Source organism: Onychostoma macrolepis, chromosome 08 (assembly GCF_012432095.1).
Source record: "Onychostoma macrolepis isolate SWU-2019 chromosome 08, ASM1243209v1, whole genome shotgun sequence".
Classification (NCBI taxonomy): Eukaryota; Metazoa; Chordata; class Actinopteri; order Cypriniformes; family Cyprinidae; genus Onychostoma; species Onychostoma macrolepis.
This window is the reverse complement of record NC_081162.1, coordinates 10,918,189-10,990,277: the sequence shown is the minus strand read 5'-3', so window position 1 is coordinate 10,990,277 and position 72,089 is coordinate 10,918,189. Positions and strand designations below refer to the sequence as shown.

The following is a 72,089-nucleotide window of genomic DNA, read 5'->3' as shown; positions in this document are numbered from 1 at the left end:
GATTTACTTATTTACATTTCACAAAGCCTCAGGTAACAGGAAGAGCAGAGAGAAAGGGCAGGCTCCACGCTCCTGTGGAATAGTAATGTGGTCGAAATGCTCATGAGGTCAAGTGTAAACCGTGGCTTCGACAATGGCAGACTGTCTGCATCTCCAGCCCAACAACACTCAATCATGCAGCCCTCTCATGCAGAGAGACTTTATCTCAAAGCCTGGGAGCTCTGCTTATGTTTACAAAAGAAGTTATTGCAAGAGGATGACACTCAAGAATCAGGTGACAGAGATACAATCAAACAACAATAGAAGCTTAAACCTGATCGAAGATCTGACCTCCTGATCATGTTTCCTTTTCGTCTTCGCATCATTTCCTGTCCCTCTTTACTATCTTTCGCTGCATTCTGATTTGCAGGGTTCTGACACAATGTTTGCTGATCTATAGGTGAGGTACTGTATGTCTGCATAACATTCATTTAATTGGGTTGCCCTGCAATCTCATCAAGCACTGACAACAAAATTATCAGGTTTAGGTTTTATGACATTTAAGGTGGTAAAATTTCAGTCGATACTGAGAAACAACAAACTGAGAAATAATAATAATAATTATTATTATTATTATTTTAAAGCTGCAGTCCGTAACTTTATTTGGTTAAAAATGATCCAAAATCAATATTTGATTTTACCAGCCAGTGTTCAAAACTATCGCCTTACTTTAGCCTGATTCACAACGGTTAGTTTATAATGTTTTGTACTTTGAGTGGTACGGGTAGGTTTTCGTGGAAAATTCGAGCATGGCACTGTGTCATTACGTCAGGTCTGTAAACATAAAGAAGTTGTCCCGGCTACTAGGCTATCGCATGTGAGGATCCTGCAGGAGGCGCATCGTTTAGCCTTTTCTCACAGCAGCTAGAATATTTTGATGGTGGATTGTAATCCATAAAGGATTATGTGTTTATGAAACACATGTGAATATGAAATTAAATTATATTCCAGTCGTGACAGAGTACAACCCAGGCAATGAAGATAATTCCGCAAGTAACTGCAATTCCAGGTTTTCAAACAGAGATGGCAACAAAGAGGCAAAACTTATGGACTGCAGCTTTAAGCCAATAACTGTTTTAATGTTATAGCTGATAAAATAATAAAATAAATACGTTATTGCAGTGCCCTAAGTACTGTTAAAATACATTATTATTTTTATTGAAATTAATTAAAAATAAAGCACTAAAATCAATCAGGTTAATTGCATTTAAAAGTCAATTTGGACATTAAAACATATAAACAACATAGCTATTAATGTAGAATTTTTCACAAAGATTCTCATTTAACATTGTTATTAAATTATTAGTGTTTTTGAAGATTCACATCAAGTGGTAGATGCCAGCAAAGGTAATAAAAATAGGGGAGATTACACAATTAAATATGCACAATTAAATATCCAATATCATCCTAAACTTGGGGGGGCGCTATCTAAAATTGGCAAATATCTAGATAGATACATATGGCAAAACACAAAATTTTAAACGATATATCAGTAATATTTATTCTAGCAGCATGTGATTTACTAAAAATCAATTCTGAAAAATTGTCAGGCCAAAATATAGAACAACAACCAACAACCACAACTCATCAAACTTGCAAATGAAACAGCAGTGTGTATCTGGGGAATGGAAGGAGTGGCACAACATCCTGTGTGTGTAGTGTGAAAGAAGAATAAATGAAGTGAAGGAACGGTAATACAGTGTGTTCCACTGGAGACTGACAAGCCCGTCGTCTACCCTGAAGCAGCTGAGCTGGCATTAAACAGACAAGATGGGTGCGGAGTGAAGCGCTCACTCAGTTACGGGCGGCGGGAATAATGAAGGGACGGCTCGCCGGAGCAGAGCGGGGGGTGAGGATGAGGACGGCCCAGCCATCCAACTGGAGAATTTAATTTCGCGCAGGGGGTCTCTCCTCAACCATGCACTCACATGCAGACGGCTACCTGTGCTGGGGACCTGCTGTACTCTTGAGGCATTATGGATCAGTGTTTCCTGGTTTAGTGAGTGGATGAGAGGGAATGGATGGAGAAGAGTCTCTTGGGTGTTTGTCAAGTATGTTTAGTCTCCTGAGGAGTATCTTAACACACTGACACATTCACACTGGCCAAACAAATGCACTAAATATCTAATTGCAACAGTTGTTGGTTTTTGTTGCATCACAGTGAAAATGACAGTTGTGTTTCCTAATACCTTTGTGATTTTTCAGTTGTTGGGGTCGTTACCACCATGGTAATTTCTACTTTTTATCTAATTAATCAACGTTTTATAAACTCATAAGAAAAATCTGAATTGTGAGATATAAACACATTTTACTTGTGCTACTTGTGCTACAATGGTCATGAAATATTATCGTTTGCACGCGTTTTTAAGCATTGTGTTTTAAAAACAAGTGATTTTAAGCCACTGAAATGCAATCAGCAGCAAAAGAGAACTCATTTCGCTATATGTGCACACTGTCAGAGATTCTGTTTCTGAGGATTATTATTGCCGCTTTATAGGCCTTGAATGGTTGAATACATTTGTAAATGCCCGTCTTTGCAAGTATCCTCAAAAACACAGTAGGTCTTAAGTGAGAGCAAACAGCTGAGATAGAAAACGCATGTGTAACAGTATATTGGATCTGGGCAGCTCTTAAAGTGACAGCAGTCTAATATTCCTACTGTCTGTCAGTCATGTTAATCAAGCAACAAAACAGAGAAAATCTCTCATTGCTCTTGACTGAATCACTTTTGTAACTTTAATAAGAAGAATATATATATTTAATTTACACAGTTAAGAATAAGCAGTGTAATATTAAAATATACATATATTAAAATTACAAAAATAACTATATCGTGGCATATATTGTTACCGCAAAATCAAATTACTTATATCGTGATGTAAGATGGGGGATATCTATCTATAACAATAAAAATAGGTTTAAATGGGTTTAATTTTTAATTTTTTTATTTTATTAATTAATTATAATTTTATTGCATATTTTAATACTGTATTTTTGTACAGCAGAAAGAAAATATCACAAGAAATAGACTAATTAAAAATGCATCTCAACACATACTGATTCTGTATAAATCTTTTTTTTTCTATTCAACAAAAAAGTGGTAAAGTTGGAGTTTTGATTAGTTTTCTGAAAATATTTATATTTTAGATTGACATTTGAACCCAGGTCCCCTTGTATATTAAATGAAAACTGTACAGCTACATGTATGTATCTCATATCTTACATCTTACCTAAGGCACCGAGTGAGTCAAGACTGCAAGTGGTTAAAAGAAGAAGAAGACATTATACTGCTTGACTTCAACACTTTACAGTTGCTGAAAAAATGCTAGAAGCTGTATCAAAAAATGGTACAATTTAAAAAAATTATACCAGTTGGTACTGATACCTTTTTCAAATTGGTATCAGTCAGAAGAATATTAGAACGTGATTATTTTCATCTTCTTTTAGGTCGCATTTGACTTGCAATTCATTAACACAACATAGGACACTTTCTTTCAGAGACGCATGGACTAACATATACTCACTAGAATAAGATCAAACCAAGAACTCCAGTCAAAAGCACACATCATTATGGGATGTTAATCACGGTTTCATCTTCGGCCCAGTTTCTCTCCATGAGTTTAAGATGATGATAACTATCTCATCATAGACATTCCCTTATCTGATCAGAGCGCTATGAAGGGTTATTCATTCAATTAGGGATGAGCCATTGAGATAAGAAGCAGATGCTGGGTGTCAGGGATTAGGAGCGATAGCTGTAGACTGCATCTGCAAAGGCTGTCCTCGCATGTTGGCATCTCACATACATGAACGAGTTTTATACACACACACACACACACACACATACACACAAAACAAAAACAAAAACATACTCTTGGGCATTCAAGGGTTTTTGGCTCAGGGGGACAGCTGTGGCCCCTACATGTGCGTGCACACACACTCACTGTGGTTCTGGGTCTGCGGTTTAGTGGACCTGCCAAGGGTTCAGGTCCTTTAAGTGGAAGTAATTGGGGAAGAACACGCTCCATTAAAAACAACTATTTAATACAATAATCATTCAATTAAAAAGCCCTTGTAGCAGCTGCCACAGCTCATTTGTGTCAACCGCATATTTTATTTGCAGAAAGCGGCACAGATTTACCATCACTTTTAAGTGAAATATATATCTTGAACAACAGTTTTCATTGCTCATTGTTTCACAAAACCTGAAATACTTGACAGTAACATCACATTTAAAGAAAATGATCAGTTTATGTAATTCACAGTACCCTAAAAGTGAAATAATTCACAGTTTTCGGGTTACAGTCAGCTGATGTAGACTCATAAGTACTGTAAGTGTTTGTGGTTACCTGTCAGGCATTTTAGCATCTATGTGTACTTTAATACAGGGGTTTTCAATCTGGCCACTAAACTCATAATAGCAGTCTGTGGTTCTGTGAAGAACTTTTAACATCCATTCATTGCACAAAAGGTACTTTATAGTGAAAAAAAATAAATATATATATATATATATATATATATATATATTAAAAGGCTCTTCACACTAAGAAGAAAAAAATAGTTATTTTAAGAATGTTTGGTCCCACTTTATATTAGGTGGCCTTAACTACTATGTACTTACATTTAAATTAATCATTTGGTACAATGCACTTATTGTTTACATACATGTTTTTACATTGTACTTATATTTTTAAAAATACCAATATGTAATTACATCTGTAATTAATTTGTGTAATTACATTTATAATTACACTGTTGACCCATCCCTTACACCTTAACCCACCCTTAAACCTACCCAGTCCACTAAACCTGTCCCTAAACTTACCCATATCCCACCTCAATAGCAGTAATTTTTTTTTCCCAATACAATATGAACACAGTAAGTACATTGTACTAATTTTTTGATGTAAGTACATAGTAGTTTAGGCCACCTAATATAAAGTGTAACCAAATGTTTTACTGAATGGTTCTTTGGGGAATACAAAATTCTTCTTCTGTGAAAACCCTCTCTTGGAACCTTTACTTTTAAGATCTTATGATAAACTATTGTAAACGTTTTACTAACATAGTTAACATGTATTAAATTTTATGTGGTTGTATTACTTACATTTGCTTTTTCTTGCACACAGCTTTTTATACACAGCTTCCTTTATGTATTTGTAAGAAGGCTGCATATTTGGGGGTCTTTGGCATCAAAAAAATAAATAAAAAAGAAATTGCAGTGATTTTTGCTTATAGGATTCAGAGTTATTGACTAATTTGATGAGATTCCATGCTGTAACATGTTCCTGAACATGATGCTTGGTATTCGTGAACTTTCACCTGTAACAAACCAACCAACCCGTGTGTCTGTCTGACACCTTGTGCAGCGGCAGATGTGTCTGTGTGCCTGTGGACATGCCAGCTCACTGCAACACTTTACAGGAAGCAACCCGGTCAACTTCCTATGGCATTTAAACCTGATGGGCCCTCGCAGATCACACTGTGTTAATATGGCGCATGTGTATGTGTAACACGCACAGCATTGCACTTCTTATAACCTATTATTTGTAATACATTAAGCATGCAGTCGAATGATTATTTATTTATTTTTATTTTTTAATTTGAAAATATGTTTTAAAGTGTAATGTATTCATTGGATGGCAAAGCTATATTTTTAGAAGCCATTACACTCCAGTCTTCAGTGTCACATGATCCTTCATAGTCCATTAAAATAATCTGATTTGGTGATCAAAAACATGTCTAATTATTATTAATGTTGAAAGCAGTTGTGCTGCTTAATATTTTTGTAGAAACCCAAAAGATTATTTTGTGGTGTTAAAAAAACTATTACTAATATAATATTTAATATGAATTTGGGGAAGGCCTATTTGTTTGACAGGGCTTGTACTTTGGGAAAACTGAACTTTGCACAGAGATTACCCACTTTAGCTTCAATGTGAGATATTTTCATATACATTTTGATAATATTGTGTTACAAATATCTGAAATACCCAATAGGGCTTATAGGCTGAACGAGATAAGGCTGGATGAGAGTAGAGAGTTTCTATGGCAAAGTTCAATACTTCAAAGGGCAAAGAAGAGCAGACAATTTGCAGAAACCACATGGCATTTGCCAAGGTTAACATTGACAGCATATTAATCACCATCTAGGTAAATGAAAAAGTATAATCCACATTAAAGAGCTTCACATTTACTGTACACTTAAGTGGCTCATTGTAAAATCTTATCGTGAGGATGATTTTAATCAGATATTAAATATCGCCGGTGTCTTACAAAGATCACTCATCTCTCTGGTGGCGCTTTAGAGAAGGCCCGGTTAATTAAGGAAGTGCGGTCTCATCGGGCTCCTCCGCGCTTCAACAACAGATGTCTTTTTATGGCTGCATCCCAGTGAAAGGTAGCACAGAGCTCATGGGCAACACTTAAACTCTGAATCAATCAAAGCCTATTGAGAAGCTAGGAGCTGTGAGAATATATTTGTAAATAACACAAAACTTAATTTTGTATATGAACAGTTCAGATGCAAAAGCTTCTAAGTGCCATTTGAAATTTTCTTCTAAAATGAGCATTTTTATCAGGCTCCTATGTGTAAATTCACTTTAATGGCAATGAATAGGTTATTTTCATTGCCACTGAAGTGAAATAACTGAACATAAACATAGGATCCATAAACATAGCTAATTTTAGAAGAACATTTCTAACGCCACTTAGAGGCTTTTGCATCTGACCTCTTCATATACAAAAAAAAAAAAACTTCTGAAAAAGGTCTGAATGAACGTATAAATGTAATACACAAAGTTATAGAGTATCAATACTTCAATTTTAGGTGTATTTTTCAAGATGGTCTGGGAGTTTCTGAAAGCCCAAAAAGACTAAGAGGGTTAAGTTCACAGTCATGTGTTTTCATGTACAAATTCATCCCCAGTCCCTGGTGAGACGTTCAGTTTTAAGACGGTTTACTACACTGTGTTCTCATTCTCTGAACGCAGACCGGCTTGCATTGTGTTCTGCCTGCCTCAGCAAAGAAGCTCATTACTTCCCTCCTTTTGTTTTATTATGTTCAGCAAATTAATAAATGGGGAGAGTGCTGGAAAAAAAAAAAACAGATATGAAAATGTATACTTTGCATTATTAAAAAGGCACAGCCTCCAAAGGTTACACAGGGCTATTGTGGCACTACAGTGTGTGAAATGTAATTAAGGGGAGGGTGGAAGAGGGGCGCAGATAAAACCTCTGTGGCTAGTACCACCTCCCTCTTGTCATCTTTTTCTTTTTTTTTTTCTTTCTTGTGCGTTCCCTCCTGAAACTTATTCTCTCTGAACTAATTTTGCATGACATATTGCGTTTCTGCATCAGCTATCATGAGGCTACCTGTGAATTAAACAGGGCCTTGATATACAGGCAAATGCGTGGATTACATTTCAGACGTGCAGATACTTCATACTCCCGCCGTGATTTATTAATTCCAGCAAAACAAAACTCACAACATCGCTTACAATTGCATTTGTCTGAGACCAGGCACAAGCAAATGGAGGATGGAAGAGTTATAGGGATGCTTTGGAAAATGGGAAGGCTGGGAAGATGGATACATGGACAGCTTCCGAGCCGACGGTGAATCCGCATATAGGTGGATGAAGTCAGTCATGTGTCCTTGAATACACTACATCTTGATATAAGTGTTTCATAGCTCATAAATTTATGAGTTAATAAAGGACTTTTGTTTATTGCCTTTCTTTACATGATGATAAAATTAGCTGTAAAATATTTCTATTATAAAATAGCTGGACCATGCTGTGCAGAGAATGGTTTATTTGTTAGTGATGATGTTATTTTGAAATTAAGCAAATGTTTGTCTTATAAAATTTTAAAAAAATATATACAGTATATTTAACCTTTATACATATTCTGAATATGTTATATTTTAAACATAATAAAATATATTAAATTATATAATATATATTCTAGAACACAATGATAGTGTGGCAAATTCATCAAATATTGTCATACTTATAAAAACAGATTACAGTACGGTTCGTTTAGTTTAGAGTAGTGGCATCCTGTTGCTTAAGAATGCTGGCCACAAACTAAAGGGGTTTTTGCACTGACAGTGATTAAATTGCTCGGGTCGCCAAGTCGCCGTACTGGTTGCTAGTGGGGGCTAACTGCAGTATCCAACTGTATTGTGAGCTCTAAGGTCTGCGCTCCCATTAGAAGTTGCCAAAGGTGTTGATGGACATTTGCATAAAGATGAATTCTGTTCAACTTTGTCGCATTGCCAATGGTCTCAAAATAAATGACTTTTGGTCATTTTTTTTTTTGCTGTAAATCGTTGCCGGTGTAAACGCCCCTTAAGGGTGGAGATCAATCCCAAGATGCTAAGTAGTAGGGTTTGGCCAATAACTGACAATTTAGTAGGATTACAGTCCCTCCCTCATCACAGACCTTCAAACTACTGAGCTGTATGTTAAATAAATTCATTCCAGTTGTCATTATTCAGGCTTACAAATTGAAATTTTTAGATTTACAAATGTCTAGACACATCAATCTTGATATAAAGTTTGACATCCCCTACTAGTATGAGTACAGAGAAAGACAAACATACATGTGAAATACTAAATTTACAGATTAAGTAAAGTTAAAAAATGTACAGATTAAGTAATTAAAGTTCAAATCAAATAAGTTTATATCTGCAAATGTTACTTCATCAAACTTCCATCAAAAGTTTTCACTTTCAGATTGCTAGTAATTATTTGTGAACTTACAAATGTTACTTTACAGATTACAAAGTAATCTGTGTTTTATTTATATCTTTGAAAAATCACTTTTTACAGTGAAGTAGTGAATTTCTTCCCTTTATGTGTTTTCTCTTTTAGGTAGGGAAATCTGATCATTATAAAGACATTGCCAGTAATCAACAAATAGAGATTTTATTTTTTGAATTCTACACTATTTTTAAACACAAAAAGTAATTTTAAGAAAAAAAATCAACAACATATATATTTAATATTTGAAAACACTTTAAAAAACATGCAGCCAAAAAAAGATAATTTTCCTAAAAATGGATCCTAAATGGCTCTAGACATGGCTGATCTGAGAGCAGGCTCTAAAAGCATGCAAGGGATGATGGGTACTGACATGCTGCAGAAATCGGTGGATATTTTTGCAGAGACTTACTCCTTTTAATAACATGTAAATGAGCATGTAAAACTGTTATGAAACTATAAAGACTGTACACTCATTATTTAAATAACTCAAAGAGAATAGTGATACCAATCAGAACAATCAATTCGCCACCTCACCATGATTTAGCATCTTTTTTTCCAAATGGATTTCTCTTTCAGCCTCATTAAGTTTAATCAAACACAAAAAGGTTTTCAAAATTGTCCTCACGCTCTATCATTTCAGTGTAACTCAAGAGTCAAGATGCTTAGCATGGTGGCTAAAACAAAATTTCCCTCATGCCAGCGTGCCCATCTCTCCATTATAGTAAGCGAAGCCCCCTACATTCGTTTGATAAACCTTCCCTTCCCCTTAATGACTCTACCTGGTACAAAAGCCAGTGATAATGGACACCAACCGGGCCAAAAGTTGAGCAAAAAGAGGAATGATTAAGGAACCTTATTAAAAGCATCCTTGTGGAGTGGGGGACATGTGATGGAGAACGCATTAAGGGACCTGATCCTTTTCAAAGCGACACCGCGCTTTCCCCCGAACATCGGTGGAGGAAGACGAAGAGGAAGAAAAAACCTGATTAGGCTGACAAGCACTGAGTGATACTGCAAACCTGTTAATAACATGAAAATTAGAAGGGGCTCATGCAAAGAAAAGAGATTAATTTAGCTGGAGTCCATCTTCGCGGCAAATTGCGAAGTTGTGAATATGTTCGCAGATAATGAGCCTTCCTACTTGTCAGCTCACTTGTCATTTTCTGTAATTAATGTTAAGGAAGACTCCTTCCTGATGGTTGGTATTACTCATGTACCGGGGAAAATTTCTTCGGAGAAATAATTTACATTTATTATCATCAGTCTGTTTGTGTGGTTTATTTCACGGCGGAGTAATTTATTGCAGCACCGTTTCGAGCTCCTTGATTAGTCACTCGTCAGACTGAGATGTAATTTTTTTTTTTCTCCCCTTCTGATGTCTAGGCTGGGGGAAATGAAAGTGTTGTGCCATCACATGGGTGCCTGGGCGGCAATGGCACCTCACGGCTGCCTATTGCCATGTCTCTTTTTAAAAACACAAATCACGGTAGGGCTTTAGTGAAAAGGCTGATGATTACAAGACTTTCTAGAACATTTCTCCTCTATTTTCTTCTTGGATGCCAAACTTCTACATTATTTTACTGTCTTTCTTTACATTTCACCTCTCGGATATACATGCACACACTTCCAGAGAGGAATATTATTGTTTATGCCCCCCAGTTTTCACTAATTCAGTCATCTTCCTACAACATGCTCAGTTTGATGTACAGTATAATAGCGTTCACTCTTAATGAAACAATGCTTTGAAGAGCTACAGCTCCCCAACTGATCATCAATATGCTGCTTAATATTTTTTTTCTTTGCACTGCCAGACAAGATTGACTGCTCGGTACAGAAATATGCACAGCAATAAAAAAAATATATAGCTCTGTGTGTAAACAAGCTATTATTTTCAGGAACCAAGAGTAAACATGACCTTGACCAGCTCTTTCTTTTGTTTAGAAGTTTTTTTTTTTTTTTTTCTAGCCAAGTCAGCCTATTTCATAATTTCAAATAGCTTAATAGGTACTGTTTTGTGTTCATTCGGGAACAATCTAGTTAAACTAGTTTTTTGCTCACTTTGACATAACAATATATTAGCCTATAACATCACTATAACCCTATATTGGCATCCACCTTATTTTAAGAGGCTTCGGTCTCAGCCGCTTCCAGATTTTGCTGTACAAAACAATCTGTTAAGCTGCTTGATTTTGCAAACTGGTATTTTGTTATAATTTCTAATTTATACCGTAGTCATAAACACACTGGTTTGTAGCGCAAATAGTTTTGGCAGCGGCTATTTGCACTAAGTGTAAATAGCGATAGTTGCTATTTACACTAAGTGCAAATAGCAATAGATTTTATTTCACTGTAAAAAGTGATAAGTTGACTTAACTTAAAAACATTGAGGAAACCCATTGCCTTAAAATTTAAGTAAATGATAATTAAAAAAATAGGTTAAGTGAATTGTCAAGTTATTATTTACTTAATCATTTTAAGGCAACGGGTTTCCTCAATTTTTTTAAGTTAAGTCAACTTATCACATTTTACAGTGAGATGCCATTTACAGTGCAAATAGCATATTTTCTTAAGGATAGATAGGCTAATATTTACACTAAGTGCAAATAGCAATGGATTCTATTTACACTAAGTGAAAATAGCAGTATTTTTTAACGATATGCTCTTTACACTAAGTGCAAATAGCTATAGATTCTATTTACACTATGTTAAAATAGCAAGATTTCCTGCTATTTATACTAGGCCTACTTATTGCAAATAGTGGCAATTGTCTGCACCTCAGTATTGTAGTGCATTATAAAACAGTACGCAATAATAATGCATTGAGAGTAAATTATAGTTTTAATTCAAATTAGGCTATTAAATGGATGCCACCTTATTGGGATAATAAAGCCCTCCCTACACCTACCCTAACCCTACCAGATACTTTATTTTCAACTTTTTGATTATTTCCTTGCGATATGCGATATGAGATTTGAAATGGGAGAAGAAAAGTTCGGCAAAAGGTGGGGTCGAACTCGGGTCAATCGCGTCAAAATGCACGTGCCTTAAGGCATAATTATAATTATCATCTACTCCACTGAAACCGATGAGAAACCAGGGCCGTAACCACCATTGAGGTCCCCGGACCTCGATATTTTTTCCAATAACAGAAGTTGTAAAATAATGGCCATATATTAATTCTGCTTTGGTTCTGCAAGGATAAAAAGCCAAGGTAACAGATCTTCTCATCTGAGATGCCTCAGCGGTAGGGGTGTGCGATATATAGTCTGCAATAATATCGTAATTGTTGTTGTTGATGTGCGATTTGACATGATCGGGTATTCTGCAAAAACTATTCAAAACACTCGTACAGAGTGCACGCATACATTACGTGAATTCTAGACTAGTGAGAGCGCATTTAGAGTGAATTATTTCACTGCATGATTCAGTCTATTAAAATGCATTTAGAATAATCACAAATTCAAGACATGTGGGGCAGAACATGTATATATTTATACCACTTCATATAGTTAATCAATTTCACAGGAAGAGTGCCATTTTTCTCCAAAAATTACCATGATTACAAATGTGATATTGATTTTTTACAACAGCTCAACAAACAAAAAGTTAATTAAGAGACTTACCTTTTAGACACTATAGGCTATTGCCTGTTTTTGCTCTATTTCGCCAACAGAAATAATTCCAAACACAGCCACAGCACTGTTTTGCGTCTCTGAGCAACATGACGGTGTTTAGTTCCTGAATGAATCAACCGTTTAAATGATTCGGTTCAATCGCAATGACTCACTTATTAAAAGTGATTTGCTGCCACCTATTGGCGGTTTTAATTTCACATTTCAATTTTTTTTCATGTTTTAAATCATTTCAAATATCAGTATTTAACGTTTTATTTTTAATATATCAAAACATTATTTATGCATTTATAATTGCAGTTAAATGCATTCATGTCTTGCATTAAACAGTGTGTAAATACATCTAAATGCCACTTCAGACGCAGCTTCTGAGTTGATTTGATTTGCTTTGCTTGGTAACAGCCCAAATGTAAGATTAAATGTAAGAATTTGACTCAAAAGATAATGGACAATTTTAGAAAAAATGGCTTTATAAACATAAAAATGCCCATAAAATATAAAAATCAGTTTAAACTTATTGGAAAAGATTTCTGTCAGTGTGAATTAAAAATATAAAAAAATAATATTTATGTTTAATCATTTTAGACACTCGATTTTACTGAAGGCTACCAGGATAATTATAATTTGAGTTTATTGAATTCATAAACATAAACAAACGATATATTCTCTATTTCCAGTTTGTAGCATGGATCATTCATTGCAACATTTAATCTGATTCTCATGTTTAAGAATCAATTATCTTGAAAATAATTTATGCTACTACTGTCCACTGACTTGGTTTTAAACCTATATTATTATCCAATTTATAATCCTTAAAACATCTTAAAATGCACACATGTAAGTCAGAAAAATCAAAATTACCTCGGGGGAGCATGCCCCCGAACCCCCCAACCCAAATAATATACCCACAGTGCGTGCACTAAAAAGCCCGTCAAACAGTGCCTGATTACTGAACTAAGTTATGTTTTGTGCTAATACTGTCAGAACACACAAGGTTTATGTATAGACTTAGTTGGTTATGTCTAAAATGAAAGTAAACAGCTGAGAGAAAAGGATGCATGTCTGTATATTAGATGCGTGCAGGTCTTAAAGGGACATTAGCCTACTAAACATGCTGCCGACTGTAATTAAAGGGATAGTTCACCCTAAAATGTTATTTCTGTCATTATTTATTCACTCACATGTTGTCCCAAACCTGTATTAATTTTTTTCTTGCGCTGAACTCAAAAGAAGATATTTTGAAGAATCTGGGTATCGAAACATTTGCTGGTCCACTTTGACTTTAACAGTAGGACAATAATTAATAAAAATACTTGGAAGTCACTGTGGACCAGCAACTGTTTGGTTTTCCACCTTCTACAAAATAGCGTTTATGTTTAGCAGAAGAAGGAAACTCATTCAGGTTTAAAACAACTTTTGAGTGAGTAAATGAAGGTATAAAAACAAACAAACAAAAAAAAAACACTAGCCTATTTAAATTTCGGGGTGAATTATTCCTTTAATGTTAACCTGTTTAATCCCAATTTTCCCCTGACATGAAATTATCCAAATGAAGTGTCATAACCCTTTTTTGAAAAGGCCGGTCCAGCTATTTTAAACTTATTTTAAAATTATGCATAAAAAAAACCTTATTTAACATTGATAGGAACACTGAGATAAAAGACAAATAAATAAATAAATAAATAATTAAAATACAACCATCAACATATTTCAAAATTGTTACTTTTTTGTAAAATATAACATCAAATTTTTATATTAGTGCTACCAGTATTACAACATCAATATTGTACATTTTTTGTAACATTTGAATTTTTAATTAAGTGCAATATTTTGTCATTGCAACATTTTGGTCCAATTTTCACTAACAACTGCAACTGGATTTATTGTAAACCTAAATTCACTGTTATCACACCGGTCACTATTGTGACCATCAACATGAAGTCGAACACACCTTGACAGTTCTGCCCTCTCGAAGTGGAACAGATACCAACGAGATCAAAGGCAGATATCGCGTTATTCTCACTCATATGCTGTGCTGCTGATAAACATGATATAATTTCAGTTATGTTGCATTTATATGAATATAAATATGATGAACAAGACACTCTAAGTGCTTGCTATTTAATTCCATACGAAAGGCGTATTTATCATCCATTTTTATTTTAATTCAAACATATTTTATATTTTAATAGAAAATATGATAACAATCACATATCTCACACAGAGATCGCACTGCCATAGTGTTTGGGAATATTCATGCACAATTTAAATATATAATAGCATGAAATCAGATTTAAAAAATAAAACATTTTAGAAGAGAAAGCAGCGTCACGGTTGTCTGAACCAATGAGCATTAAGCTGTGTCCTCAGTCAGTCGTTTCCCATCATGCTTTTGATCAGCGCAGTCGGTGGAGAGCAACTGCGCGCGACTGCTCAATCCGACACAGCCGCCTCGCCGTCGCGAGAGTTTTTTGGCCCACGTCAGCATGACATCAGAGCAAGGCGGAAGTAACTCGGACACTTTTCTAACCGGCATGCATCTCGCGGTGATCACCAGTGATCGGTTCTGCGCAGATTTAGCTAATCTCAAACAAGCCTAATATTTTAGTGAATGTGTGAGCTATGCTCTGATTTTAAATCGTAATTTTGTCAGCTCCTGAAATGGGTCAGACTGTTGATATTACCAGAGCACACAGAAGTATAAGTAAATCGAAACTCGGTTGATAGAAGGACGCAGTTATTGCATGGATGGAGCAAGAACAATGTAAGTGTCTAAAATGCATGCACACAGTTCAGTTGAATGGTAAAAATCGCCCTCTTTAACAGTGCAGTTAAACTAAATGTGCGAAGATAAAATGACCTCAACATTAACAACAACACTGAAATAAGAGCTCATGCATTTTTACATGCACCTGGCTGATAGAACAACCATGATTTATTTGTCAATCAGAAGCATTTTAAATCACTTTTTCTGTGTGTGTGGTTTGGATGTGTGAGCACACGATCGAAGAAACGAGATTGTCTATGGCCAGACAATTTATTCATATCCAAAACGATGATGTGAACATTATGGAGCGCTGAACCCTCTCATGCAGTGTATGTTTCATTCATACTCGAAGCCGGAGGGCGCTCTCCCGCAGAAAGTCCAAAACAACCTAGTAGAATAACCTATAACGTGCAGGAAATCCCTAATATGGGCTGCATCCATCCAAAAACTTAGGCAGCTGACTTGCTGCCTTATGAAGCAATGACTTTGCAAGCAGCGTTTTTGCACAAAGGCACCTCACGAAACTGATTTCGGACAGGCTTCTGAGGCAGCGTAAGGGTTTAATGATCTACATCAAAATAGAACGAGTTATGGTGATAACTAAAGGAAGATTTAATTACTATAATACTAATTTCTCGCTAGAAATAACATCAAAAGTGCAAAAAGTTCATCAGAAATATACATTTACACACAAACTAAGCACCAAACGCAACTTTCAAACGCCATCTTTGTTTTTTAGCTCAACCGTCACGGAATGAAACGCACAGGATTGTGGGATATCAAAGGCAGCGAAGGATACATCTGTGCTGCCTTCAGAAATCGATCAGATGAAGGTATCTCATGAGGCAGGAAGTGAAGCTAACTTTGGATTCGGACGTGCCTTGATGCCTTCCTACCTTGGAATGTGTCCTCCGAAGGCAGCATTTTTCAGTTTTCGGATGCAGCCATGGACAAAGGCATCCAGCTATTGCTGTAGCTAAAGAAAGGTAATTTCAGGTCATTTCCACGTAGTAAATATAGTATATGAATAATGTAGTGCTAATTGACATAACATTTATTACAGTATAGAAACTATTCTGCCTTATGTGTTTGCATAAACCAATCCTAAAATGTATATTAGGAAAATACATTAAAAAAAAATTATAGAATACAAATGATTGGTTATCGTCCAGCTGTGTATTTGATTTCTTAGCCAATTAAAAGACATAAGAAAAAATAAAACCTGTCAATTAGACAAAAGTCAAAAATTGTTTTTAATTTTTTTTACATTGCTGTTCTCCTCATTAAACAGAGCATGAGTCTTCTTGTGCTTGAATGGTTTAAAGTCATATCAAACTGCGCACAAAGGAATCGATAAGAGGAATCGAAATTTTAATTTTATAACAAGTAGACGATTCCTGAATTTAAGCATCCTATTCCAGAATTGGAATAGATTTTGGATTCCCAAGCCTAGGTATGGGTTAACATGTTAAATAAAATGCTCTTTTTTTTTTTCGTCCTACCGAAAATGTGCCTGGAGTCCACCTTTGTTATTATAACATACTACACTTTCAATGTGATTTTAAACCATTCGGGGCAAGAAGACTCACGGGCTGTTTTCTCTGCTGCACACACATCCTTGTGTAACTGTTCTTTAGCCTGTTGATTTTCATTCATAGTATTCAGCTAACTATGAAATCGAAATTAGGAATTGACAAGAATTGAATCATTAAAATTCAAACGATGCCCAACCTTACCCATACCCCACATTAGTTTTTACTGGCACCTTTCTATTCACACTGTTTTAGACCCTTTCTTTTCTTTTAAACCTTCACTTACCCTTCTTTGCTCTTGCCCTTCTTAAAAACAACCGCATAATCTTATACGTGAATGTACTTTTCAAAATTAGTTATAAAACAATTGCTCCTGGCAACAGGGATATGTAGTATGTTTGCTTAATAACGTCAAACATGACAATTTATGAGACTAATATCATGTTTTGCTCCAAAATCACTATATAACATCAGTAGTTTTTGAAACAGTTAGCTTCTGTGGTTCCATGTTGCTTCTTAACACAGTGAGACAGAAAATATTTTTTATAAAATTCTATACTGTGATACAAGCTATATCAATTAGCACTGCATTGCAATTGTGTGTTTATTGTCTTCCACGTTTCATCAGTCAAAGCATCTGTATCTGGATGTTATTCAGCTGTAGTGATATCTGATGCATTTGTCCTTAAGGGATTTCCTGGGTCTCATTTGTGAAACAGACATCACGGTACATGGATGTTAGGGTTAGGGTTAACCCTGCTTCATAATGCTCACATCATCTCATTTTCGGTAAAAATAGAAAAATAATCCTAAAGTACTTTTGTAATGCAGTAAGTTTTTCAGCAAACTACTTTTTTACTCTTACTTGAGTCATATTATTTTTCACTACTTTTACTTGTACTCAAGTAAATTATTCCTTAAGTAGCAATACTTTTATCTAAGTACAATTTCTTAGTACTCTTTCCACCACTGTTCATTTATTCACTATACTATTTATTACTAATGTCTCATTTCAGATTTAGTTTGGCTCTAGTTTTGTATTTATTCCAGTTTATATGAAACGGTTATATGAAATCCTTTTCACTGAACGTTAAAAATAAGTTTGAAAAAGTTGTCGGGAGCGCGGTGGTGCTGACGTTGAAGTCGAGCGACTGTGGTGCTGTAGTTCGTTAAGTTTAGCTTTTTAGTTCTGGCGCTTTTATTTCGGCTTTTATATTATTTTGTGAAGATTATCTTGATGGACAAAACGTGTAAGTTTCATGAACTATGATTGAACACGGAGCTTATTTTTTGCGATAATCCAAAAGCCTATGGAAAAATCCTATTGGCTTTTTGTCGAGGGAATGTTTCATGCTAACCACCGATCCACCTACAAAGTGACGTCATAGTTCCCCCATTCTATTTGCACTTAGTGTAAAGACACTCCGAATAGTTTTACTGTTTACTGTTACCTACAGCGATTAATGAATCCAAAGTCTCGCACATTCACAGAAAATACCGTACTTCCTTGTTGCAAGATAAGGTGGATATAACAGCAGGTAATCCTAATAATATTAAAAATATCAAAATAATATTAACTTACTTTTTAGATACAACATTGCTATTACTTTGTGCACTTTTGCTGCGCCAACGAAAACAACTCCAAACGAAGTCACGACAGAATGTTTCGCGCCGCTGAGCAACACAGTGGAATTTGTGAATGAATTGGTGTTTGTGAACGATTCGGTTGAGTTAAAATTTCAACTCATAAAGGCACTCATGAATCAATCAGTGTTTTGAATTAATCTTTTTAATGAATGAGTCAATGATTCACTCAAAAGGACAGTCACTTGTCGCCACCTACTGGCGTAATGAAGCAACATGCAGTATTACATTTATAGCCCTAATGCAGCATAGTTAACAATATTATCAATTCATAAGCAACTTTTTCATTAAAACAGTATGGACCCATTTGAAACATTCCTCTTTCTCCCTCTTTAATCCTATGGCTGATATTAAGAGGTCATTTGTACAGGGAGAAATGTTTCAATTCTCCTGTGTTTTTTACACAGCTACAGAAATGAAATGAGGGCCTCCACTCTGCCACAACCATAACTCAAGCAATATTCATCTGAGACATATATTCAAATCAGCCTCGGCTTGGGCTCTCTGCTTTGCTTTAGCTTTGTGTTGGGAAATTTATAAGCCTACTTCTTAAATGTATTATTCATCAGGGTGCGTAAATAATGCATGCTTGGTTCCATAGTAAATTAACCCTTTACCTTACCTAAGCTATCAGAGTCATTGTTTTGAAAGGCAATTATGTCATTTAATTCATGCTGTAATTAATACCGTAATTAGCTTAAATACTCAGCAACCCAGTGCCACTGCTAAGCTGTCTTAATTAAACAGATTGAAAGGTTTATATGTCTGTTTCCTCACAATCAGATCATCTTGGCTGCAACGAGGGACACAGACAATCTGAAATCCACAAACGAGCACTGAGAAAAATGTAATGTGAAGATTTCTTTGAGGATTAAATTTTTTCCCTCCGTCACTTTATAAACAAGCACCCGAAAGTTCAAACTGGAAATAAAACAATTAGCTGATTCATCAAAATGAGCTCATATTCAAATCAGGCTCTCAAATGCTTTAGTGATTCACGCTCAAAGATCCGAAACACAATGGCCTGGAGCGGCCGTATCTCAGCTGCTCTAAGTAAATGTGGAGGACCCATGTAGGGAAGTGCATTCTTGTGTTTTATTGTTCTGAGACTGCAGGGAGGCAAGTGGACAGCTAATCCAGGGCTGGAGAGTTTTTATCCCTGCTCTATCTGACAGTGATAGAAAGTGTTTTCCCCAAAGTAGAAAAATAGTCGGAGGTAGATGAAATAGTGAAGTGGTCAGTGAATACCGAGGAAAAATTCAGGCCCACCAGCACATTACACTGCTGAGCGGAGAGTAAAGGGTAGTTTCACGAACAGCAAAGGCACCGTAGCGAACTTTTGCGAGCAGAGAAGGTCCATTGTCCATTATCAATAGTGTCACGATGCATGAATCACTGCTTACTCTGACGCCACTTCCAAACGAACCGGCTATAATGCAAGTTTGTATGTTCAGTGGTTAACGAACATGAATCCGATGTAAAACTTTTGTGTGGGGAAATGCTTCATGAAATTGCAGATTGCTCAAATTTCTTTAGAGAGAACTGCGTTTCACCCACAGAAATTGCCATAAAGGTAAATGTCACCTTAAGACGACATCTATTTTTTGAGTTTCCTCGTCTCTGATGGTACCAAAGTGATGAACGGCAAATATTGTGAGGTTTTCGAAGACAAAAACTGATCTGCATTTCCTTTAGCAGGGCTTCTCTCTATGGTGTTGACACAATGTGTGGCCCTCCATGAGCGGGTTAACTGTATTTGGTTTGCAGTGATTTTATCAATGTCGTTAGAACATTCATTGAACTAAGTGAGAAATCCATCAAATGGTGACAGCACACTTTAGACTAATGGCTGTTAGGCGATAATAATTTTTAATACGATTTTTATTTCACTTAATTTCATCTCCTCTAAGCTAAGGTCCCATGTCAGAGGTTTCAGTATGGGGGAGATACGTTGATGCGTTATAGATGAGCTCACCTGCTGTCGAAGAGCAGAACGTGAGAAACACTGATGTTGATTTTTCTTTCACCTTGTCACTCTCTTCACAATACATACAATTCTTCTGAATCTCATTTTGCTTTCATATTGTGGAATATTTCCTCTGAACTTGATTATTTGTGTGATTATACTGTATTTTTCCTCCCGGCGGTATTGCTCCCAGTTAATGTCAGTGTTGTTCTTGACTGAAGGTTTATAAGGATAGTTCACCCAAAAATGAAAATTCTGTCATCATTTACTCACCCCCGTGTCATTCCAAACCTGAATGATTTTCTCTCTTCTGTAGAACTCAAAAGGAGATATTTTTATGAAATGTGCTGACTGCTCTTTTCCGTGCAACTACAATAAATAGCTTTCATGCTTCAAAAAGGACACAATTGCACCATAAAGGAATTATAAAAGCGGTCCATAAGATGCAACCTTTTAAATTATTATTATTATTATGCTATAGGCTATTAAAGGCTCGTTCACAATATAATGCAAAATTATATTAGCATATACACCAACGGATGATAATATTGTTTATTATTGGCAGATGTGTTTATGATATGATATTCTACAAATATATCTTGAAAGTTAGGTGAATTCTGATTGACTCTTAATGATTTTATCATTCATCAGCAATAAATTATAGCTCTGAAAGTTATTCCAAATATATAATTTTTATGTTTCATTATTGTTAGCTGTGGTGTGGATTTCGCTATTCTCATAAATTTAGAATGATTATTAAGACTTTATAGTTATCATCCTTGTTGTGAATGGGCATTATACATATAAATGAAGGCTCTTGAAGAGTAAACAAACCAAAATTTTCCCACATTATCATCTGAATGTATGCACCAGCTCTAAATGGCACTTTCATGAGATTTCAGTTGACGGCGTTCAATGTATGAATGAATCAGTCAAATATTTTCAGTGAATCAGTCGATCCATCTATCAAAACTCTGTCTGAATGATTCATTCGTATTCACTGGACATATTCGTTTCTTAAGATCTTAGTCAATAAATCAATTTTGGTCTGTTCATCACACAAAGATATGGCTTCAGAAGACTTGGCAAACAAGTAAACTACTTTTATGATTCTAAGATACTAAGAAAAGTGGTTTGGAATTACATGAGGGTTAGTAAATGAGTTTTGAATGCATGCATTAAGAATCATTTCAAATATATATTTATGCTCCTGAGGTGTTTTGGAGTACGAGAGCCATATAGCCTCACCTCTGACCATTAGCGCTCCGGGGGACTTCCGAGTTATGTGGGCATCCTCATCTGTTGTGCAGACATTCAGGAGCCCTCATCTTTGAACAATCTTCATCTCACAGCAACCTCTCCACACAATATCCCTTAGTAATAGTAGATGATCATTCCTTTTGTGCTCTGATGATTATTCCAAATGTATTTTTGGTACAGAAAATGAGAATTACCATTAAAACGTAATGTAGCTGTTTTTAATGGAGCTTTCTAGTTTCATTCCCCCTGCATCAGTAAATAGATGATGGATCCGATTAATCTGATTTCTCCCACTGCCAGGAATATATTGAACGCTGTTTTCAGTTCAAAGGGGATTCATTTTGATTACAATGAAATGCAATTTTGTAATAGTTTAAATGTAACCGTGGCCCCACTACTCTATAATTATTCCGAGTTTGATGCAGTTTTGGTTCCAAACTAATTTTATACTTGCCTTCAGACATTTCCCCATCTCTACTCACAGCCCGTATCTCCAGAAACAATCTATCGCCCAGCAGAAATTGCCTGAAACATAAAGAAACAAGTGGAACGGAAATTCATTTCGCGCAACAGGATTATCGGCCCCTGTGCCTCTTATCTCCTCCTGCCTGTTTATAAGAAGAAAAAGGAAAGAAAGATAATTTCACAATTAATGGCAAAAGATCCTGGACTCTCGCTCAGCTGCCATTAGACGAAACGTTTTGGAGAAATACTTCTCCATATTTCTTGACTTCAGGTTTCAATTGTCTTGACCCTGGCTGTATTAATGGATAGGCTAATAGCCAGTGAGAATACTTAATTTATGCCAGGGTGAATTAAGAAGAGGTAATGGATTTTGCTTCTTAAAAAAAAAAAAAAAGGCCAGAGCGAGGCTTTTTCCATGGTGCTTATCAAGGAAATCAAATTATCATATTATCTCTCTGAGTGGCTCTTTTGAAGCCATTTTTCACATTATCTTTGGAGAATAGTTTTGACACTCCTAACACGAGGCTGGCTTTATTGTGGCTTGCTAGAACATCCAGTAACAAAAGACAGTAATGATTTTCTAACTTTGAATGAGTGGATTGGCATTTACTATCACGCCAGGGACCATGAAGGCAAATAACTTGGATGACAAAGATCCCATTAAAAGTCTTAGATTGGAATCGTGTAATAAGAAGTCTGAAGTTTTGTGTAGAGAAATTAAATATTCTATTCAAAATCTTCTTATGTATCCCTCAATTTACACACACGATGAAGTCAGAGGGACTCTTTGCATAAGCTCAGGTGAGTGTACACACTCACGCACCCACACGCTGTTTTCCATGTTCTATGGGTTCATAGGCGTAATGGTTTTTATACTGTACAAACTGTATGTGCTATTGCCCTACACTACACCAACCCTACACCTAAACCTACTCCTTACAGGAAACTTTGTGCATTTTTAGATTTTCAAAATTTACTGGTATTACTATCCTTGTGGAGACATTTGGTCCCCATAAGGTGATGAATACCAGGTATGCACGCTCACTCACTCACTCAACTCACTCACTCTCTCTCATACACACACACACACACACACACACACACACACACACACACATATAGTCAGACACTATTACACTTTTCAGTGGGACTTGTTTTTGTCAGAAGTTTATAACAACATACATTTTCAGTTGAGTAAATGATGATGGCAAAAGGCAGCAGTTATTGCAAGGGATGTAGGGAGAAAAGATGACAATAATATACAATAATCCATTCCAATTTAACAGCTTCCTTTCTCATATTCCAGCAGTCTTTTTTTCTGGACCAGGTAGCTGCACAAGCTTGGCGGGTGACAGTGTAATGAGAAATATGATAATTTCCAAGCGCATTAATTTCATGTCCTGTGGGTTTTGCAAGATCACTTGTTATTCTCAACAAATTAAATCACCATTTTCCCTAGTATCACCCAGTGTACTCCTATATATTCTGGCGCTAAATTAATTGTGTATATACATTTTTACTGTATGTTATGTTCAGTGGGGCCCAAAAGTCTGAGGTCAGATAAATAAAACATTTTTCTTTTAAACCTGGAAATGTTTTTAGGATTTAGGAAAAAATGTTATGACATAGAATAACAAAAAAAAAAAAAAAAGTATAAGATACAAAAATATTAAGCAGCACAACTTTGTTCAACATTGATAATATTAATAAATGTTTCTTGAGCAGCAAATCTGCATATTAGAATGATTTCTGAAGGGTCATGTGACACTGAAGACTGGAGTAATGACTTTTCAGCTTTGCCATCACAGAAATAAATTATATTTTAAAATATATTCAAATAGAAAACAGTTATTTGAAACTGATATAATATTTCACAGTATTACTGTTTTATTGGTTATTTTTAATCAAATAAATGCAGACTTGGTGGGCCCAATTTTAAAAAAATCTCATCTGCCCCAAATTTTGAATCAGTAATTAACACATGGTAGGATGTTCTTCTACGAATGCACTAGAAGCTCTTCCGATCATCTCAAATAATGCTAGAAAACATGATCATCTGGTTTCACACAAACTTAAGTTCATGTATGCTAGCGTTGCTAGGAATTTAGGCAAAATAGTCATAGCAAATTATGCTGATTATATAATTTGTAAAGAAAAATGTTCTATTAAGCTATAAAAATGCTAAATAGTACCACTTTCACTAGTGGACTCAGACTTTTGGACCTTAATATATTATAAAAGTATGTGTTTAGTAATAAGATTTTGCATTATTTGAAACATATTCCATATTGTTAGAGTTGCTGTAAGCCATTGTTTCTAAGCATTAGTCCACATTTGCAACCTTGCCTTTACATCATCCCTTGGCCTCCTCTTCTTGATGAAGACACATTCCCTCACTACATGTTGTTGTTATTGTTATTATTATTATTATTATTCCTAGCAGTGGAAACAGATTCGCCATCACCCGATGTTGCTACACACCCGGGGGTTTGCCAATCGGTGTCAGGAGTGAACTTGAGGCCCCCCTTCTGTCAAACTGCAGTGTAAGGTTGGCAGTTATTTGGGCTTTGTTTGTAATCTTTCCCGGCGCTTTGTCGGGGGGGTGCGTGCTGATATTAGAGCGAGTGCACAAAAGCCCCTCGAGTGGTGTCACGCACAATTAATGTCCCCAGGTAGCGACTCCATTAGCCGTATGAACTCCGGCCGCGCCAGGGAATACTAATGGCTGAGGTGCCGGGGGGCATTAGAGGAGAAAGTGCCCCCCCACCCAATATGCCAGTCCCCCATCACCCACCCAATTCACTTCACCCTTCAACCTGACTAGGACATGTTCCTCCATCTCACTTTAGATCATTGCAGCCCAGCCCCCGTCACCCAGTGGCACACGCTGAAGCACTTTTCTTCACCACCCGATCACTAAGGAATGTAGTTCAAAGGAGACAGAACTTTGGCCTTGATGGCCTTAATGGCAGACGTTCTAGTACATATTTGCGGGTTGGAGGCACTTTGAAGATTTTTTCCTGATGAGTCCCATTCAAATTATATATATATATATATATATATATATATATATATATATATATATATATATATATATATATATATATATATATATATATATATATATATATATATATATATATATATATATATATATAGATAGATAGATAGATAGATATAGATATATTACAATTTAAAATCACTGTTTTTATGAATTATATTTTAAGTAATGTATTTTAAAATGTAATTTATTCCTGTGATGGCAAACTGAATTTTCAGCAACCATTACTCCAGTCTTCCGTGTCACATGATCCTTCAGAATTGTTTTTAACTATCTGTAGAAGTATATTTGTAAATGTATCTGAAAATATGACTTTTTTTTTCTTTATGGGATAAAGTTTCAAAATGCAAGGCACAGTATACATTTATTCACATTGCTGGTGTCAAAAATGTACATAAGTAGCATCATTATGGGAGTCTTGCCTGTAGCCTGATCTTAATGACATTGTAGTTTGCACCTCACACAAAAAGCCATGCGACGAATGATTCCACAATCCATTTATCCATCTGCTGATTTCTCCCTCTGTGAAAAGAGGGCCACCTTCAGCGTGATCAATGTCAGTTTTCTTTTCGCTACCTCTCTTCAAATCCCACATGGTCACATGACCTTGGACACTGATAATCGCCATCACGACCTTGCCTGTGTTGCCATGTCCACCGGTTGAGCTGAACTAACAGGCTGCCTGCTGAACTTACCCCCGGGGCTAACGCTAACACACACACACTTACCCCACATTCTCACACAACCCCTGCTGCAGTATGGCTGATTGTAGGGAGGCTGTTAGTCTTTGTTTTTGTAGTCTTATTGTAAAGAAAATTGTAGTTTATGGAAGATGAAGAGTCATATATATATATATATATATATATATATATACACACATTATATATATATATATACACACATTATATATATATATATACACACACATTATATATATATATATACACACACATTATATATATATATACACACATATATATATATATATATATATATATATATATACACACACATTATATATATGTATATGTGTATACTGTATACAGTGTAATCAATAATTAATGTTATAATATAAAAGAAAAATAGTAAAGCTTGAAATAATTGGTATTATTCATTTTTTTTTAGATATATTTTTCATTCAAATATTTTATGAAAGTGTCCTTGGCAAGTATAACCTAGTTTTTTAAATTTTCATTTTTCGTACGATTTTCATTCAGAAACTGCTACTAAATTTAAAAAATAATTACAAGTAAGTGACACATTGAATTAAGTGTGACATTTTGAAGTAGAGAGAATAAAATAATCTAATCCAATAATCTGTTTTATTTACATTTTCAAAAAATCTTTTTTACAGTGTATTTTTGTAAGAAACATTAAGTTGTCTTGGAAAACTGAATATACACAACAACAACAAAGTTTAAAACCCTTTCTTCTGCTCAAAATTCAATTCAAAACAAATTGTAATTGTATATTTTTAGACTTTGTTTGTGTCAAAGTGTTTTTGGCTCTTCTGGCATGCGTCCTAATGTGGCATTTATCTTTGTTGGTCACAGCAGCTCAAGATCACTCTCTGACTGAATATGAATGGAACGCACGTCGTAAGACAATGTTTCAAAGTCTACTTTCTAGTCAATTATGGAATTCCAATAAGTAAATATGAGAAACAGCCAATATTTCTCTAAATGTCCACATTTAAATTTCTAATGGATATTATTTATTGAAGAATTAACACTGATGAAACGGCTCCCATTAACATGAATAAAGCTGCTGACACTGGACGTTTTCTGAATGGTGTCAGATTTTTAGGTATACAGTGGGGAAAATAATTATTTGATCCCCTGCTTATTTTGTAAGATTGCCCACTTTTTTTAAAAAAAAGGAGGGTTTATCATTTTTATGGTAAGTTTATTTTAACTTATAGAGACAGAATATCAAACTCAAAATCCAGAAAACAGCAGCATACAAATGTTTAAAAAAGATTTACATTTTAGTAAGTCAAATAAGTATTTGATCCACAAGCAAAACATGATTTAGTTCTTGGTGCAGAAACCCTTGTTGGCAAGCACAGAGCTAAGACGTTTCTTGTAGCTGGTCACCAGGTTTGCACACATCTCAGGAAGGATTTTGGTCCACTCCTCTTTACAGATCCTCTCTAAATCATTAAGGTTTCTTAGCTGTCTCTTGGAAACTTGAAGTTTCAGCTCCCTCCACAGATTTTCTATAGGATTGAGGTCTGGAGACTGGCGAGGCCACTCCATGACCTTAATGTGCTTCTTGAGCTACTCCTTTGTTGCCTTGGCGGTATGTTTCGGGTCACTGTCATGCTGGAAGACCCATCCACGACCCATCTTCAGTGTTCTGGCTGAGGGAAGGAGGTTCTCATCTAATATTTACGGTACATGGCCCAATCCATTTGCTCCTCAATGTGGTAAAGTCGTCCTGTACCCTTAGCAGAAAAATAGCCCCAAAGTTTAATGTTTCCACCTCCGTGCTTGACTATAAGGATGGTGTTCTTGGGGTGATAGCCAGCATTTCTCTTCCTCCAAACACGACGAGTTGAGTTGATGCCAAAGAGCTCAATTTTGGTCTCATCTGACCACAGCATATTCTCCCAAGCCTTCTCTGAATTTAGATGATCATTGGCAAACTTCAGACAGGCCTGTACATGTGACTTCTTGAGCAGAGGGACTTTGCGGGCACTGCAGGATTTGAATCCATTGCATCGTTGAGTCTTACCAGTGTTTTGCTTGGTAATTGTGGTCCCAACTGCCTTGAGATCATTAACAAGCTGCTCCCGTGTAGTTCGGGGCTGATCCCTCACCTTTCTCATGATCATCCTTACCCCATGAGACAAGATCTTGCACAGAGCTCCAGACCAAGGCCGATTGTTTTGCATTTCTTCTATTTCCGAATAATCGCACCAACAGTTGTCTCCTCCTCACCAAGCTTCTTGCTGATGGTCTTGTAGCCCATTCCAGCCTTGTGCAGGTCTACAATCTTGTCCCTGATGTCCTTTGACAGCTCTTTGGTCTTGTCCATTGTAGTGGAGAGGTTGGAATGGAAGATACAGATTCTATGGACAGAAGTCTTTTATACACACAGCAAGCTGAAATTAGGAGTATCTTCTTAAAGTGACAGGACTAATCTGTGTTCCACATGTGCACATAACCAATCTGTGGGAGCCAAAATTCCTGCTGGTTGGTAGGGGATCAAATACTTATTTGACTTACTAAAATGTAAATCTTTTTTTTAACATTTGTATGCTGCTTTTTTCTGGATTTTTTGTTTGATATTCTGTCTCTATCAGTTAAAATAAACCTACCATACAAATGATACACCCTTCTTTTTTTTTTAAGTGGGCAAACTTACAAAATCAGCATGGGATCAAATAATAATTTTCCCCACTGTATCAGCATCTCTATATTTTGACACATTTATGTTGCTACTCTGTCTATACCGTCATGCCACCCAACCTCCAAGACCTGCTGTACAGACTCAGCAAGCCATGAACGCTTTGTGAAAAATGCTCTTCTTGGCCAGAATGCATGAGTGCAGACCCGAGGTAGCCTGTACGCAAACCCTGCCTTTATCACATTACCAATTACGCATTATAAATAGAGCGCGGCTCGCTTTGTTTCCAAGGCTTACTCCATCACGCCATGCAGTCATCACTCAATCTGAAGCCCACACGGCGTCAACCTGCCCTACTTGCACGCAGTCACTCAGCGTTTCCCCCTCCTGAAAAGACGCATGCTTCATTATGCTTGGCAGTAATGGCACCAACATTTGACACTCTTTGTTTGGGCTTAAGAAATCCCCGGCTGGCCAGAGAGAAAGCTGTTCACAAAAGCGATCAGACCTGATTTCTGCCAAGTCATGCTGTAAATACCTGCTGTTTAGCTGTGAAGAGGAAAGGGCCTCGTTTTGGCAAGACAGCACGATCTATTCTTTAGTAATTCGACATCAACATCATGATTTTGGCACTTGGAGAGTCAGCAAATCAATGTCAACTAAAACTTTCTTATAAATGTGTTTATTTTTAAGGCCCCATGATATCAAAATAAGAGTTTTCTAAAAACATATATTTTAAAATGTAATTTATTCCTGTGATGGCAATTTTAAGCAGTTTTAAAGGAGTTTTCAGTGTCACGTGATCCTTCAGAAATCATTCTAATATGATGATTTTCTGCTCAAGAAACATTTCTTATTTTCATGAATGTTAAAAACAGTTGTGCTGCTTAATATTTCTGTGGAAACAGTGATAAATACTTGTTCAAAAGGAAAGCACTGGAAATTTGGAAAAGTAAAATTAGAAAAAGATATAAATGACTTTACTGTCACTTTTGAGTAATTTAATGCATCCTTGCTAGCTAAATAAAATAAAATGTCTTACTGCCCCCAATTTGGAATACCAATGTAGCTACATTAAATGTTAATATATATAGAAGTGATAAGTTGTAAAAAGTGTGTGTGTGTGTGTGTATATATATATATATATATATATATATATATATATATATATGTATATATATGTATGTATATATATGTCCTCTAGAAACATACATGTATGCACTGTAAAAAGTGATAAGTTGACTTAACTTAAAAAATAAAAATTAGGAAACCCGTTGCCTTAAAATTAAGTAAATATTAACTTTTTTTTTTTTTTAAGTGAACTTGACAATTCACTTATTTATTTTTAATTTTTTTAATTATTAGTTAATTAATAATTTTAAGGGAACGGGTTTGCTCAATTTTTTTAAGTTAAGTCAACTTATCACTTATACTGTTTCTATATATATATGTATGTGTGTGTGTGTGTGTGTGTGTGTGTGTGTGTATATAGATTAACACAGGCAAGTAGTGATTCCGTAAAACCAGTCTGAATGTTAACAGATCATAGCACTTTATTATGTTTATAGATTTCACTTATGGATCCACAAATAAAATCCACCTTTTGCTGTTCCCTCATCAGCACAGCTCTGAGTTCTTCATATATTTTAAGTGTATTTTTACCTCATGTAAGAGGAGATTACACTGATATAACCGTGAAGAAGCAGCAGTAGTTTTCAGGAGAGTTATAGCTGTTGGTGAAATTAGACGTGCTTAGAGCCCTCCGGGCTGCTGGGAATAAGAGACTGCTTTAAATGGAGGGTGGATTCATATCCCTAACTCACCCTCGGTGAATAAATCTTCACGAATTTCCTACGTAAACATTGGGTACACTTTGTTTCCGTTGTCTTTGTGCTCTGTCTGGTAGTATGTCTTCTGGAAGGCCTGTGTGTTGCCATGTTGCCCTTCTTTCTTTACTGTTTTTCAGGGAGAATTATTTTAAGGCCTGCGTTCATTAATGATGAATTATCACGCCGATGCTACCAAATGCTTTTAAAGCTAGTGAAAGTTAGAGCAAAAAACTCCAGCAACAGCTAAAAAGGTTGGTTGTATTATACAGCTTGGATTATCACTACTTACCCACAATCCTTAGCAAATGTGGCAGCCGTTAAAAAGCTTGAATCGTGTGTCCTTGGTTCAATACAGGGCTGTCAGGTGAAAAATGAGATACTACATGGCATTAGCCGATCTCAAAACGCTCTCTCTCACCGTGTCCATCCACCAGACAATATAAACATGGTATTAAGTGCATATCGGAGGAAATTATGCTTGAATCTCAAGCAAGAGGCCTGCTTTTTTTTTGGCCTGGGCTCAGTCGCTGCACAGATGGCACCTGGGCAAACAGTATTGTTTGTTGTGTTTGATGAGTTGGACAGCTTCAATTTGATCTAGAGATGTGAACTTAATGGGGCTGGTTTGCCAAAAGAGAGGCTTCATTTAAAAACCACTGCACTGGGAAATAACCCTGTGTTTGGAAAGGCCCTGTCAGACGCTTTCATTGGAGACGGCCAGGAGATATGGCATCTCTTTAAACTATTGCGTTACACATCTGCTCTGGCCCTCTGCTGAGCGGATAGCATTTCACTCCTGAGATGTTTGATTTTATTAGTGTCTTAAGAATGAGCCAAACAAGTGTTCCTATTGATTTGCACATTAAATATATTAGTAATAAAACAACATCCTGCAGCTAAGTGATAGTAAAATCAATAGTAATTGGTGGCAAAATATTATGAGTGCTTGGTCTGCATTCTTATTGTCTCTCTATATAACTGACCACTAAAATCGGGAGATGTTTGCACTATAAATGTGATAACTATTGATGTTGGATACATAAATGAGAGGAATTCACACAGCTGCAAACTTTAGACACTTGGTTCAACTTTGAAGAGTGTTTAAATGTAAGATCACTGAAGACACTACGTACAGTAACCAAGACGAGGGGACAGATGACAGACGTGTTACAATACGGGACACGTGCATCGTTGATCAGTGGTTCTTTGTGCTATTTGTCTCAAACCTTGATATAATATTTGCATGTTTATCTGCAGCTAAATGAAGTGGTTTTGATATCTATAGCTTAATAGGGTGAATTGTGACACCAGTTGAAAACACAGGCATGTTAAATGACAAATTTTAATGTCAAACTTATTTTATTTATGCATTTAAACAATTTTAATTCATGATTAAAACTATAAACTACTATTAAAATAATAATATGGCATGTTTTGTTTTGATATGTACAACTTACTAGGGTGTTTTATAACACCAGTTGAAGACAACAGCTTGTTAAATATAAATTTTATTGTGGTAATCACTTTTTTGTTCATTTAAAAGCATTTTAGTTAAACATGAATCTAATAATAATAAATTAATTATCATGATTATGATTATAATTATTATTAATGTTGAATTAAAATGTTTTTAATGAACAATTTTTTAATATTATTTATAATATTATTTGTCCATTTAAAACCATTAAATTCAAAGATAAACCTATAATAATGATGATAATAATAAATAAGTGGTTTTAATGTCCATGGTGTGTTGTAACACCAACTTAAGACAAAAACATGTTACATTTGAAAATGATAGTGGTAATCAAATTTGATTGTCAATAAAACTATAATTTTATTTTAATTCTTTTAAGATGTTGCTATTATTAGTAGTAGCAGTAGTAGTACTGTTGTAGTTGTTTATTATTATTATTATCCCTAACTGTAGCAATCCCTTTCAATGCGTTGTTTGTGTGTACGGACTGCTTTTCTTTGAATCCGAGGAAAGAATATGTTTTTCCCTGTAGTTTACAGCTCAGATAATGAAAACACATCGCATCCCAAACAGTTATGATCGGGCAGTTGAGGATAATTGCGTGGTTAGCCTCTCCATCTGTTCTTTCCTACAGCTTTTTACTGCTAGGAGAGATCAGGGCCAGTCAAGCTTCATGCACACACACGCTCAATATTTCTGAGTACAATACATCAGGGTCCTGTTCACTCATAATCACAAATCACTAATCAGCATAACACATTACCTATAGCCCCCGCATTCCACACCACAGATCATTTCAAAGGTTATTATTTAGTTTATGATTCGATAATGACCTCAGCTGTTCGGCACCGTCAGCAGTGCAGGGTTCTTGCATAAGCAAAATGAACGGGTTATTGCATCACATGTTGCGCGCCGTATGCTAACAAGAGACCATGAGAGATCCGAAATTCCATCTCCAACTCTCTCCGGGTGCCCAGGGGGCGATGGAGGAGTGAGCACTCTGCCATCCTGGAGGCCAACAGTGCTTTATAACCCTCCTCACAGAGGACCAGTCGCTACACACCCTACTCATTAGGCTTTAGGGCCCGATCTGCAAGTGAAGCCGGGGAGAGAGGCCTCACCCGGGGCCCAGCCGCTGCCACACCTGCAGCCCCACTCATGGAGCTCATAGAGAAATCACAGGCATGAACGATGAGACGCTCGCCTTCAAACTCCAGGGACAAAAGAGCCACTCTCAGCCAACATGTCATTTAAATAATGCAGAGCTGGAAGGAAAAGGCACGAAGAAGCAAGTTTTGGAGCCAGAATGGATATACCTCAGGGTGAGAGCTTTGCAAACATATCTGTTGTCGTTCAGCCAGCATCGAATCAGCTCAGTGGGTTGGTTTTAATCATGATTTAATCACAAATTAGGGAGATGGATTTGTGGCGTAGCGGTTAAGGCACATGAGCCATGGTGATCAGTGCAAGTTTGTAAAGCAGTTTTACTTCCATTATATAACTTACTTTGGTCAATAGGTTTATATGTGTATGTGTGACCCCGGACCACAAAACCAGTCTTAAGTCGCTGGGATATATTTGTAGCAATGTATATTTGTACATTGTATGGGTCAAAATTATCGATTTTTCTTTTATGCCAAAAATCATTAGGATATTAAGTAAAGATCATGTTCCATGAAGATGTTTTGTAAATTTCTTACTGTAAATGTATCAACTTCATTTTGATTAGTAATATGCATCTCTAAGAACTTCATTTGGACAACTTTAAAGACATTTTTCTCAATATTTAGATTTTTTTGCACCCTCAGATTCCAGATATTCAAATAGTTGTATCTTAGCCAAATATTGTCCGATCCTAACAAACCATACATCAACGGAAAGCTTATTTATTCAGCTTTCAGATGATGTATAAATGTCAATTTTGAAAAATTGACACTTAAGACTGGTTTTGTCGTCCATGGTCACATACATATACTGTATATATGTGTATATATATATACTGTGGACTTACACACACATATATATATATGTACACACACACACACACACACACATATATATACAGTACGTACATACTGGTTGTTGCATTTTTAGTTTTTTTTCCTTTTTAATTTTAGATTTTTTTTTTTTTTTGAAGATCATGGGACTGAAATGTTGCTCTCTCTCTCTATCGCTCTATATATTGCTATATATCTATATACAGTTTTGTGTGTGTGTGTATATATATATATATATATATATATATATATATATATATATATATATATATATATATATATATATATATATATATATATATATATATATATATATATATATATATATAAAATATAGGGTAGAGTTTGGGAAAACGGAATACTGTTTTTCCTAAAATAACCACAAGATAGTCAAGATACATTTTTATTAACTATGTTGTAACTATGGACTACGTTGAGAAGAGTAGTGTAGAGGTTTTCACCACGAAGCTTACACTGGTGATGTACTGGAGAAAACAGATTTCACAATAAATTATCTAATTTTCAGCAGTAAGAAAAGTGTTTTAAAGCTTGTTGTTTTGTAGAACATCACAGTTATATAGAGTTCATGTTATTTAATAAAAATAATTATATTTTCAGAATGGCAATTTTTTTTTCTCGAACATAGTGGGGTAAAACGCCCCTTGGCACAAATTGAATTTTTGTTAATCTATTAACATGAAAACTCTGGACATTTTTCATACTTGGTTTATAATTTATGTAATTGTCACTAAAATTATGCTAACTTTTCTGAACACATTTAACTGTTGTTTCACTGAAAAAAAAATACACAATCCTTAATATATATATATATATATATATATATATATATATATATTTATTAAGGATTGTGTGTTTTTTTTTTTTTTTCAGATATATATATATATATATAAATAGATAGGGGGAAAAAATGATTTAATGATAAAAGATTAGATCTGACAGAAATGCAGTGTTGTTCCAACTGACAAGCTTTTGAAATGTCTCAGTATCCTTCAGCTAAACGGCTTTCACGGATATGAAGTTTCTCTGACAGTTTGACATCATCGTCCGGACTATACAAGCTTTCATGTTCGGCGTATCTGTATCATTGAAAGACATGATCCGTCCACGTGTACTTATATCCAAACCCGCGAAGGACAGCGGAGCTCCCCCTCTCTGGACTGACAGGAGAGGCTATGAGAAACAACATTTACTCAGCTCCTTCCAAGCCCCTTTCAGAAACAAACATCCCTGGTGCTATTTGCACCCCTGCGCTGGTGTTGATCGAGACAGATACATCAGCGGCTAGAGCAGGCTAAATTTTGATGGATGTCAGTGGTGTAGCTGCCGGATCCGCCAATGAGACGGGATGGGTGACATTTACTTACAGAAGGCGATCTCCGCCAAGGCTTCAGTGTTATGTAAATAGCACACCTGTCTGCCCATGGACATGGCTGGCTTATGGAAAAATCTGCCTTTCATTTGAAATATCGGCACGCCGCTTTGTACCATCTGTGGTATTATTTGTTCAGCCGACTGAGAAGAAAAGGACTTCCAATATGAATATGTTGAGTGACAATTTTCCACGGATTTTCACGTTCGATATGAAATCCAGATATCGTCCTGTCACTGTTTATTTATTCACTCGATGTTTTATCATACATATCCGCTTAAGGGCAGGAAGCACTAAACACAGAGGACTAACCGCTAACCGCAGCCGTGATGGTTATACATAAAACTCATTCTTATTTATTAGCATTTTGTGTCGTCTTGACATCCCCTCTGCCTGTGTAAAAGCTTGAGATGGATACAAGACTGCTATCGGACCTTGCGCAGTTTAGCATTTCACTAAATATTAAATAGATAAAACATTATACTTTACAGCATGGGCGCTGCTGTTGTGAAACGCAAAAGAAAATACATTTAAAGCACGTTTCATCAGCTTTTGTTCACTTTCATTTTATTTTGATTGTATAGACAATTGACTTTCATTGTATACAATGGATACTTTTGGGTTCCACAGAAGAAAGTCATACATATTTGGAAAAGCATGAGGGTGAAGAGAGGATTTTTTTTGAATGAACGATCACTTTAAATAAGAGAAGTTAGCTTTAGCCAACCTTTAAGTTTAGCTAAATTTATCATAGGCTCTCAGTTTTAAATGTACAAGTACACGACTGTTTGAAATGTTTTTCAAAGAAATCTCTTATGCTCACCAAAGCTGCATTTTCTTGATCACAAATGCAGTAAATATTGTATAATATTACAATTTAACACAACTCTGTTGTGCAAACAATTGTGCTACCTAATATTTTTGTGAAAACTTTTGATATATTTTATGAATAGAAAGCTTTTGTATTTGCTTGTAATATAAATCTTTTGAAACATTATAAATATATTCACTGTCACTATTGATCAATAGAATGCATTCTTGCTAAATAAAAAAATGTGTACAAATTTACACATATGGAACAGTAAATCAGTTCAAATGACAAAACACAGATACAAATCATTAGTTTAATGTATTTTCAATGTAAGCCTCATAAATTCTGTAAATGCATTAATAAGCTACTATATGATAAGCTAAAAATGTGGCACTCGCTTTCATATAGCATGTAACAAGGGTTCTTTCTCCTACCCTCTATCCACCTGAAAAAGGTTGCAGACCTCTGGCCTGTCATCCCTTTCTTTAACACATTGCCTCTAGCTCTCACTAACCTCTAGCCAGACAGTCCAGTCACATTGGGCAGTCACTTCAAGTGCAATCCTCTGTTAGGTGTTTCTCTCTCTCTCTGTACTTTAGTCTCTTCTCCACCACTCCTACGTTTTTTTTTTTTTTTTTCCTCCTAAAGGAATGGTGAAAAATGAAAAAGGACAGGGTTGGAAAAAACGAGGTGATGGATGGTGGGGCCATCCATTTCTGAAAGCATGGTCTTCTCAGGCAAGCCAGGCAGTGAAATTTACATTATTAATCTTGTGTAATAATCTACGGCAGAGAGAGAGGAAGAGACAGCGATGAGAAAGAGAGGCAAAGGGAGAGACGTGAGTGTGTGTTTGTGTGCATGTGCTTGTTAGGGTTGCCACACTTCCCATATAAAATAGTCCCAAATTTTAATTAATAGAATTGCGTTCTTTATTAATTTCATAAAGGACACAGTTTATCTTGTCTCTAACAGATAAAAAAGCTAAGAACACTTTTGCAAGTGTCATCAATCAATCAAGCACAAAATATTAAACATTTTAATTAATTAAAATTAGTACATTAAAGGTATTCACCCAAAAATGAAAATTTTAACCTGTATAACTTGATTTCTTCTGTGGAACACAGAAGAAATTTTGAAAAATGATATTTTGAAAAATGTTGGTAACCAAATAATTTTGATGTCTATTGACTTGAATGAATGAATGAATAAATAAATAAATAAAACAAAACTAATTCTATAATAATAGAAAGTAAATACTAATATAACAACATATAATATATAAATATTAAATATACAGGTTTGGAATTACATTTTAAAAAATTGAGCTGAACCGAGTCTTGAAATTCTTGACACAGAAATGTAAGTTAATATGTCCATTATGGTGTGGCACTTTAGTATGACATTAAAATTAATTTATTTACATGACAACAAAATTGTTTGCCAGTTTGCCATAATCTGATTGCATTGCACTTAATTCAGCCAATTCGTGTCTGTTTTAATACACATACAGTTCATAGCTGCAGATATGCAGAAACTTGTTTCTGTTTCCAGTGTGGTCAGTTGTCACCTGCCACCAATAGTTTACATAAATCTCAAATGGCATATACAGAAAGGTCTCTTGTTTTCCTCAGCTATATTTGGCAACCCAAGTGTTTGTTTGTGTCCATTTGGACAAGTGTGTATATACAGTAATATATGCATGAATGTTTTTGAGTGTGGCATACATGTGAATGGTGTGGGTCAACATAAATAGGACTCGTTAATTGCCCTTAGTTAAATACAGCCCACTTGCATCTCTCTAATTAGTTTTGTGTCACCATTGTTTTTTTTTTTAGCAGGAATATGTAGCGGAAGGCAGACAAAACAGAATCCACCACGCTCCAACAACAATGAAATATTCATATTGTTTTTTTTCCCCTCTTGCTGCCACTCCTGTCCTTCCTTAGTATCTCTTTCTATTCCTCTCATCTTCCTGCACTGCTTCCCTCACTCTTTCTTATTCTGTGATATATTTAAATGTTAATAACCATTCATTCTTGACACCCTATCTGCTGAGCCCCGAGTTTAACAGGAAATCTATTTAATCTGAAGAATCTCATTACATGATCATGGCAGCAGCCAAAGGCATGAAGGTGCTCGTGAGAGAGAGAGAGAGAGAGAGAGAGAGAGGAGGATGGAAAAGGCAAAAGAGAGAGGGGGAGATGGAAAAATGAGTGCAATTCTTTAATTTAATCCATAGCTGTGCATGGAGAAACAGAGAGATAGCAAGGAAGCCCCTTCTTCTCCAGCTCCATTTGACTAGATAATGATTAAATGTTTTCTATTGTGCCACAGCTGGTAGGTTTTATCATTCTGAGAGAGGGTGAGAGAATGAGTGAATTGATAGAATAAAAGAGAGAGAGAGAACAAAAATACACCCCCAATGCTTTTGACTGTCTTCCAAATATTAACTCCTTTTAAGGCCATTAAAAGATTGTCTCTGATTTAGCAAAATGTCGGCTGGAAACATTAGCAACAGCCTGTTCTAGTGAACAAACCCCGAATCCCACCCTCCCTCCCGCCCCTATTATCTCATTCACCCAGCACTATTTAATTTCATTTCCATGAATATGCAATGAATTTAATTTTGAGCACTATTTTCATCTGCTCCTGTAATCACAAAAAATGCCAGTGTAATTAGTTTCTAATTACTTGCTTTAATTGTTGTAGTAATCATTTTAATTACCCAAATGCACAGACATTATATGCTAAAAAGGAAATGATCTGCGTGCACCTCCTACCTTGTCCCTCTTTCTTCTCGAGTTTGATATCTCGATTTTGACGTGGGCCAAGCGCACACTGAAATACGGCACGGACGAGGGCTCTTGTTTGTGGACGTCAGATAAAGCGTGAGAGAATAGAGAGAAAACAAAATAACACTGGCGAGGAAAGCTGGCCCGTCGTACGGCATGGCATCCCAGCAATCTGCCGAGCGGAAATTTGCATGCCCCGGAAAAGCTATTAAGTTAAAATATACAGTTATTGTACCTTTCTGGGCCTAGCGCCATACAAATGCTTATTGCATGTGCTTATAGCTGGGGTCTAGCAGATGGTAAATCATGAAATTTTATGAAATTATTACACTGGCGAGGTGTTTTGAAAAGGAACAGCTGTGAGAGAGATGGGACATTATAAACACTCACAGGTGTTCCGTCTCTAGCCTCCGCCAGCCCTGACATCAAAAAATTAAATTATAAACAAACCAGCAAATGTTGTAATCTCCTTTGCAGACACACTACTTACAGGGGGAAATTGCTTAAACTAAGCAAAGAATTAAATTTTCATTTGCATAAAATATTTACGGAGGCGAAGAAATTTCATCGTGGGGCTCTCCTCGGTGCTCGTCTGCCAAGTTTTGGGGGGGAAATTGCGGGAGCGCTAGTCGCAGCAGGCTAATGCTAACATGGAGGGAGCTCCATTAGGGACAGCGCTAATGGGTACTTCACCCAAGCACATATGGGCGAGAACACCTAATAAGAGCTGGCTGGCCGCTGCCAAACTCTGCTGCGAGCTTGTGTTTCTCATTAAGATTTTATTCCTACCTTAGTATTTAATTAGCCACTTCTGCACGGGGACTGCAGGAGATGGCCTGGGAGTGCTAGCCTGCTAGCGTTTTGGAAATTCAGACGTAGACGCTCTTGTATAGCACTGCTCTTCGGGTTCTGGCACACTTCTTGTGGCCTGGCTGGATTTCTCGGCATGAGGGCTTCACAACTGTGGTAACTTTGGCACCCTGACTGTTGTGTCATTGTTTTGTCCTGAAGACCTGGTGTTCTTGCGATAGCACTATGAATTGGCATGGTGATCCTAACGTATAGTTTATGGCCCCATAGGCTGTATGAATGAAGCGCTGTAATTGGCAGGCGGGATATAATTGTAAAACTAGGCCTATTCAAATAATTTCGTAAAATACACTCATAACAATTAAAGTGTAGAGCTTTTTTCCCCTTCTTCATATCCTGAGACGCCATTTTTGGCAAATATAGAAGCACCTGAAGTAACTACACAGCTTGGTTTGCAGTTTAACAGCAATAACATGATAGACATTAGACTTTTTTAAATTTTACAACAATTGATATTATTTTACTACTTTACAAACCAGTCACCTTCTATGTTTTCATGACTGTACACATTAAAAAATAAATAAATAAAATAAAACACTTTATAAAATCATAGGGCAGGGAAAAGACATGCAGGTATGAGTGCAGAAATATATATGAATACTTACAATATTGGCATTGTATCAATAGGATCAAAAAAACAAAAAACAAAGACAAATTCTTATAGCTTTTTTAAATTATTTTTAAGGGAATGCTCATTTTGATAGAAGTATCAGTTCTGGTATCAGTGATATTGACCTTAGTACATTTACACTTTATTTTAAGGTGTCCTTGTTACAGTGTAATTATGTATTTAAATACTAAATAATATTAATTAACTACAAGTACTTACTATATGGTTAGGATTAGGGTTCAGTTTAGGATTACTTGCATGTCATTATGCATAATTAATTGTTGTTATTATTATAGTAAGTATATGTAAAGTGTAACAAGGACACCTTAAAATAAAGTGTTTAGTACCCTTAGTACTAGTAAAATGTCAAATATTTAAACACTGTATGTTGTTTCCACATTAATTTATTAATTTGGAAATTAAGTGTAACAGTAAATGTATTTATTTATTTTTGATTTTAAATGTAAGGCAAGATTAATTGCAATTACAGAAATGTGGGTGATTTTATTATTTTTACAATTATTTTATTTTTTTAATTGATGGGCAGCCCTATAAATGATTAAAAAAACCTGACAATAAAAGAAAAGTGCATTTTTAATGTTATGCGTGATGTTAACTGAGAACGATTACGGAAATATGTGTGAATACTTTTTTTGGATCTACTACCCTATAAAATCATAAAAACCTGACAATTGAAGAAAAATGCATTTAAATCATCTGGTTTAAATATGAACGTACATAGACCACCAGTAAGTGTGCTGATCAGGTTTTGCTTAAACCATTTTGACCTTTCCTTGGTAAATGATTTGTTCACATTGTGAGTTTATTAGGCATAATCTGTTCAAGAATATGCATATACACACATTTAGAGAGTTAAAAACACTGATATCCATTGCAGCCAAGGGCAGGTCACTTGTTTGGTTTTAAAACGCTGTCTAGAAGTCATGTGAGAGAGCAGGGACAGACTGAACTGTGATATTCTGACAATATTTCAGTGTTGCCAAATGCAAAAAGACATTTGCTGATCTGAAAGTAATATCTAATGCACTGCCATGGGCTAAGATTGACTTTGTGCTCAACCCTGCGTTGACCGCTTTCACACAGCTTGTGCTCTCATTGATATGATCTGAAATACACTTAGCAAAGTATTGAAAGTAATCCTGACAACAAAACAAGCCAAAAATTTGCATCTTAACATATTCAAGTCTCATTTAGTAAGTATGTGCACTCTTCGTGAGTACAATAAAGGCGATAAACACCTACTGTAATGTGATGTGTAGCCAAATGTCAAATACAATGTATGCATCATGATAACTTTGTTTTTTACATCCTGCTGTTTTCCAAATTATAATGTCCTTTCATGGCTAAGTATTTATCGTCTATGACAGGATATGCTGGTAAAGTATTCAAATGAGATGCTTGTTTTTCCATAGTTTTGTGAGTGGGCCAACGCGCAGTAGGCACAGAGGCTGCGCTGCAAGGGATTCTGGGAGAGTCATGCATATTCAAATCCACTGCTGGACACGGTCGCCCTAAATAGGCGAGAAGCGTGCAGTACTTAGGGCGTGATTTGTGTATGTGCGCGTGTGTGTTTGTGTATGAGCGTTTGTGAGTCTGTGTTTTGCTTGTAATATCTTGTACCCCTGGCACGCATTGTACTCTTCCCCTCGCAGGCACAATTTTCACATAAGCTCCAGGCTGCTTTCACCCCTGTCTTGCCATAAGCAAGACAGATGCAGTGAAAGTGAAGCAGTGCATGAAATCAAAGAGTCTCTGATTAAACACCAAGGGCCTGGAGACAGTCTGGAAAGGCTGCCCTCCAACCGGCACTACCTGAGATGTTAAAAAAAGGGGGTGTAGGAAGAGGGAGGACACAATCTCCCCCACTGAAGTACGCAAAATGACCCTTTCAATAACAGGAATGCACTGATTTTTTTGGGGGGTTACATACCAAATAAGTCAAAATCAGTCAACACAGAACAATAAATAAAGACCCTCTACCAGAAGTGTATTCATTTTAAGTAGTCATATCACTGCTGACTAGCCTGCTGATTTTCCTCACAGCAATTTATTTATGTAATAAGCTAACTATACCTAATATATTAGTATCATGGAAATATGTCATTCAAATTTTTGATTAAACAAACGTCCAGTGTTGCTGTTGTTTTAATAATAGGAAAAAAAGCCTCAATTTTACCACTTTGAATACTTTAAAAAAATAATTGGGCTTGCGATGCCAGATTTGATGTTTTAATGTATTTAGTATATTTCACGGATTCATGCTTAAAGTGATCTTTGCGTTAGCAAATCAGTATTTTATGATATCAATGGAAAGCATTATGGTAGAGTGAACATGTTTCATATTTAAGGGTTTATTTAGTATTCGTTTTGGTAACGCTTTACAATAAGGTTTCATTTAACTATATTAGTTAACAGGAACAATATTTATATAACATTTATTCATCTTAGTTAATATTAAGTTCAAAACTTACTAATACATTATTAACATGTAAAGTTGTATCTGTTACAACATGAACAAACATTTTCATTAACATTAACAAGTACATTGTTCATGTTAGTTCATGTCAATTAATGCATGAACTAATGTTAACCAAATGAAACCTTATTGTAAAGTATTACCTTTTTGTTTTTTTTATTCAGTAGCTAATGTTAGTAGCTTTATTATTATTTACTACTACTACTACTACTACTACTACTTTGCCAAGAAAAGGGTTTCTTTTCCCCACACATCAAGATATTTTAATGGGGCTTTGGCATCATGTTGGTTCGTTAGCAATTTGATCATATACACATTTAAGCCAAACGTCCAAATCAATACCACATTAGAACTGTACGCTCCCCTCGCTTGAACAGAAGCGAGTGGTTTATTGGCAAACTAATCACCGAGGTTGTTAATACTAGTCGCTTCTACATATCAGCAGACCGCATGACTTGTATCTAAATGTAACTGAATTTAATGTTTCAATGTAATTTGATTGACTTACCTCTTTAGGATGACAGCAACACCGCAATCATAGTATATTAGTAGATGGTGTTCTCTTTGTGATTGTTGAGAGGCTGCAGGTCTCCATACCTCCTCACGTCAAGTTGATGATATTGAGGCTGTTACTGGATCTTAAGCATTATGTAAAGGTCATATCAATGAGTCACTGACACAGTAGCTAGCTTCATATTAGCAGTGCTAATAGGCTAAGTAGCTTTGTAAATCTCTCTGCTGTTCATAATAAGTATAAGGTGAATTACTTAACATTAAAATGTTTTAAACATAAAGATCTTAATGTTTTTGACATGTAAAACAATGTGAAATGACATAAAAATAATGATTCCTGGGTAGATGGTAAGTGATTTAGTGTTTGTTTTGAAGAATCTAGCTTCTGATTTTTTTTTGTTGTTGTTGTTTTGTTGAATGCAGTTTCTCTTCCCTTATGGATTTCCTCAAGTATTTTTGGAATCCAAAGATGTATGACAACTATTTGTTGCCAGAGGAGGACCATTACATCCTCTCAACTCTTCATGATGGAGGTGAAATCAATTTAGCTATGTTTCAGCATTAGCATTTTGTTGAAAAGCATGCTGCTTTCTGACAGTCACAGTGACCTAGTTTTATATAGCATGTTAACAAATTTCAAACACCCCACATATAGCCCATAACCACCTTTTTCGGTTTTTAAATTATTTATTTTTTATTTTTGGGGTGTTTGAAACTGTTAACGTGCTACGTAAGACTAGGCTACTGTCACATGACTGTCAAAAAGCAGCAGGCATTTAAACAAAATGCTAATGCTAAAACATAGCTAAATTGATTTCACCTCCATGTATAACTCATGAAGGGTTAAGAGGATGTGATCTTCCTCCTTGCTGGTAACAAATGATGAATCTAATAAAACATCACATATGGTTAATCCACATTGAGAGGGCTGTGAACACACTGCTGCTTGTTTATGGTGCTCGTAGCTTCTGTAGCTGAACTATGTTTCGCTAGAAGAATCTCATTATAACTTCTAATGACAAATTCAGCCTTTCCAATTACACCCTTCCGGTCGCATGCTATCTTAGTGGAAAAACTGAGGTTGGTGTGTAGGACCTACTATAAACTATAATCGGATTAGCTAGTCCTCGATAAAGGTACTGTTAGTGATAAACTGTGCAGTGGGAGAAGATCACAGCTGATACACTACACGCATCCAGAGATTTCTTAAATTACAGCCATGGTCTGGACAATGATGCACAAGATGGAAGTGATTGCGGCGATTCATATTTTGGTGTTTGAGTAATTAAAGTAGATTTCTGACCCTGGACGCTGTCTCGTAAAGGTATTTTAAATGGAGAGAAAGGCAAAAGTGTCTGATAGGGTTCTCAACAGGAGAGGATGCTGAATATAGTAATTAAATGTGCCGGCAAATAGCACCAAACTCATCAACGAGAGCGTTTTTAATGAAATAACACTCTAAATGAACACTGGGAGAAAATAAAAAGTGAGCAATGGCTTTTCGGTGTACTCTGAAATTTTAATTGCCTGTCTGGAGAATATTAGATAAAGCTTGATTAGAAATAAATTGGAAATCTCCGCTGAATGCATCTGCTGATGGGAGTATTATTAAAGCAGACTGCTGTAGAGGACCGGCCCAAAATAAATAAATAAATGAAAAGTGAATCTGGAACTGATTGATTGAACACCAGCCCGTTTTGCCTAGTAGAGATTAAAAAACTTTGATAGACATGAAGGGACTTTTTTTTTTTTTTTTCTTGGGTATTTTTAATGATGAACCTTGCCTTTGTTTATTTATTAGTTTGAATGTTTGTTTTGGTTATGGATAACCAGTTTGGTAACTGTCTGTCAGACATGACACGGCAAAGCAGCAGGCGATAAAAGCTATCTGTCTTTTAGCTGCATATCTGGCAAACGCTAGTGTGCTATTTTGAATTCAGCCCAACTTTCTGTCTCAACCAGTAGCAGCAGTGATGAGCAACACTGCATTTTATCGCTTACATGGTTAATATTTCTGTAGCGTTTTTGTTGGGCAGCTCTCCCCAAACCGGAAATTTATTGAACTAAAATCCTGATGCTCATGTTTTTTTAAACAAACCTGGAATGGAAGAGAGTGACTGCAGAAGTTTGGAAACATTGGATATTATAAGACAAATCCCTCAAGATGCCATCCGAAGAATCATAACAGGAGCCATGAAAATACAAGGTATATGTTCATACAGTATATCCATTTTGCTTGTTTCTATTCCATGCCAGGTTCATTTAAAACTTAACTTAATTTCCGTCCAGTGGACAATGATAAATGCTTCCATGTAGTAACAAACAAATGTTTAGTGTTTCGTTTGAGATGATACTATTGTTCCAAATGGCAGAATACATTATGTATAGTTCAAGTGCACAATATGTGCATCACTTGGGATGCATCTTTATGCTCACACACAGTTCTGATTGGATGAAAATTTTGCTTTCAGTGTCAATGGTCATATTGTTCCTGGTTAGGATGCGATGTAAAGGAAAAGTCTGTATTTACATAACACTAAATGGGTCTGTACATTTATGATGAGGTCAAAGTGACAGAGTTCAAGCAATTAAAAGACACAGACCTTAAAAAGTATCTAGAATAACTTGAAGAGCCTCGTTCTCTCTTCCTCCTCATTACATATGTCTTGCTCATGTATAAGTGCGACCTTTGACTTTCCCCCCTGATTTATTTCCCGTGTCTGTCGTCATCATTGGTTCCTAGCTGCCGTTAGCACCCAATTAAACTTAAAGGTCTGTGAGAAGAATCCGACTGAAAAATTATTTGAGCCCCCTAATTATATAATTTCCACCTCTGCCTCACATAAATTTCATCTACGTTTTTAATGGCCTTTAGTACTTGTTCAGCAACTTATAAATTTCAGTGATCCTTGGAAAAAGGAGTGAGGAGATGTGCTTTGTAGACGAATCCCGCCGTTGCGGAGACTCTGTAATGCTTCCTGCTGACCTTTGGGCGGTAAAGCAGATTTACTAGGCAGTCAACAGCGTTTTCCACTGCGGGCACGTACAGCCACTCTCGCCAAGAGTATGTGAAATCATTTTAGTATGAAGTAATGCAAACTATTCCAAAGGTATGCCAATTATGCTTGTTTCAGAATAGAATGTATGATATTATATAAAAATACTGATTAAATAAAATATGAATTATAAACCCATTGGTCCAATTAACCAGTGTGATCTAATTGGTATTCATTGGTATCTGTACGTAATGAGTACATTTACGCTTTGCTGAATATACAGACAAATTGACAGCACTTAAAATTTAAAAAATATTTACAAATTTACAGCTTTATAAAAACATAAAATATTAATTAATACATATTATATTAATTTGAAATGTTTATATTTAAAAAATAATAATAAAGCAAATATTATTGGAATACATTTAAAATAAATACAATTTCAGTCTTTGTGTTTAATTCAGTGTGTTACTTGCACTTTCTATGTAATTAATTGTAAAAATTTCCAGCAATTTGAGTACAAATTGTTTCTACTCCATTTTTTCAGTGTTCCCTAAAACTAACCACTTCTCAAAAATGCTAAAAACTTGAAAGGCAGATACGTACATACTAACCATTTTAGATACAATATTATTCAAATGTTTTGAATTTAATTTAATCTGATGGCATTGAGCCTACTCTCACTTATTAAATACAAGAAATCAACCTATTAATTACAATAATTCAATATTCTATTAACCTAAAGGGATTTGTAAACAATTTGTAAGTTGGTCATATGTTAAATGCTTATGTTTTTTCATAGTGTATTTTTCAGTGTCTTTGCAAGGATTTTCAAACATTCCTTTAGTGAGTCTATTGCTAAAACAATTCAGACAGTGTGTGCAAATAAACAATGTCATCAGGGGCTGCAATTAATTTTTAAAATACAGAATTTTCCCTGAATCTTTTTCTCCCTTTCTCTGTGTCAATTTGTAAAATGGACTTGATAGATCAAAACAACCCCCCACCCCCCACACACACAAACAAACTCACCTTTCTAGAAATGACCGGTCTGTTTATGCCTGTAATTGGCTTGGCTTGATGTTTTCAATACAAGGAGGAACAAAAGGCCGTTTTGGTGAAATAAGTAGCCTGGGATAACAGTAGCCATCAGGGTGACAGGCAGGGCAGGAGGTCAGCAGACTGCAGAGCATGTTCAGTGGGGCGCTGGGTAATAGAGGACACTGGGGACACTCCAGCCCAGTCGGCCATGAGAGAGAGAGAGTCTGTGTTTTAATAAGACAGACACACACTGAGGTATCAGCACAAAAAAAAAATATGAGAAAAAAGAAAGAATTTAAGAATGAAATCAATTACTAACAGCCATGAATTTCATACATGTTTGAGTCCAGATGGTTGTCAAGAGGGTCAATCAATTTTTACACATCTAGTAATTTGTTTAAAACTTAAAATTTTGTATACAATTACATGAATATATCTTTAATGGTTGTCGTGTTTTTAATTTCTTGAATGTAGCATTATTTTAGATATTTTTAAGCACATATATATATATATATATATATATGTATGTATGTATGTATGTATGTATGTGTGTGTGTGTGTGTGTATATATATATATGTATATGTATATGTGTCATAATGAAGAAAAAAATAAATTATTGAAATGAAAATCTTTTAGAAGTTTGTCATATATTACTTTTATTATTATTTCTATTTTTTTTAAGTAAAGCAGCTTTATAATATAATATAATACAATAATAATGAAAATTACAGTAATATACATTTTAACAAATTGCCAAAATTAAACCATGCAGTGCAACCAATATACAGCAATGTGGCAACAAACAAATAAATAAATTAATAATATAAAATAAAAGCATTTTGTTCTAAGACCCCGGTTTATTTTAAGCTGACTACTATTCAGTTGATGAAAACATTGCGATATTTATATATTTATTATATATTCCTATTACTATTTGACATCTGACTGAATCAAAATAATTTTTAAAGTAATTATAAATAAAACTACCAGATCAGAAACACCATCTCGCACGCCTTTTCTTCATGAGTATAACTTACAGTCCGAATCAGGTAAATGTGATTGTATTGTTGGTGTGATATAGTTGAGAGTGAGATATAGTTATTGTGTGTCTCAATGTTTTTCCTTTTCCCTTTTCCTCCATTTTGATAACATTGATTAGACAAGGAGAAAAAGGAGAGATAGAGAAAGAGAGAGAGGTGAAGATGCCGACATTCTATCACGGCAGACACATATTGACTGGCAGTCTGAAACTAGTCACTCACTCATCAGGGCTGGCTGGCCTGATTGAGTTGCCAGGAGCGCGTAAATGAGGCCTCCATCCACTGCGCTTTGAAATGAACTGCAATCTTTTTCGGGCCTTGTTGTTTGGGCAGCTGAGAGAAGGAAAACGACAGAGAGGGAAAGAAAATGAGGGGGATGGAGATGATTTAAAACCCTAGAGGATGGAAGAGAATAAGTTTATTGAAAGAAAAGGGTGAGAGAAGAAATAGTTGTGCAATAATGAGCAACGCTGAAATGGCCGAGCTGTTGTGTTTTGGGTTGTTGGTGTGAATGGTTTCTTGATGACTGGGACATAGGAAACTACTAACTGGAAAAATATTATGTATGAAAGCATAATTTTGGATGAGTCTGAGGTATTCACTTATGTTTGGGTATCTATCTCTTCCATTTTCTCACAAAATCAGTTTTTCCTTGCCTGTCACTTAATGTCAGATTCATAATGTCAAATTTATTTTAAAACTGACAAATCTAGCATTCACTTCAAAGAATGAATGAACTGAAACTACAGGAGGCTTTCAAACTGATTTTCAGTTCCATCTATTTCTTTTCTGGTACAGTCAGTCAGACATGAGAAAATCTCATGATTAAATAATGATATTTTGCATACATATATTAAATGCAGTTGCCATCTTTCTTCTGTCGGGACATAGTAGTGATGATTATTTTAACAACATATTTATATATTTTAAGATTATTTTTAATTTGCAGTATATGAAGTAGTTATGGTTCGAAGTGGTTTTAAGGATTGTGAGGGATAATGTAATGTCATAATTGTGCTAAAATAAGGAAATAAATACACTTATATTAAGAACATTAATAATCCATTTTATTTTCTACTTTCACTACAAAATATAATATAACATGGACACCAATAGTGTTTTCATAATAGTGATTATATCACAATAAAATCAAACCGTTATTTGCATACAACCATTAGACATAAAGAAAACACTATGGCTTTTTATTTTTTTATGTGTATTTCGCCCCTTCGGTTTTCTTTTCCTCTTTCCTGGCTGTTAGCCAGCCATAAACGAGTCACCATAATCTGCTTTCTCTCAGATCCTGGACTGAGCCCTCACATTTTACCTTCTACAACCTCACTAACACTGGCCCAGACCTCAGTTAGTGCAGCTAACAGGGGTGGACAAAGGTTAGTTTTAAGTGTTTACCAAAAGCTTCTGTGTGTGTGTGTGTGTGTGTGTGTCTTTCTCTCTTCCTCTAAATTTTAGTGTAGTTTATTTGCTGGACATTTGCTATATCATACGATTTGCCCATTACTAGTTTCACATATACTTGTTGGTAAGATTTTTTAAATGTTTTTAAAAAGTCTCTTATGCCCACCAAGGCTGCATTTATTTGATCAAAAATACAGTAAAATATTAATATTGTGAGATTTTATTATTTATTACAATTTATTACAGTTATCCATTTTAATATATTTGCTGTTTAATTTAAATGTCATTCTATCATGACAACTCTTGGAAGATTTTAGCATGGTAATGTATATGACAATGTTAATGTATTTGGTCTGCTATGATCTGCTATGCTGTTGAATTGCTGCTGCTGTAGGTTATTACTGTTGTTGTAGATTACTGCTGCAAAGCAAGTACAGGAAATTGCTACTGCCAATATATATGCCGATACCATGCTGTGAGTGTTTAAGACATACTGCTACTCCAAAAATAGCATATAAAATAACCTGTAGCAGATCTACAGGTGAAGCTGGGGAAGGTGGAGGGTTTCAGAGGAACTCTGAAAGCACGGTGCAAACTGCTCTAGTCAAGCTAACCAGGCTTGGTTTTTCTAGGCTTGATTATGTTTATGTATTAATGCTTAAATTTTTTTACTTAATTTACCTTTATTCTACATTCCTTATTCTGCTCTGTCCCTTCTGCTATAAACAGGCTGAGCCCCTCCCTCAGAAATACACAATGGGCTCAGACTGGTTAGCTGGCCCAGTGTGTTGTGATTCGCTAAAACGCCTAGTGCACTTGCAGAAACGTCATGCCCCTCACCTCAGAATGTGCTCTGGTCGTATTATGAACAATAGCGTCGTCAATACTGCTTATCAATTTGAGCCCGAATGAGATGCAGAGAATATTAGTGAAGAGGATCGTGCAGAACCTGTGCAAGCACACAGCTATTAATGGTATGTTTTTTGTTTGTTGTAGTCTCATACTTTTAGATAAGCAGTAGCATTTACAAATAACAGCGTATGTTAGCTTTTAATATACGGTTTTATCCTCATTAAAGCTTTAATACAGCACGGCAACCAAGTGTGCATCCATATTTAACGCTTCTCATAGCTATGTGAAATATATCTGTCTGTCTATACACATTGGGCCTCATTCATGAAACTTGCGCAAATATATGAATATATTTGGAGTAATTTGCGTGTAAAACAGACCTTCCTGAAAACTCTCCTCCGGATTCACAAACGCTTCGTAAACGTCCAATTTGATAGTTAAACATGTGTATGTTAATGAATTCCAATCATTCGTAAACAAGGCGCTCGTGCACGCCCCACCTATGAATTATAGCTTCGCAAATTGTGTATCCAGGAACTCAGTGGAATATTCTGGTCTACTTTCTCAGGTTTGGCTCCAGTATATTGCATAAATGCAAAAAAAGACTAATAGGATGCCTAACAATAAATATTCAATAACGTGTGTCCACCAAAGCGTTTTTAGCCAGCCGAAAAAATGTCAGGCGCTCTTTTTAAAACGACCAGCTGGTTGCGCTTAAATGTTTTGGTGGTACAGCGTTTCTCCAACTGAGACGCTTTGGTTGCTATGATTAGGAATATCCACGGCGGCAACATATTACTAGTATCTTATTTTTAAGAATTTTACTAAATTGTTGTAGTTAGTCGTTGTACAAGTAGGATGGCTGGTCGCTATTTGTCCCACCCATCCTCTATTTATGGCTGGGTAAATAGTGACATTGACGAGCGCTGCGTTTTACAGTTATCAATTCAGCTGCAAAAAAACAAAAAAAAAGAGCACAAGGGCAAATTAACTTTTTTAGTTTTACACACCATTTACAGCTGGTAGGGAGCAGGTGTACATTGCTTTCGTACCAACTAACATTTTGAAAATACGAACATTTTCATGAATTCGAAAGTTTACGTCAGAACAGCTATACGAACAATTTAAACAAAAATTTGTTCTGCTCGTTTTTCATTAATGAGGCCCATAGTGTATTATTGGAACGGTTTATTGGAGCTGACAAGCTGATGATCTGAATCAGGTGTGTGTGTGTGTGTGTGTGTGTGTGTGAGAGAGAGAGAGATGCAGGGCAGAGTGTGTGCAGAGCATGGGGACGCAAGAAACAGGATTAGAACATTGATTCTGAAACTTGTGAATCCATTAGAATCGTTAGAAGACAGAATCGCAATTCATATATGAATAGATTTTTTTATGCACCCCTAGTTTTGATGCCATGGCAACAACTCTTCCTCTTCTCTAAAGCAATGCAACATGGCCTCGCCCCCTTTGTTGCATGCTCTCGGGGGTAAGGTTTATGTACATTTTTGGGTTTGTGACATCACAAACCCAGGAAGTAACTCGTTGTAGTCCCTACCAGCCGTATTTGTAGGCATTAAACTGCCATAATTTAAAACATGTAAAGCAGCAAGCTCATTGCCTGTGTATGCAACATGAACCAATCAGCTTGTACCAAGTAGTTTACTGCTGTGAATATCATCAGTTTGTGTTAAGGAAAGGCGTTCAGCCTGCGCCATCTAGAATTTCATGACAGAACTTGGCAATTTATTCCTTTGACATTTTATTCCTTTAAAGCATTTCTTCTTCTTATCAATATAAACAGCTGTTCTGCTTTTTGTGGAAATATTTATAATGTATATTTATATTTATATATTGTATAATGTATATTTATATCAATTAAAAATAAAATGTATTGACATTTTTGATGAAGAGAAAATTCAAAAGAATAGCATTTATTGATATAGTTCTTTTGTATAAGTAAAAAAAAAAAAATACTGTCACTTTTGATTAAAAAAAATAAAATTCTGACACAGAACCTTTGGGCGGTACCCTGCAAAATAAAAATAAGTCACTCAATAGTGATACATGATTTTATTTTATCAAAAAAGAGTAATATTCCTTGAACTAATGAATTTGGATAAATATGCCAAAAATAATAATAATGGACAGAAGTTTAGTGATGCAACACAAACACACCACTACCACACAACTGTCTTATGAGAGGAGGAGGTTTTGTTTATTAAATAATTAAATGTGTTTATCTACTTAATTAAGAGGTACAACTTTTTCCAGAAATCAGTGCATTTTGTGCATTTTGTCAGAAAGTGCAGATCTATCTCATTTTAGCTTTGATCGCAGTGTGGTCACAACCTTTCTTCCTGTGGCAGCCATGTTTTCCTGCGTCTGCCCGTCTCTCTCTCTCGCTCTCTCTCTCTCTATCATTTGCTCAACTCATGCTTACTGGAGATGCACAGACTGTGTGCAGTTAATTATAGTTAATGAAAGCTTGTTGGTGTATGAGATAGAAGAGCAGAGACGAAGAGGAGTTCACGCTGAGGCTAGATGTCAACTGGCTTGAACCGGAGGGTATCGCATGATTTGTTTAAACCTGGAGAAACTCTCTCTGCATGATAATTTTCCTTTGGGGTCCGTTTCTGATTCCTGCTTTTTTTGTCCTTTTTAAAATATTGTTAATTGACTTAAGAGCTCATCAGTGTGCTTTGTCTTCATTAGGTTAATGAAAGGGCCCCTGTGTTTATCTTTTTAACAGATAATCTAATCGCTTACTTCCTGTCTCTAAAGATCATTTCGACATGAGTCGCTCAGAGTGAAATGCTTTTTAATTTGCGAGACGTGCAGTAACGTATGCAAGGTGTGTGTTGAGATGTGACTGATAGCAACACTTCCTGTGTTCTCTGTTAGCATGTAGGGGGTAAAGGATTGGGATAAACACACTGACTCCAGGGCATTGGAGTATGTTTTCCAAACGGGCGGTCCATAGGGCAAACTAACTGTGCTGTAATGTGAACAGTAGGGTGTTGATGGAGGGGCCACGGAAAGAGTGAGGTGAAGCTCAGAGGGGGCCGTAAACCCTGAAAGCAGGGGAAAACATGGATTTGTATGGCCATGTTTTAAAAAAGCCACTGACTGCACTATAAATCAGCTGTGCTTGTGAAATGTCCGTGACATTGGCCTTCACCCCTGGGCCCTATAGAAATCAGAGCAGTAGTAAAACTAAAGTACCTACACACTGTCCACTGAAACCCCGCTGCAAACACACACACATATACATTGTTTCAACATTCAGTAGAATTAAACATCACACATAACACAGTAACTTTTTTGATAGTGCACCCAAAAGATAAACATTGTCATTATTTATTTATCCTCATGTTGTTCCAAACCTAACTTGACTGATATGGCTTTTTTCAAATCTTCCTGTGGAAGATATTCTATATAAATTCATAGTATCAACAACTGCTGTGACTGAATCATTAGCGTCACTTCATATGTTTTTTATTTAAGTAGTTTTGTTCGGTAGCTCATGCAGTATGGAGTTCGACATGAGAAGTGAAGAGCTCGGGTACGAATCATGTGAAACCACGGTTCCACAAAACAGTTCAAACCTGCATAGAAGGAAGTTCAAACGGCACGGTTACATCAACAAATTAGTTTTTATAACAGTTTTGCATTTAACACTGTCGGGTAGGTTTAGGGTTGGGTTTGGTGTAGGGGATATTTCCAACACAATAGAGCATTAACTTTTAGCTACACTCCCCAGATATTTGAATTATGATCCACCGCAATATGTACCTGAAGCAACGTAAAAAAAAAAAAACCCACAGCAATACGTGCCTATATCAACGTAACAAAAACGTGCCAGGGTCATGTATTGAACTCGCATTTTAGCGCCACTCACTGGATCTTTGACTTTGAAACGGCCTCGTAATGTGCAGTAAGGTACGTAATAACGTGTTGCAGAAATGTATTTAGAGCCACGTATTTCCAGTGAGCTTGGGTTGTTTCTTTTTGTTTTGTTTCTATTGTAGCAGTGAAGCCTCTTCACACTCTACTTTTGTGTTTCACTGAAAAACAATAAGAGAACGCCTGTTTGGAATGAGTGTGCGTAAATAATTTCAAAATGTTAATCTCTGGTTGAACTATCCATTTAACAAACTACAGAGCACTGTTGATCAACAGCCAAGATCAGCACAGCCTTTGACTTGGGAAACTAACTGTCACACATCCTCATGTTCCTGTTTTGATGTGTGCACATTTCTGACGGCTTGTACCGGTGTATTTGAGCTGTTGGACATTTGCAACTTCAGCTCCCATTAACAACTGAATTAACATGTGAAAGACAAAGCGATCCTGACATCGCAGACTTGATTAAGAAGTTAGGGAAAAACTGGCACATGCCCAGAACACTTGTCACCTGACTCCCAGTCATCCATCCATCTATCTATCTATCTATCTATCTATCTATCTATCTATCTATCTATCTATCTATCTATCTATCTATCTATCTATCTATCTATCTATCTATCTATCTATCTATCTATCTATCTATCTATCTATCTATCTATCTATCATCTAAAACAATAGTTTTAGTGATTTTAATTTCAAAAGTGTTTGATTGCAGATATAATTGATACACTTATCAAATTATATGGAACTCTGTACACTAAGAAATTAATTGAATGAAAGGTCTTATTAATTATTTTGAGAAATTTTAGTGATAATGATCCCTTTATGTTTCTGAGGAATGCTACCTGCACTGGCCTTGCCTCCACAACGTTTGGCAGCGAGAGCCGCACACTTTCGGCTGATGTCCCTCTAGAGGCCTGTAACATGCAAGGTTTTACGGGGCAGCCTGTAAAGTGTGACGTGGCTCTTAAAGTAAATCAACTTCCATTTGCACTTCTCTCTCTCTCATTCTCTCTCTCTCAGACACACATGCCAGACTGACTCTTTCCTCACAGGAGTACTTCTGAGGTCAGTTAAGCTTGGCCACTGTTTGATTCTATGACCATGTCACATGAACAGCCCCCTTGTCCTTTCTATTTCCTCCCTCAGATGCTGTCCATCCACCACACATCTGTCCTCCAAGTAGCCCGAGACAAGTGGACACCTCCAATAAATCACTTGACTGAAACTCTTCTTTTAGTCTAGATCTCAACTCCAAACTAAAACACAAACACACACACACTCTCTCTCTCTCTCTCCTTTTACTCCATGCTTCTTTTCCTGCTGAAGTCACTTAAATAGAAGGATTGCAGTGGGAGACATAATGTGCAGGAGTAATAAGGTGATCCCGGGTGGGGTCACGGCTCAAGCGCTTGGCTGCTTGGGCTCTGGGCTCTATGCGAGTTAATGGCCTGTGGTCAGTGAGCCAGAGGGCCCATAAAGACCCCTACATTTCGGGCTTGCGCCCCTCTGCCACCGTAGACACAGCTGATCCCATCCAGATAACTACACTAACTGCACACAATCTCCACTGTGGATTTCTCACAGTGAGCACCAGTAAATCAAGCAGCACTTATCGGCTCATTTCACGTGCCCTTCAAGTTTGATCACGATCTGCACACCTGTGTGTCAAAAAGCGCACGCACATTAGCGCATTATGACACTGTGTATTATTAACTCTGCTGAATGCAGGCAGTGGAATGCTTTAAACATTCTAAGAAATTAGAAGGAATACTGATTTACCACTACTACTATTTCAGCTTACCGAGCTTTATTTATTTATTTATTTATTGCAAATAATATTAATGATTAATTATTATCAGTAGCAATTTTGTAGTCTATCAATGTGTATGTATGTATGCGTTTATTTGCTTATGTATTTATTCTAATTATAATGATTCTTCTAAATAATAGTAAATAATAATACTAGGGCACTTTTAATACAATCATATGAATATGTATGTATCTACAGTATGTATGCATGTTGACTGATTGATTCATTCATTCTAATTCGTATAGTAATTGTTGTTCTTTTTATTATTTTTACTTTTTCTTCTGCTTAGTATTGTTAATAAATTATTAGTAGTAGTTGAAGTAATAGTGATAGTAGTAGTAAATCATAATTAATAATATAATAGTTGACAGTTGATATTAATAATAGTGAAGAAAATTACTACTACTACTATTATTATTATTATTATTATTATTATTTATTATTATTATTATTATTATTATTTCAATTGTTAACTATTATATTATTAATTATGGGAAGATTTAACTATAATTGGTACTAAAAGTGAAGAAAACTGCTGAAGTTAACTAAAATTACACTGAAATTGAAAAGTGGGGGGAAAAAACTGAAAATGGAATTACAAAATAATTAAATGCAAGACTATAATAACCTTGGGTTGCACAAGGCCAAATTGTAAATTTACCATTAAAAAAACAAAAAACAATGCAAAATGGCCTTGAATTTAGCTGATTATGGAGAAATGATCTCAGTGTGGTGTATTTGGAGAGAGGAAGTGAAGAACAGGAGGGAGGAGTGTCCGTTAATGGCTGTGTGTGAGGGAGGGGAGGGAGAGGGGGGGGGGGGGGTAATGAGGCCGTGCAGGGGAGGTGTGAGAGTGGCACGGCGGTGGAACAGTGGGGTGTAGCTAACACTTCAGCATTTACAGTGATTACATGTGAACCCCTGTCACACAACATGAGTGCCCTCAGGGTACCGAATTAAACGCCACTGTTTTTGCTTCCCATTTCTTGCCATTTCCTAGCCGTCCCTTGCTTTAAATTTGCTTTCATTTTCTTTATTACTTCTCGTCTTTTGGTCAACACTGGCATCTTTAGTTTGCTTCATTTGGTTTTCCTGTCAGCCGTCATCAGCAGTGCATTAACAACTTAACTCAAATTAGCATGCTTGCGCTCACAAACATGCCAGGGAGTCCACAATTCATGCAGCTACTTTAATAAAAAAAAAAAAAATGAAGCACCGAAACACAAAAACAAATGAACAGTGACAAAAGGAATCTAAATTTATTTATTTATTTATTTTTATCACACCTGCCAGTGGCAAAGTGAAATTAACACCATAAATACTTAAATTATTATTATTATTATTGTATTTTTAATTATTAAACTGTTTTGTCCTTGCAGGTAAGTTTCTCACTTCAGCTGCAAAAAACCTGATGCATCTTGACTTTTTCTTTCATATTATCATTTTGGTAGTTTAATGCAAGGAATATTCTGCTTATGGAGGAAAGTGGAATATTATGGCGTTCTGGAGAAAAATGCCTTTAGGCATCCTAGATAGACCTCAGATGATAAAATTTCCACTGCGGTAAAAGTTAATAAAGTTACCGGCCAACTGGCCAGTTTTATTTACTCGCCAAAGTCAATTGTTACTCACATTCAGCTCTTGGGGAGTATTAATTTTGGACCCTACTGATTTAAAGAAAAAAAGAAAAAAAAAAAGTACACAAGATCCCAGGAATTGCTCTTTCCTGGTTTATTTATATGTTTGTTTTCAGCAAGAAACAAAAATCTACTTCCAACCCAAAGCCTCCCCCCCCCCAAAACGCACACACAAACACTTAAAAACCCTGACAAAGGCATCATGTACAACATGTAGTGCCTTGGGTATCAGCGATACTACTAAAATAAACCACAGCAACAGCGACTTAGAGAGTAGACAGGTGAATTTAGCCCCATAAAACCTTTACTAATAGAGTTTACTCTCATTTGCAGGCCCAAAACAATTCAATTGTCAGCAGGGCTCGACAACTTCCACAGTCAGAGCTGAATGAAGAGCAACAGTAATGCTTCTAATGCAGACTGGTCCAGTTCACTCCCTCCTGAGGGCCACTGCTATAATAACAGACCTGATATTGCATTCAGGCTCTAGTGACACAAGCCATTTAGATTACTCACACAGAACTCCTCTCTGAGTCTCTGCTTTAAATGAAAGAGGATATGAATGGAGAGTTTAGGAGCTACAGTCAACCGTTTGAATAAATCTTAAGGACACGCAGTCAAAACAAGGGGCGATGGGGGCTGTGAAAAATACATATGCGGTGTATGTATGTTTAGTGGATTAATTTCAAGCTTTTGTGCCCACGGCACTGGGTGTTTCAGTGGAAACACCATTAAACTGGGCTGGATTTGCTGGTTATTTTATTATTGCTATTGTATCAGTATAACCAAACTGGATTACTAAGGCCTGTAAATTTGAAAAGGCAGAATGCCGTAAGTATGTGTTTTATTTGTTTTATTTTTTTATCTGAGCACTGCAGTTCTTTTTTTCTGAGGTGTCTGAATGAATATATGTTTGGAAATATACCTCCATATGTCTTGATTTATTGCTGACTCTCATATATTGAGTTTCCCACAGCCAGCCATTACATTTTAGCATGATCTCTTACAATATACCCAGGGTCCTAAATGAGCCAATGGAGAGTGAATTCAGGAGGTGACCAGAGGAAAAATAAATAATTAAATACTTATTTGCAATGAAACGGTTATTTTGCAGTATTTATTTATTTTAATTAAATAAGCATTTTTATTACAACCCACAGCATTATAAGATAAGTCTCCTTTTCTTGGTAATAAAAAAAACAAAAAAAACGCTCAGATGCCTTTTTTAATATATTAGTTTATGTGGCTTTAAGTGAAGAATATTCATGCAACAAAGGATTGGGGTCTGTAAGCTTTTTTAAATGTCTTTGAAAGAAGTCTCTCTTGCTCACCAAGGCTACATTTATGTGATGATAAAATGCAGTAAAAACAGAAATATTGTGAAATATTAAAATTTAAAATAACAGTTTTCTATTTGAAAATGTAATTTGTTCATTTAATGTAAAGCTGAATTTTAAGCATCCATTACTCCAGTCTTCAGTGTCACATGATCCTTCAGAAATCATTCTAATATGCTGATTTGCTGAAGAAATATTTTATTATCATTGTTGAAAACAGTTGTGCTGCTTTTTTGTGGAAACAACTGTATACTTTTTTAGGAGTTATTAACAAAATAACAGCATTTATCTGAAAAAAGAAATCTCCTGTAACAGTGTAAAAGTCTTTACTCACACTTTTGATCAGTTTAATGCATCTTGAAATAAATATATTAATTTCTCAAAAATTTGGCATCTTGAATATGCCCGTTTCAAACCCCTGTTTTTACAGAAAACAAAAACAAATAAATAAATCTTTTATGTCCCATCAGTTTATACTGAATATACTACCAAGCATTTTGTATGCTATCATAGTCTTTATAATTCTTTTTTTTTTTTGAATCGGTAGCAAACTATCACTTTGATTGATCTTGCCTTTCATCGTGGGGGTCTTAATTGTTGATCTTCATTGAACATGATCAGTGCGCATCGACGTGTCATCTCTCGATTAAGTGATGCTGTCAGCTTGTGGCAAAAAGAAAACAATACATCCATGTAGACATGGCTCCATCGACCTGCCCCGTCTCTCTCTTTCCTTCCCTTGCTGTCTTTCTCTGTTGTTCAAGCTCCTTAGACATGTGGCCCTTGTACTTCATCACTGTAAATCTGCGATTGATCAGAACCAATCAGACGGCAAATGGTAAAATTTTAACTTCTTACCTTTAATGTTTTTAAGCTGTCCTATAAGTAAAAACAAATAACTTCTAATCTTATTTATTTATTTGTTATTTATAAAAGGATTTAGGTAATCAATAGCAACATGACAATTTTGTTTGATAAAAACACAAACAAAACCAGAAGAAAACATTCCAAAAGCTTTTCATCTAACTCAGTAGTATCTAAAAAAGTTTGCGCTTTTCAAAATATGAGCATGTTGCTCCCATTTTCTTTTTATCTGTTTCAGCCACATCCTCCGTTCCACACAAAAACACCTCCATCTTCAACAGAATGGCTATAATCACTTTCTTAACACCACCGCTTCCCCTGCCCCTCCAGTGAGAGATATCCTTGAGCCTCACCTCCATCTCTTTGCCAGGTCAGGCAGTGATAGTACTGATAGTGAGCTATAGTTTAGGTCCAGATCTGCTATCTTGGCCTTGAATGATGGAGCAAAGCGAATGGGGAGGTGTTTATTGTCACCCAGATGGTCCACAATGCGGCCGCTTTGCGCAAGGCCCCTCTGTGGCTTCCTCCTCCCCCCACCAATATAATTCATGGGGTGGCACCATTGTGTGGGTGACTGATAAGGCCTTCACTTTGGACCGTTCTGGTCACTTGTCTCAAGGAGACTCCAAAGAAACTTCACTCAGTACAAATGGTGGTGGTAAAGTGCTTTGCTCTCTCTCTCTCTCTCTCTCTCTTTCTCTTTTCCTCAGAGGACTGGATAGCTTTTATACTACTAAAACGTTCAAAGAGAAAACAGTATTAGCAAATATTCAAGTGGGGCTTTGACCTCCCGGGTCATTTCACTGTATGAACTTGAACTTCAGGTGCTGTTCAAGCAGAAAGCTGAAACCGTTTACAATCAACTAACTATTTCCACTGTCTGAAACAAATGTGGAAAATCTTTCCTTTAGGGCAGTGATTCCTAACTAGGGGGCTGGGGCCCACTAGGGGACCTCAGCAAATTTCCAGGGGGCTGCAGGATGACTTAAAAGTATGTAAATAACTAAAAAGTATTTAAATTCATATCCACACACGTATATAATTGTTGCAGAATAACTTAAATAATAATTTTCTTGTTGAAGAACATAATAGTTAAAATCTCTGGAATCAGAAAATGGTTAATTTAGTATTAAAATAGTATTTATATCAATATTGTTGTTCTGTTAAAAAACACATAAGAACACAGCTTTGTCATGTGAATAAACCTCTACCTCTAAATATTAAATAAATATATTTTATATTTATACCCCCCGCCCCCGCCCCGCCCCCAAAAAAAGAATAAATAAATTTACTGAAAACGTAACCCCAGGACATTCAAGATGTAGATGAGTGTGATGAGGGACAGATTTAGAGAAATTTGTCATTACATCACTTGCTCATTACTGGATCATCTGCAGTGAATGGGTGCCATCAGAATGAGAGTCCAAATGTCTTATAAAAAACATCACAGTAATTCACAATTAATTCACATGTAAACCCATGAATTAACATCTTGATAAGTAAAAGGCGCGTGTTTGTAAATTTTTTTACTTCAAATCATTGCTTACGTCAAAAATACCTCTATATTAATATCGCTTCCTCCTGTGAAATAGTTGTCTCGTGTGAATCAGGAGAGAAATATGCACAAATCAAGCAATGTTTACAAGTGAAAACAGTCCAAATTTTTGTCCAAATTTTGATGTGAGAGCACAACAGGTGATGGAAGGAAGCATTATTATGGATTATGGACCGTTATTTAAAATAGAAGCAATGGATTACATTTGAAACAGCTTAATGATGGATTAACTTTTTTTTTTTGGTGAACTATTCCTTTAATAGTTCAGTATGTGTACAGCAGGGTTCCTCAAATCTTTCCCTGGAGGCGCCAATCTGCTGCAGAGTTTAGCTCCAACCCTGATCAAACACTGATTAGTATGCTCAGGTGTGTTTGATTAGGGTTAGAGCTAAACTCTGCAGGAAAGTGGATCCCGTGGGCCAGATCTGAGGATCCCTGGTGTATAGTATCTTGTCCTAAACTGTTTGTGCTACAGAGAGAATATGACTGTGACTTTGGGAGGAAACTTTGGCCAGTATTCAACCCCAAGAAACTTTTGGATTAACAAACATCAAAAAATGTAAAAATGTTGTAGTTTGTACTGCAAAAACAGAAACATGTTTATGAAGTCTACCACAACAATTATTTATGAAACAATTTGGGTCAAACTTCTGAGCATAGATCCTGCTATGGATCTGCATGGACGAACACATTTATGACTCCTCATTCGTGTTACAATCACAAGAAGAACAGTAAACAAATAAATCCCAAAAGTTTTACTTGTCTGTTTCTGTTCTTAATACGGAGTTGTTTTCCTCTGCTTTGCTCCATCGATCTGCCCCTGACAAATTTTGACTCAATGCTCATATTTTTCCATCTAAGTAAATGTCCAACAAAACACTTGACGAATGGACTCACTAGTTTATCGAGTAAATAATGAAAAGATCATTTGGTAGACTGGATGTCGAGAGCGGGACCTGTCAATGGGGAACTACAGAATGAGCTACGTCGTTCTGAAAGCCAACAGGAATTGTTTTCCTTTTCACTTTCACTTTCAAATAGCATTTCATCCAAGAAAGTCCATACGTGTCAGCCAATCGATGTCACAGAGCATAATCAGAATGTCAAATATCTTAAGTGCTCTGATATTTTCGTGAAAACTTTCTCAGGCAGAGCTGTACATTGATTAGCGTCAAACTGAAGTTAAGAAGACACTGTCTGGCACATATTAAAAATGTCTGGGAGTAGTTTTTTTAATCAAATGAGGACTGTCATTAAATATGAACATAACACTGTGTGACCACTCCCATGTGTCAGGAAGATATCGATCTGACACATAGGAAATGTGTGCGTGTTCAGGTTTCCCACATCTGTTCTTTGTCAGGATATCTGTGATAGGCCTCATGGTCTCCAGAGGCCCTTTGGTTCAACATGGAAAAAGCATTACTGCATTGCAAGTGTTTCAGTAATCCACTCCAGTAATTACAAGAAGCAAAGGATCTTGTAAGTGTGTGCATATCATGACCTAGTGTGCTCAGTGAATTGTGGTGGATTTGTAAAATATTAAATGTACGGTTTACCCAAAAGATTGATTGATTGATTTAAGTTTTATTTCATTGTATGGTCAAAAGCAGTTTAAACATTTTTCAAAATATCTCCTTTGTGTTCAGCAGAAAAAAACGTCAGGGCTGTTAACATGACACCATTTTCAACTAAAAATGGGAAACAAAATGCTTCATTTACACAACATTGGCATTTGGGGGCCTGAAAAAGCTACATTTTGAAGAAAAAAAAAAAAAAATTTTAGTTCATAGTTGCCGTGTAAACACTAAAGCCCTGAACACACGAAAGCAGACTGCGGGGTGGGCTCACCAGCAGCGTCTGGGTCCAAAGTTGCCCTGACACACCAAGTCGATGCTCGACGGCCAAGTAGCACGTCGATTCTGCGCCTTTCTCGTGCACTGGCCAGCTGAACAGCCAATCAGTATGATCAGATGGCCCGACTGACCCACAAGCTCCGACGCCAATTGTCAGAATCGCCCAAAAAAAAGACGACGAGCGCAAACTGTCTTTTGGCATTAAAATTGTACTGTCAGGTTTTACTAATGATGTGCAGTGACAAATTGGCGCTGAAAAGGCGTGGACACAGTTATTTTTGTGCCTGACCTTATTGATTATGCATTTGTAGGAGTTTCCCTTTCAGACGCAAAATTTATGGGAAGAGAGTATTCAAATGAATCACACACATTTGCGCTCGTCAAATTACTGGCATTTGCGTCATTATTTAATGCCCCAAAAAAGGATGTCTTAAACTATTTTGTACTTAAAATGGCTACAATTGTTGAAGGAGGCACCGCAGAGAACAGAGAGTGTGTGGTAGGGAGAGGATTTTTTCCACATGTATTAATTTATTTGGAATGCCAGAAGAACACATTATCCAAACATATCGTTTGCCGAGCCATGTTATTTTTAATTTGCTTCAGGAAATAAAAGATGACTTGGAACCCTCAACTAGGAGTCATGTCTGTCAGAACTTCTAGCAACCCTTCATTTTTTGGCCTCCGGTTCTTTTCAACGTACTGTGGCTTCTTTATTTCTTTATTCTTTATTTGCAACAATGCTAATTTTCGCAGCGCTTGGTATATTACGTTGGTCGATATGTAAATGAGATGTTGCGTCTGTGTTCTTTAATTTACACATTGTTAGTAAATCGCCCGCAGAAATTTCCCCATCCCATCGGCGCTGTTTTAGAATTGCGCTCTCGCGCTAATTTGTCTTGTTTAGTAAAACTTTTAGGTATGGAATGACTCGAGTGTGAGTAAACGATAACATAATTTTTATTGTTAGGAGTACTATCACTTTAAGGCCTTAATGAATGCAATAGCTGAGCTTCTGTCTGCTATTTTTGAATATGAAAAAATGCACTGACATTATTATTCTAATTTGTTTTGTGGTTTAATGGACAATATAACAATGTTTGCATGCACTGGTCTACCGTCAAAACAAGCCGGCCATTCAGCATAACTAGCCAAGAGAAATAACTCTTTTCTGTGAGACTGGCCTTATACTGTGGATGACTGGACTGCTGCCTATCGAAGCAGCATCTTTATTCGGTCGGAAAATGAATCCTCAAGGAACATGGCCAAAGCTCTTTATTGTGTATGCAGTGTGTGGCCAGGTTCAAATTGGCAATCAATTATCCAATTAAGACTGACAGAAATGCACATCAGGAATTCCAGCCCATCCGTCCAGGCTCGCGATTGGAACACGATTAGAGGGACTTAATTAAACCCTAGGTGCAGGGTGTTTAAACATCGTTTGTGGGGCGTCAAAGGGGTTTGGAAATATAAAAACCGCTTACTTTAGATTCTCCACACATTCTTCTGTTGGGTCTGTGGAGGACACTTCTCAGCTAAAAGGTGACGTGTGGTAACAGCGGTGATATGAGAGGGATCTGGCAAAATTTTAGTATTTCAATGACAGAGAGAGGTGTAGCTAGTCAGGAAATGTTTTTAAAATGTGTAAGACATTTACATTTGTGTATTTGAAAGACGTCCTGGGAATCGAACCCACAACCTTGGTGTCACCTTGTTTTTTCAGTTGAGCTTCATAAAACAGGAAATGACATCATAGAAAAGACCCCAGCAGACCATCATGACTGTTTGTCAAGGTCAGTAAGTCTCCTAAAATATCAATTTATTATAAATAGATTATAAATAGATAATTTGAGCTTCATGAGATTTGTCATGCACATTTAGATTTCCAAATTTACATCCCTGACTTCCCAGAAAATGTAATGATATTTCTGAATTATTAACTGCTAAAACATTTTAGGTTAAAAAAATAAATAAAAAAATAAAAATAAATTAAGGTGTGTACACTATTAACTTTTTCCAAATTAAATTTTTAGAATCATGAAATTAAACTTTTCTTGAAAATGTTACATAAATGTTTCCTAAATCATCGTCGAATACATTTGAGTGCATTCCTAAAAAGTGCATTTGTTTTAAAGACTTTTATCTGTTATCAACCCCTTGTAAAATGTATGGTTATAAATGAATGAATAAGACAATGAATGTATGGAATAAGTGGATGGAACCGTTATAGTCAATAAATAAATATGCATAATTAACAGTAATGCAATAAAAAGGCAGGAAAGTTGTTTGCGTAAATTGCTTTCAAAGCAGGATTAGAAGTGAAGGGTGTATTATGTTTCATATTGCTGAATAAATTGTGAGTGTAAATCAGATTTTGCCCCCATCCCAGCAGGAAAACAATGAATAAACATCACGACTTGAACGAGAAAACTTCAATATCACTGGCAACGCTACTGATGCTGAAGCAACACAATTTGCTGAGAACACTTCCCGCACAGCTCAGAGAAGACTTGAATAATTCAAGATCATCATCCATTATACCACACCCCACATCCGCCTGCCGTTGGAAATGTTGAATATAATGTGTTGTGAAGCTTCAAGATTCTGTCGAATATATTCCTCCTGGCCGGCTTCTTGCCTTCCTTAGCTGCCCCGTTCAGTGCCTGCATTGATTTCCGCGTGGAATCTTCCACTTTATTCCTTATGTGTCAGTGGATATGGAATGAGAGCCACTGCATTTTAATTTTTGGGGGTTTGTGAATTAATCATTTCCCTGGATAGCTCGAGCTCAGCCTGGCCCTTTCAGGAGAACACCTTATCACAGCAAATAGGATTCAAAGGGAGAGGGGCAGCATAATCCACAGCTAATTGGATGAAATGGCTCTCTCCCCCTCTCTCTCACTGGCTGGCTGTCTGGCTCCTGTTCGCTCGGCTCCACAGGGACCAGGGAGCCACTGAAGAGGTTATTACAGCGTGTCTTGAGGGAGCATTAATACCTTACCCCTTGTTCAGACATGCAAATAATCTAATTCAAGGTCTAGCTAATTAACAACCCCACTCCAATCTGGATAAAGAGGTGCAATAACAAGCCCAGGACTTCTTTAGGGAGGCAAAATCACACCTGGTCCAGAACACTACAATTACATATGCCAATAAAATTCCGGTTTAAAGCAAAACCTTTGGTTAATATGCTGGAGGAGTCATATAATTATGTTTTATTAAAGTTTATAGGAATCCTTATTCATCTCCAATATTGTAAAACCAACACGGTATTGCCAAAAGCAACTCTACAATGAAAGGTGTGGCCACCTGCACGCCATCAGGGTTGTTTTTTTAATTTAATTTAATATTATAATTTTATTTGATTAAATTTAATATTTTCATATCAAATTTAGATTTTGATAGTTTTCAGTCTTTTATTTTTTTATAGTTTGTTTTAATTTTAAATTTATGTTTTGAGCCAATATCATTTCAAAATGTTCAACGCTGTTGAATTTCTGACAGTTTGGTGTAATTGCTATTTACATACACAAAAATAAAGGTTATTAATTTTCATTTAATGTTCCATGAAGAATCTTTAACATTCATGGAACCTTTCCGTTCCACAAGAGGTTCTTTTGTAGTGGAAAAAAATAAAATAAATAATTTACAAAAAAAAAACAAACAAAAAAACTTTTTAGATTTTTACGTTGTTCTTCTCACTAAGAGAAAAAAAATTGTTCTTTTAAAAACTGTTCACTCAAAAGTTCTTTGGGGCATAAAAAAATGGTTCTTCAATAATGGCTTTCACTCTGGAGGAACATTTTCACAGTTCCTATATCTATTGTCAGAAGTACCTGCATTTCACCTTTTTTACCTTGATTTTAGTTATAGGAACACCTTTTGGGGGGACTAAATGTACTCCTACTTTAGAGGAGGATATAACCCAGCATGATAGGAACTACCAATCACGTAAGTGTGCATTGATTGGCCAAATGCATGCCACACAAAAATCAGCACACAGCATTTTTTAAAAAGCCATGTAAACACAATTTACATACACTTACCCCAACAGCGATATATTTCATTTACCCACCATTACGCTGTAGTCCAGGTACTTCTCCTTCATCCATCCTCCAGTTGTTGATGTTATTGAATGCCGCGCTTAAGCGACGTCGCTGTTGGTTGGCTTATGTCTAAAATTTTGTTTTCAGGGAACCACCCTGGTGGCTAGATCCTATAACCCGGTGCGAAAGCCCCTTATGGAAAAAACAACCCCTTTGGAACCTTTATTTGAAAGAGTTTGGTAACATTTTCCTGCTTATTGCAGGTGGGTTATCAGGATTTCATGTTTTATCATGTGTGTGTGTATATATAATCGAATCATGAAAATATATTTTAGTTTTATTGTATTTTAGTGAACAAAATTTTTACGTAGTTTTCATTAATGATAATAATGCTGATCAGTACTGACTATTGCAACATGTCATATGAACTAATTTGCATCCTGAAGTGTTCTATATCTTTAATGCCTCCCAACATGCTTTGCAATATATTTTTCTCCTCCAGTGATCAGGCTGCTCGGCGAGGGTCTTCATTAGAATTTGTTTTGGCCTCATGGCAGGCAGCAGGCTGAAATGTAACATGCTTTAAGGCGTCTTGACTCTTTACTTCCAGGGCCCAAATGTCAATCTGGCCTCAGTAAGGTTACGCAGTCAAGGTTGCCAAATAGCAGCAAAACGCTAATCTCCAGGGCCTTGGGGTTCGTTTGGCCCAGGAATGAACATGGCCACTAGCTGCTTTGGCAGTTCATGCATATCCTGCGTATGAAATTGTGATTTACTACACCAATTTACATGTGCCAATACCCGATAGCCCCGTCTTAAATGCTCTTGGTTTCCGGTCTACGGAGTGTGTGAGTGTTTCCAGTCCCCACATCCCCCCAGAAAACGCACATTAGGCTGAATATATTGAAGCTTTGTTTTTAGATCACACTCGATAAGCATCAACGTGGCTATTGACCTTTGAAGATCCGCAGAACGGCCACTGCATTACATTTCAGTTAAGGCAGTACGCACAAAAAAATACACTTTAACCACTCGCTTTTTTGCTACATTAAATTATCCATGCAAATAACCAAATGTTTTCTTCATCTGTAGTTAATGTTTGACATTTAGGAGTAGAAATAAACAAAAAAATATATATATTTAGTGGTTATCTGATGCGTGCCGTGCCTGAAGTGTTAGATTTTGCAGGATCAAAGTAAAATCTATTTTGTTTATTCCCTTGAATATTTAATTTCAGGCAAGTTTAGGACAGTTTCATCCAAAACCATGCTGAGATGTTTTTATGGTAAGGCCATAAACAACACATTACATAACAAACCAGCATTTAGTTTGAATCATTAATAACCTGTCTATGAACTATAATCGAGCAAGTGATAAAGTTGTCTTCACAAAGCCCACAGCCTATATTTTAGCGATGCATGGGTAATTTTGTGCTGACATATTTGAAGCTTGCGTTGAAAGTGTATGCTTTTGTGTGGTATGCATGACTTGCTTGCACATGGGTAGCAAATGATTTCAGAATGCAAATTACAGAAACAGAGCTGTGTTAAATTGTTTGGTCGGCATCCATGAGAATGTTAAAAGCGTAAATTGCACATTTGGCACCAACATGGAAAACATTATAATGTACATCTAAGTAGCGCTCGCAGCTATTTACTAAATCAAACATTCTGAGGAGGCTTCAATGCGTTCAGCATGTCCAGCATAGAAGAAACGAAAAGACCAGCTGGGGAATTCAGGCCTGACTCAGTGTAGATCTTATGTATAAGTTTTATCTTCCTTTCCATCTCCCATTTCAGCCATTCTGCATCAACAAAACTCATTATACACAAAAGGGTGAAGTGCATGCATGCAAAAAGTCCTTAATGATGGTCCAACATAAAATATGGTATACTTAGTCTTGGGGTTCAATCACTCTTTTTAATAGCTTCATAGCAGTCTGAAAATAAAGTATTCATGAAGATTGAGGAAGATGATCCGATGAACTTCAATTTAATTGGCGCAAATTAAAACAATCCATCTTTCTGTGGCTGTCCATCTCTCTGCCAGCTCCTCTTCACTGCTCATCTTGCACCTTGATTACAATTATCTTTTAATGGCAAAACTTGTCAGATGGTTTTCTCCCTCTTTGCTGATTTACACCTGCTCGGCACAATATAGATTTACAGATATAACTCATATTTAAGTGTTCATTTCTGACTAAACGTGTCTCTCAGGCCTTTAGTGTTCTTACACCTCTTGATGAATGAATTTCCATGACTTTTCTGTGATTTTCTTTTCTTTTCCAGTTGTTAGTAATTATTGGATTAGGTTTTTTTTTTTTTTTTTTTTCAATAAAAGTTATTGATAATAGAAAAAAAAAAAGAAAGAACAATACTTAATGCACATTTGCACAAAAATATAAAAATATTTATTAGTATACTGTATGTAGAAATTAACATTGACCTAGACTGATAAATTCTAATTCAATTACGTATCAGATAAAATGTACTGAATATTAAAGTATGCATTAGAATTGATATATGATGAACAATTATATATTTATAAATTAACTTTAACCTAGATTAATAATTGCTGTAAAAAATGCTAGTTCATACCTAATGCTTTAATAACTGTTAATAAATTAAATCTTTTAAGTGTAAAGTGCACATTATTTTATAGAGATTGTGCTAAAAACAATATCTTTCTTATGATACATTTTAGAATCTTTTATAATCACACGTGTAAAAATGTATATGAATTTTACAAAAAAAAAATACGATTTTCTCAGGCCCCGGAAATCACAATATTATGTCTAATCACCATGTCCATTGAGATCCTGGGCCCTGCTTTACTGATTTATCATTGACATGATTGGTTGAGGCCTTTCTCCTCTGTGTTTTCAACAGTCTGTCATTGATGCATTCACACTCAGGATGAAGTCCTAGTGGACTAAGACCACAGCAACAGATGAGCAAATAAAGTGCACATGCAGTGGTGTTTTCTGCAGAATCCAATAATCTACCCAGGCAATTAGGAAGAAAGATGACATTTTGACTTTTAATTTGGGGACAATGTGGTGTGGCTTTTCCCTGCTGATGGCTCTTTTATGCTCTCCTGGCACCAGACTGAAGTGCTGAGATTGGACTTACCATGAGCTACACTCTTTATTTTACCATATAGCACCATTTCATCCTGTCTACTTCCTACATTGCGCTGTGCTGTCACTTTTCCAGACCAAAGTGCTTATTCTAAGTGATGCGAGATATGGAGATGGAGAACAAATGTGTCTCTGGGAGCAGCAAAAGATCAATAAGACATTGCGTCTCACCTAAAAAAGGTAGAGGTGTGGGGGAAAGACAAGGAACAAAAGAGCGGTAATGATAGCATAAGCGGATTTGAGCAGAAATAAGTAGTAAACAAACACAAAGCAACCTTAACACAACATACATCAGACTACGAGATATCTCCTGGCACACTCCATAACTGCTGTTTGTTTTGAAGGAGATGATATTATTGGGCCATGGAATGATAACCTCTCGTTGCAGTTCTCATCAGAATGTGTGTCTGGGAAATTGATGCTTGTTTTACGATTAGCGCAAGAGTATTGCTCGCATAGAGGCATCAGCGGCGGGCCCGTATTGCCTCAGCTCAGCAAGCAACTATAAAAGGCATCAAAGCAAACGGGAATGCAGCGTGTGAGACCATGTGCATCGCTCAATGAGCCATGCATGGCCAATTATTGTTGCCCGCCGATGAGGAAACACTGGACAAACTAGCGAGAGTGAGCCATTCCAGCAGCACATTCCACAATTGAGATGAATACATTTTTTCTTTTTTTTTTCCATAGCTTTCCCCTTTTTAGATCCGTTCTAATCGGCAGAAAAAGGCTTGGAGGAAAAGGGTGCAATTACCTTCAAGAGTCTTCAAGCAATCTTTGAGTTTCTCACTTGAACTCTTGCAAAAAGGCTTGTGTAAGTCACATTTTATATCAGACACTCTTGTGAAATGTTTTATATATATATATAACGTTAATATTGCGTTAAAAATTTTGAATGCGTTAATATTTTTTAACGCAAATTAATCGTTTGATAATCGTTTGATAAGGTTTATTTGAGCTACTTTTATAATGTACTGCGGCCGCCCAAAGTGTATAAATCAACAGACTCGCACAAACAAACTCAACATTTCATGCTGATGGGAGACTCCGAGACAGACTGAAGCTGGATCAAACCGGATCTCTAACCATCACCAACACCAGAACCACAGACTCTGGACTTTATCAACAAGCAATTGTCAACAGAGACCAGCTACATAGTTTTCCATGTTACAGTCTATAGTGAGTAAGAGAATTACAGCATAATTTGCCCTTTGATTTGAGTTTGATCAAATAACCTATACAAAAGATATTTGCAATTTTCCCCTCACATTCACCTTTCATGTCAGATGACTTTAATTTCACAAAAGTTCATAGAG

At 36.1% G+C, this 72,089-nt stretch overlaps 1 long non-coding RNA gene across 2 annotated transcripts; it reads left to right on the top strand.

Annotated features, from left to right (window-relative positions):
• Positions 1-14,853: 14,853 nt before the first annotated feature.
• LOC131545500 (uncharacterized) lies at positions 14,854-67,172 on the top strand. Of its 2 annotated transcripts, none has more exons than XR_009272444.1 (4): positions 14,854-15,203; positions 15,946-16,192; positions 65,312-65,381; positions 65,978-67,172. It is a non-coding gene; the product is annotated as an uncharacterized LOC131545500 (long non-coding RNA). The 2 variants fall into 2 exon arrangements; XR_009272445.1 differs by having other exon boundaries at positions 65,981-67,171.
• The last annotated feature ends 4,917 nt before the right edge of the window (positions 67,173-72,089 follow it).